General features: G+C 37.5%; 1 protein-coding gene across 4 annotated transcripts; it reads right to left on the bottom strand.

Moving 5' to 3' along the window:
• Nucleotides 1–39629: 39629 nt before the first annotated feature.
• Nucleotides 39630–66351, bottom strand: Vstm2a (V-set and transmembrane domain containing 2A). 4 transcript variants are annotated; one of them, XM_051200588.1, is made up of 5 exons: nucleotides 65870–66350; nucleotides 63943–64109; nucleotides 62478–62528; nucleotides 60648–60984; nucleotides 39630–40590 (listed from the first exon to the last, which is right to left on the bottom strand). In XM_051200588.1, exons 1-5 carry the CDS (start codon nucleotides 65946–65948, stop codon nucleotides 40514–40516), a joined length of 711 nt encoding a protein of 236 aa, XP_051056545.1. In that variant the 5' UTR covers nucleotides 65949–66350; the 3' UTR covers nucleotides 39630–40513. The 4 variants fall into 4 exon arrangements, with proteins under 4 accessions (XP_051056545.1, XP_051056544.1, XP_051056546.1 ...); XM_051200587.1 differs by having other exon boundaries at nucleotides 39630–40468; nucleotides 65870–66346; XM_051200589.1 differs by having other exon boundaries at nucleotides 40579–40727; nucleotides 65870–66351.
• Between the last annotated feature and the right edge of the window lie 5738 nt (nucleotides 66352–72089).

Below are 72089 nucleotides of genomic sequence, written 5' to 3'. Positions count from 1 at the left end.
AATATGAGGAAGGACTTGGTGTTAGATCTTCAGAATCCACACAAAAGTAGTTTGTGGTAGTGCAGTCTGTAATCTCATTCATGGTTCAGTGAGATGGGAGGAGAAAACAAAAGACTCCCCAGAAGGCTGATGGTTGGCTACCCAGCTGTGTACAGAGGCCAACAGGAGGCCCTGTCTTAAACAAGGTCAAAGGGGAGGACCAGCATCTGAGATTGTCATATGACTTCAACATGCAGGCCATGAACAGATAATGTCTGCACACACAAATATACATACACCTTTAATATACACACACAGGCAACAAAAGTTTAAGATATTAAGATGCACATCAGGTAACCCACTGTATCAATCAATTATAGAATGAGAATCAAACATATCCATTTGAAGTTGCAAAGGTATCTCACAAACAATAGAAGCTATTCTTTTTATGTCTATAATCAAAGCAATAGCACGGGATAGTAAATTCAGAACTCCTCAAAGATGGCTCCCAATGAAGACTTCCATTACTCTTTCATAAGCAAAACTGAAGAATAGCAAAAGAAAAAATAATTTTAAAAGGATTTGAATGACCGCCTACAAAGGAATGGCCCACTTTCAACAAATAACTTAAAAACTGGTAAATAGAAAAATTTGTGCCATATTTTTCCTGGAGAGATATGAGTAGCTGTCTAGTCACTATATTCCAACAGACCCCACAGTTGGGTTATGTTCTTCCTCCAGGAGTTCTCCAACTCAGGTCTTTGGGAGTGTCTAATCACCTTCAGAGACTCTTTTCATATCTACTAGTTCTGTGCCTAAGACTTTGAACTCTGAATACCCCTTAATCCTTTTGTAGTCATCTGTAATGTACATTCACAAATGCACACACACACATTACTGTGTACACTGTGAGACTTAATATTAGTAATTAAGATTGGAATTAAAGAATATGCTATCATCATTGGAAGTTAAACCCAGTTTCAAAGAAAAAGAATCAAAACCACTTGGTAAATATCACACAAGAATACCAAATTAGCTTTGTGAAATTATTGTTATTCATTAAATTCTGGATTGTGGGAAGACACAAATGTGTTTGTCTTTATATAGTCATGTATTAACAAATGTCAAAGTTTTTGGCATAGTATACTCATGGTGAGAAAAATATTAGTTAACTTTGTGTTAATCACTGAAAAATTAAAAATAGAATGATAAATTATATAATATAAAGGGAAAATTAAGTTAGCTGATTAAATCAACCATTTTACCAAACTTCTCAGTTAAAGTGAAAAGGAAACAAAAAAGATAAAATACAAACAAGACCCAAATAACAAAAGCTAATGATAAAACAATAAAAATTTGAATTAAAAATCAGTGAGGAATAAGAATTTCAGCATTACAGTTAACATAAATATAATAGAAATTAAACAGTTATTTTTTGTAGTAAGAAAATGTGATTTTTGTTGAGACAGGATCTTATCTATCCCATGTTTGCACTAAAACTCACTGGGTAGCCAAGGCTGACTTCAAACTCCTTGATTCTCTTTCATCCAATTACTCAAAACTGGGAGTATAAGCATGTACTGCCATACCAAGATCAATGCAATTATACAAATTTAAAAGTAATTAAGCTGTGTCTCAATCATATGGTTCAAATGTTCACCTTTCAGCTGTACCTGCCAGCTGCTATGCTGAAAAACATCAAAAGTTTCTAATATGGGAACATTGGGGGCTCTTTGAGAGTGACTGAACTTTTATCAACACAGGTGGACATAGGTGGGGACTAGGGTTCTGGAAACTGGCGAGCCTCTAAAGTTACCTTGAGCCAGTGGCTTTTGTGTTCTGTCTCACAGACTACAGAGGTTTAATTGCAAAAGAAAAACAAAAGTAAGTCAAATAACCCAAGAGAGCATGGATCTGGTAAGAATTACCGATGCCAAAGTAATGGCCTTTGTGGGAGCAGCTTAGAATTTCCAGCCATAGACTCTAAAAGAACAGCTATGAGGATGTTCAAACAGTTCAAAGGAGACAGAAAAGCACTCCAAGAGCACAAAAGCAAAAGCTGAATAAAACAAGAAAGTAAATCCAGAATATGGAAATGAACTCAATAAAGAGAATTACTGGAAAAAAAACTGAAATGATGAATGGAAAACTCAGTGAGCCAAATAAAATGAACAGTGGAAAATCTCACCAACAAAATGGATCTCACAGAGAATGCTAAGAGTCTGAGTAGACCATGGAAAATCTTTGGGCTATCACAAAAAGATCAGGTCTGTAAAGTAGGTGATAAAAGAAGTAAAATTCCATGAGAAACGCATAGAAAGTATTTTAATGAAATTATAGAAGAAAATCTGTCAATGACAGAGGATACTGGAAAGAATACTAAAGAGTAAAGAAAAAGATAAGCACACCCAAGAGTTCATAGAGGAAAAAACAAATAATGCTAAGACACTTAGTCAAAGAGATATGCAACAAGACACAAAAGAAACAAAATGACAGAAATTATACATGTCTTTCAATGAAAACTTTAAAGATTGATAGTTTCAATCCCCATCCCCTTAATAAATACACAGACTAGCTAGCACACTGGTTATTAAAAAACAAAAAAAAAACTTTTTTGCTTTTAGCAAGAAACAGACATTACTATCAAAAACATGTAGCACATTAAGGTAGAAAAAAATGGAAAACGATGTTCCAAACAAAGGAAACTGGGGACAGACATGGGAAGAGCTTCTAATAGCTGAGGAAATAGATTTCAAACCAAAGCTAACAAAAGGACAGAAATGAGATAATTTCAGACTTATTAAGAAAAAAAACCTTCATGAGTAAATCATAATTCTAAATATATGTGTATCAAACACAGTTTCATAAAGCACATGCTACTAGATGTAGAGACACTGGTTAACCTCAACTCAGTCACAGTGAATGAATTCAATACCTCACTCTTACCAGTGTACAGATCAATGAACAAACAATGAACAGAGAAACAGAAGTTAGTGTTATCATAAATAAACCCAACTGAAATATGTGGAACATTCCCCCCAAATATTAAAGAATGCATATCCTTCTTAGCAGCCCAAGGAACTTCATTCAAAATATATCAGGAATTAACAAATACAGGAGAAAGGAAATAATGTCTGAATTCTGTCTTACCACCATGGAATAAAGCTATATATCAGCAGTAACAGAACCTAAAAAAAAAGTACACAAACTGGGAGATTAAACAACCTATTATTGAATGATGCATAAATCACTGAAACAAATGGCCACTCTAATCTACTCTTCTTCAAGATAGTACTTGAAGTCTTAGCTATACCAGTGATAGCAGAGCAGGGAATGACAGATAACAATGGAGGGGGAGAAGGGACAGCATCCCTCTTTGTAGGTGATACTATTCTATACACAAAGGACCCTAAAGACTCAACCAGGAAACTTTTACAGCTTATAAGCATGTCGGCAGGATACAAAATTCATACACAGAAATTACTGCCAATAATAACCCCATTCACTATAGCCACACACTAAAAATATTAAAATTCCTGGGAATAAATCTAGTCTAAGTAGGAAAGCCTTCTTCTTGAGACCCTCCAGACTTCCTGCAGTGGTATTTCACTCAGTATTGAAAACTCCCTCCAGCAACATCCCAAGAGTTGACTTAACTGTCTCACTTTGGGCCATGGAAGTATAGTAATCAATTTTTCCTGCAACTGGCACTAAATTTGTTATAAAATTTTATACAAACCAATTGAAATTTTGACATATGGTTGAAAAATAGCCCTAAAATTATGAACATAAAGAAATATACTTAGGGATTAAGTGTAATTTAGTTATAAAATCACAAGAACAAACTTCAAGTATGCTCCTGCCTGCAAAGATAATAGAAGTAATTTTAGTTCTGTTCTTATAAAATATCATATTATTTGGAATGCTTATTTTATAACACCCATCTTGAGAAGCATTTCTGCCTATATTTGGAATTTGAATATTTTTGAAAAGAAATAAAACGTGTTAATTTCTCCAGATAGCTTGTTATAGATGCTTCAGAAATCCTGAATCAGTATTCTAAGAACAGCACACTGAATGAGCATCCTCAGCTGGGCAGCAAAACACCCGGAGAACTAGAGTTCTGATTGAAGGAACCACAATAACGGAGTAAATGAGCACAAGTGAATGGCTTAAATATTGTTTGCAGTTTGCAAATTAGATCTACACAGGCAAGAAAAATGTTTCTATACTCTCCTTCTACAATTAAGCTCAGTTTGTTAAAATATTTCCCATAAATAAGGGGATCGAGACTTCAAACCTGGGTTCTGATTTTGGCAAAATAAATTTTCAAATAACCTTGATTCTGAGGCATACAATTCCAAATCAAAGCCATTTACAGTGCAACTTGGCAGACCGCAATCCAAAATCAGGGCTCTTTAGAATTTCATCATCCCCAAATGTGAAAAACAAAATCCAAATGAGTTTTCTTTTTCTTTTTGAAAACTTTTCTTTTAATTAAAAATTCATGTATCATTTTAGATGGCAAATGCATTGAAAAAAAATCTTATTAAAAGAGAAACTCTACCAGTCAGGGTCATGGCCTAAACAGATGGTACACTCAAATTGGTAATTTGAAGCAAGTTTAATAAAGAGACTTTTTCATCATACGTAGATATAAGATGGGTTGCTACATAGCCTTATAGTCTGGTGAGTGAAATGGAGAAGACTATTAACATGTGGAAAAGTGATCTCTATGAGAGGGCACCATCTTTGGGAGAGTTAGGAAGCCATTCCATTCCACGACAGAAGGATGAAGTCCGTAGAATACATATCCAACCACACTCACTGTTCAGACTCCTTCCTTTCCTCTGATTCCTTCTTGATGCCTCCTGCTGTCTAAACTCAGCACTTTGGCCCTGAGGTATAAGCTTCAGCTCTTACTGGTTTCTTTCATGTGGCACAGAGCAGACCGTCTGTGGCTCTGGAGACCAAATAGAAGGAATTAAGTTGTGTCACGCCAACGTGATGAGATCTAGACAAACTTCTGGAAATATCAGTGAGGGCATTTCTAGAAAAGTTTACTCAGGGTTATAAAACCTGGTGTGGGTGTGACCAGTACTATTTCTTGGAGTGACCACGGACTGAATATAAGACAGAAAAGAAAGTCCTGCCCCACTATTCCTCTTTCTCTGTTTCCTGGATGCCAGTGCAGTGCGGTTAACTCTCTCAGGCTCTTGCCGTCATCCCTTCTCTACTATGAGAGACTGCATACTCAAACTATGATCCAAAACAAACCATTTCTTTCTTTAATTACATTTCTTAGGCATTTTGGTATAAAACTGAGAAAAGTAATCAATACATTTGGTAAATTCCTTTGGTCCTTCAAGCATGAACTTTGCATATTAATCCAGGTAAGCAAACCATATTCTCAGGAAAAGAAACAGAAAATCCCAACAGCTATCATTTCATCGCAGGGAAATGTATGCACACATATTCTTACAGCAGTTTTCAAATAATGTAGCAAAAAAAAACTTTAAAGGAAAAATATTATAAATAAGAATTACTGTGGTCTGATGATGTACAAAGCCTATGTGATATATATTTTCTTCTATATTAGTCTTTATTCTCTTTATGCTCAGACAATACCTCTTCTAAGCTGAATCATTTGTTTGCTTAGAATAGTCATATGTTCAGTTACTAATAGCTACCAATGTCTTGTGACAAGAATCTCTTCATTCTAGTATAGTCCTCATGGCCATAATAGTGTAATGGTAACTCAGGATCAATTAATATGACCTCATTATTATCCACTATTTTTGTGGGTCTGGTGACAGTCACCAAGGATTTTATTACTCACCAGGGCTACTCCTATTTCCATGTTCTGGTTTTGAATGTGACCATGAATGAGATTGTACCATATATCAACAATTAGCTAAAGGGTTCATTGCATACTAAGAATGTTTCCAACCATGTGATGATAGGTCACTGACCTCTAATGATCATAATCTCCCCCCCCCATTGATGATAAGAAGCCAAGATATTGGCTAGCCATTAGGTGGTAGGTTAGTCACCCTTGTGTAAAGTGGCAGTTTGGAGACTGTGTTAAAACTTTGGATTACTGTGAGGGTAAAACATGATCCCTACTCCTTGTGTGCTAGCAAATCAGGATTTCAAGTGCTCAGTGAAGGCATTTACCTCTTAAATTTTCTGCAGAGGTTCATTTGGTTTTGTTTTATTCTCTTGGATTTGATGGTAGTATGAGTAGTTCCTAGTCTTCTATCTGGCCTCATCTGTCATATAGACTTAATGCTATTGGTCAAGAAATTAACAAAGACATTTTTTTTCACAGACAGAGTGTATTACCCTTACTATAATATATTTCTCTAAAAGTAAAGGAGCACACTGGGATAGACGTACAGTCCTACAAGTTCAACTATAGGAAAAACTCGGGTGATGGCCACTATTCACTTCAGTAACCACTGGGCTTAGCATCAGGATGCAACCAGCCTCTGAATGCCTTGAATTTTCCCAGTCCTTTCTGTTTTTATCAACTGGTTATAGGCAATAGACTCCTCTAGGAAGTCTGTAGACAATCTATAATATATTATTAATGTGCATTGCATAGTTCTTTTCCTAAATACCAATCCCAAACCCCAATTTTTACCTGCAGATTTTGTTATTTCTTGTCTATGTGTGTACTCTAATTACCTGTAAAGTTTAGAAATGTTTGGTATTCCAAACAATCCAAACTTTAGACTTAAAGATCATGCTTAAGCCCTTTCTGAATGGAGACAGAGGAGAAGTATATGGGGAAGGGGGTAGATGGGCTATAGAGGGGGAATAGAGGAGAGGAGGGAGGGGAAACTGTAGTTGGTATGTAAAATAAATGAATAAATGTTAATTAAATAAAATACATTGAAAACTATTTACAAAAACAGAAAAAGACATAAGAAACCAAAACAAAACAAAACAAAAGATCATACTTATTCCTTAGCCCTACAAATGCCACGATTCTAGGAGATGAGGAGCACGTTTTCAACCTATTGCCAAGATGTTGTGCTTTCTATTTACAATCTCCACTGATTGTTTCTATTTCTTAATTTTCTCTGGGGCAGAGTTTCCTGACTTCACTGCTATTGACAATTCAGTTTGGGCAAATGTAGGGGTTGTATGGTGTAGGCTAACTGCAACCTTGGTATTTTTGGTATTTATTCTGTCTCCAAATTAATACTGTCCTCAGAATCTCTCAAAAGTCTCTTTGAGGGCAGCATTGCCACCAGCCGGGAACACTGCTTTGGAGCTGTTAGATAAAGCAATCTAGTGCCATAATCTTGCAATCCACATTATCATCAGAGGGACTGATTGCCATAGTAATTGACATTACTCAATTTGTCCTATATTTGCCCTTCAGATGCTCCCACTTAATTTGAATACTAATCAAGCTGGTTGCTTAGGTCCCTTCTCCCTGAAGCAAGGAACGAATGATTTCTCAGAATCTCATGTTGAGTTCTGCTTCCTAGAGCTATGTCTAGTACCAATTTCTTTATCATTTAATTTCACAGCAGGAAACAGATGTTGCACTATGCTGAAGCCATTCAACAACAGTTTAATCAAGGAACTATTTACATTAATGAGACCACAACACAGGAAAACCAAGGAGAAGGTAGCATCACCAAGTTGGTAATGGGAAACTCCTCTTTTGTTTATGGATCCGAATAAGTAAAGGTTGACAGAAGAGAGTTTCTAGAATCTCAGGAGAGGAGAGGACATTGAGAGGAGAAGGAAAAGTGGAGGAGAGGGAGGACAGAGGGGAGAGGGAGAGAGGAAGGGACCCCGAGAGGGGAGGGAGGGAGGGAGGGAGGGAGGGAGGGAGAGAGAGAGAGAGAGAGAGAGAGAGAGAGAGAGAGATTTGCAAAGTGACTAGAACACCTGACAGCAGCTCTTCCTCAGGGAGGGAACAGACCTGGAAACAGCCTGGCTCCATCCTTTCTGTTTTCCCTTCTGTGTGTCCCTACTGGCAGAGTCCAGCTACAAGAGGGGACACAAGGGGGTCCTCTGAATAGGGACATATGTGATTACTCACCCTTCTTCCACATGGATCAGAGTGGAATAGGATAGAGGTTAGCTCTGGAGGGGTGAGAGACACAGGAATGCCACGAGCTCCTTTTTACACAGAAAAATAAGAAAGGGCATATCTTAGGTGAAGTAAGAGACATTAGATAGACAATATTATATGAAAAGTTTGTCAGCAACATGACAGAGTATAAAATAAGAATAAGAAATAAGAGAGCTTGGAAAATGGCAGCAAAAATCTTCAAAATAAAGGACACACAGGGACACATGCACACATATGCACACGTGTACACACTCACACACAGACATGTATAAATACACCCATACACAGTAGTACACACTCATTCCACATGACATGCAGGTGCATACATTTCCTTTGTAGTCTCTAAAGTCACTAGGGCAAAATGTTCACTTTGGTCAAGTTAATTAAGGTGTTTAGCTAAAGTTTAAATCTAGTTACTCACCATACTGCTGATTTATCTGTAATAGCTGTTAAATAATTTTCTTTATTATTTTCTTGCCACTGTGTTTCTTAGACCAAGATCCTTTTTTTTTTTTTTTTTTTTTTTTTTTTTCCAATGACAATTTCCAAGGTCTAAAGGATTATGGCAATAGAGAGATGGCTCAGTGATTAAGAACAATTGTTGCTCAAGAACACTTGTTGCTCTTGCAAGGATATGGGTTTAGTTGCCAGTAGCCACCTCAGGAGGCTTACAAAAGCCTTTGACTATGGTTCCAGGGGTTGTAATAACTCTCTAGGCACCTACACTCAATTAGCATACATACATACACTTAGACACATACACACGTACACATGAAGCAAAAATAAATATTAGAGATATAAAATGGCCTTTACAGGTTTTCTCATTCCTAACATATCCTCCTCTGCATCATTCATTTATATTGAAAAAAAATCATGAATGGACTTTGGAAGCCCATTCCACACAGAGGAATACTGTCTTAGTCTAGACACATGGGGGAGGGCCTCGGCTCTGCTCCAAATGACATGACAGAGTTTGAAGATCCCCCATGAAAGGCCTCACCCTCCCTGGGGAGCAGAAAGGGGTGGGGTAGGGGTGGGGAGAACAGAAGAGGAGGGGAGGGTGAGGGATCTGGGATTGACATGTAAAACAAGGTTGTTTCAAATTTAAATAAAACTATCATCATAAAAAAAAAAAAAAAAAAAAAAAAAAAAAAAAAAGACAGGATCTCCCAACTTGAAAAGGAGAAATCAATGTGAAATAAAAGAAAAAGAATCTGAAAAAAAAAATTTGGGTAGTAAATACTAAATGATTACAATCTATTCTATTTTGTGTGTTAACACTCTGCTCAAAATCCACGTGGCCATCTTCTTATCTTGAGATTCTCTCATATTTTCCTGGGATTGCATTAAGCAGATGCCAATCTTTTATATTGCACACCTTGTACTTGTGTCTCATCTCATTGTATCGAGAATGATCCTTCCATATGTCCATAACCTCCCCTATGCACATTCTCACCCATGCATACCCTACCCCATGCACACCCTCCCACATGAACAACCTCTGATTATTCTCAGGTACAGTTAATGCAGCTTACTTTCAGATGCCAACTCAACTACCCACTTTCAGTGGAACATTCCCCAAGACATTTGGGAAAATTTAATCCTAAGAAGCAGAGTTTGTGTGCTTACTAAAAATATTCAACTGTTTTGGAAAACAAAAATTATTGTGTTACGTAGTACTACTTTTGACTACCATTCAACAGTATTAGCAAAAAACTGAAAACAACCCCATGTCTTTTACTTATTGAGTGGTTGTGTGCCATGCTAGTATAGATTTGATAGGATCTCTTTCTCACCAACTAACAAACCATGAGTTAAATAAATAAAACAGCTTCTTAGAAAGGAAAAGACTTGATCTTATAATGTTAATTTTTAGGAATTTTTAAGATTTATTACACACAGTTCATGATTATTATTACTGATATTTCTATGGTTCTACTGCAGTTTCACACTTGTTCAACATTAGTTTTTGAAAATCCCTATAGTTACTATTTTACATGCATAATAGTGCTCAAGCATGACAACAATACTGAGAAATAATGGCAACCTTTTATATATGAGGCCACTAAAGCTGTGAGAGGCAATTTATTATATAGATGGCATTAGGAAATGGCACTTCCTGAGTCATGCTCATGTTTCTCTGACTTGAGGTCCATGCCTGAATCCCCAAAAAGGAACAACCAAGAAATTCAGTTCAGCAAGAATTATTCTTTCAAAATCATAGTAAAAAACACAGATTGAACCACATTAAAATGTTTTTATGTCTATTCATTGTAGGGATGGTAGTAGATGTGCATGCCATGGTACACTGTGGATGTCAGAGGACAGATTTCAAGAGTTTATTCCCTCTTTCTTCAACTTGGCTCTCAGTGATCAAACTCAGGTCATCAGGCTTGCATGTGCCTTTCCCCCCAACTGAGCAATCTTACCAGCCCTAGAACATTTTAATGACTCATCCCACTACACTAACATGAAAGATGCAGCCAGTAAAACTGTTTGTAATAACACGACAAATATGAATCACCCAAATTTAAATGAAATGATATTAATTCATGATATCATAAAAAGAGCGAAGAATGTATGTGGGAAGTGAAATAAGGCCGAAACAGTAAGATAGTGTAGCATGGCCACACTCATCTATTGAGCATAAAGATGCTGTCTCACAGAAAAAGGTGAAACAAGGTTCTCAGAAAGTAGGGAGGGCAGGAGAAAGAGAGGAGCAGATGTTTGCTCAACAGGGATGACATACAGCTTCCAAGACTAAGTTCTTGGGTTCTGTTGTCACTATAGTCTTGTGACTATAGTTAATAATATTGAACTAGGTACTTTGAAACAACTAGAAAAAAAAGGTACTATTTTACCATAAATATTTGGTAAATGTAGGACTGGATTATGCAAAATACTCTTGTTTGAGTAATAAACATATATACACATACTGAAAAAATCACACAGTTACTGACAAACATGTACAATTATTTGTCAACTAAATTTTTTTTTTTTTTTAGTTGTTGGGATTGGACCCTGATGCACTCTACCACTGAACTGATTCCCTTACTTAAAAAAAAAGATTTATAAATATAGTTACCATTTTACATACTTATCCATGTAACAATCTATTCTAAATGTACATAAATGTGATATATTTTTCTGGACAATACAGACATAGGTGAATTTTTCTTTCTCATTTGTCCTTTTCCATATGTTCCAGATGTTATTTTCATAGTAACAAGGAAACTCATTAAAGAGTAAAGATCCATCTCTGGAACATAGCCACATTTGTGGGAACAGAATATGAAGAGCTGAATGTTGGGAACCCAGGACTGGTGGTCTTTACACTTGGGTTGTATCAGCAAAAAATAGGGAACATATACAATTGGTTTGGTGGACCTCCAAAGAGGTTTGACTCAGTATGTCTAAGAATAAAAACAATTGAGATTTTTTTTTTTACTGCAGCCATTGGTCATGCTCTTTGAGAAAATCACTTCGGGTATAATTCTCACCATGCTCTTCTAGGCAACAATACTTCCAGGCTTCTCAACCTTATCTCTCTCATGGTTGTTGTTCTTTGTTTCTTCACAACCCGCCACAATTTCCCCTTTCTTCTCTCCTCCAAGTCTCTCTACCCTCCTATCCATTTCTCCTTCCTTTGTATTCAGAAATAGTGGGACATCATGGACATCAACAAAATATGATATATCAAGTTGTAGTATTAATGCTGGGCAAGACATTCCAGTATGAGGAATATGGTCCCAAATAACAGCAAAAAGAATCAGAGACAGCCACTGCTCCCACTGAGAGCCACTTGGTCTCACAGGAAGCCCAAGCTACACAGCTCTCACATACATGCAGAGGGCCTAGGTCAGTCCCATGTAGACCTCCTGGTTGTCTGTTCAGTTCTGTGAGTTCTGGTAAGCTCAGCTTAGTTTTTTTCTGTGGGTTTTCTTGTGATGTCTTTAACCCCTATGGCTCCTACAATCTTTCCTCCCTCACTTTAGTAGGATTCCCTGAGCTAGACCTAATGTTTGACTGTGGGTTTCTGCATCTGTTTCCTCCAGCTGCTGGATGAAGCCTCTGTGATGACTATTAGGCTAGACACCCATCTATGAGCACAGCATAATGCCATTAGGCAACACAACTTACTATTATTCCAGTTTCAGGGAATTTGATGCCTTTTGTGACATCCATCTGATACTAGCTGTGTATATGGTACAAGTATATATGTGCAGGAAAACACCCATATACAAACCAATGAATATTAAAAAAACTTAGGGTGATATGAGATATAGAGAGTAGTTTCTAATTGTACTATTTAGTGAGTACATCTGAAGGTGTAGTTGGGGGACTTCTTCCCAGTCATCACTTATTCTACATGTCATACCTTTTCTCATAAAATATTTTTGTGGTTACAAAAATCCAAACTATAGTAAGTGTTAAAAATTACAACTGAAAAAAAAAAAAAAAAAAAAAAAAGAAAGAAAAGAAAGAAAGAAAAAAAGAAAAGAAAGATAATGAGTCAGAAAGAAAGAAAATGAAAAAAATAAAAGAAAAAATAAAAGAATTAGAATGGTGAATGGTATAGGAATGAGGCAAAGATGAATAAGCTAGATCAATCACTGACTTCTAGAAAATAAAGAAAAAAGAAAAAGAGAAGCCCATGGCAATCCATGTCCAGGAGCTAAAAGTTAGCTAAACATTAAGGCATGGTACAATCAAGTTTGATTTTTGTTGTTGTCATTCACAAGATCTCTCTGTGTAGCTAGAGTTGGCCTGAATTTTTTATATAGACCAGGATGATCTCAAATTCATGGAGATGGAGATTCAAAGAGCCTTTGCCTCTTAAGTGTTTTGATTAAAATTGTGTGCTACCACATCCTATTACAATTAAGTTTTATAAGCATCAGAGTGAGATTTATTTAAGCAGAAATCACTGCTTGCTTCACATAAAATTATTTTAGGAAGAATAATTTAAATAATGTATATTATGTATTTACAGGTTTTTTTTCCTCATGATACTCATTAAATGTATGTACTATCATACTACAGTGAAGTTGTATACAGTTCCCCCAGATCCTGATGCTGAACAGATACTTCAGTCTGATTTCCTTTTATTTGGTGATCAAGAGTTATCTCCTGGGTAAAATGACAGCCATCTCCCTAATGTGTGGTTGGTTTATCTCTACAAAAGTTTTGATTAGTATGATTAGTAACAGGTAGCAATGAGCTCTGCTTTGTGACCCAGACATACAGCTTGACTGGGCCTAGACATGTGATGTCACTAGGTGTCAAGTTCATAGGTTGTTTCACACATTGCCTTGCAGGTACAGTTGATGTTCTTCGTTGAAGCTTGAGAATAAGAAAGCTTCTGCCTAGATGCAAATGTACAATCATATTTCAATAAGATAATCATTACAGAAGTGATCAAGGAAAGTGGAGACTGGCTGGTGGATGAAGGGTAGAGAAATCACAGCTTTGCTAAGACACAAGGTTTAATCCAAGGACTCCAGCACCTGCTAGTGCCCATAGAAAGCAGTTACCCAAGAGAGTTAAGCATTTACTAATCAAGATTCTTAAGTCATTTTAGGGCATAACAGATAGGTCCATGTTTAAATTGGATTCCTTTTCTGCTTGTGGACATTCTGTAATCTCAAGTTCCAATTCCATCTTTGGAAGCATGTAAGGCAGTTGTTGCTAGTGTGTGTTTGTAATAAGGGAGTCTTTTAGATCTTGTTCAATTAAACAAATCACCAATGCATAGCAAACAACCTCCAATCACATAAAATCACTCCTACCTTGTTAAAATCTCATTTGTTATAGGAACTCTCAAAACATAAGGTGTCTCATAGGAAAAATTATTACCACTCATATTGCAACAGGAAATAATGTTCCCTATAAATCAATACTAGCAAAATGTTCTTATTAAAAAAGGATTCACAGGTCAATGGCTAATTTCCAGCTGACGGGGTAATTCAGTAAAGCATATCCTTTTACTGTTTCTGTGGCTAGGAATTGTTTTTGTCAGGGTCTTATAGAAGCAATTTGCAATAGAAATAAAACAGAATCAAATTTAACATAAGAATACATGTTGAGTTTTTTTTTTTTTTTTTTTTTTTTGTTTTGTTTTGTTTTGTTTTGAGCTCTGAAATTGAAATTGACATGTGGATGAATTAGTAAGAGTTGACTCTCTTGTTCTGTTCAGGTTTAGTAGAGAGTTCATTTCACCAAAGGAAAGCTAGAGTTCTCACTTTTAAAGATCCAATAAAGAATGTAAGCAGGGCAAAAGACTGCAACCCTAGTGGGTGACCTTGGGACTTTAGCACTAATCACCTAGTAACCCATCACCTTTGTGTTTAGAACTATAACTTCCTAAACTAATGCTCAATTGTTCTCTTGGGAAGTCTTGTTAGGGTCTGGATTTTTATTCTTTGCTATGGAGATTTGTAGCGTGAATTCTAATTGGTCCTTAATAATAAAAATCCAGAGTCAGATATAGGGTAAATCCTGGTAGATCAGAGAAACAGCAGCCAGCCACTAGAGTTCTTACTGGCAGCACCGTGCTATTTCCCAAGAGAATGATGGGCACCACAAACACTCCATTTGGAGCTTGTTTTCTTCTTGGCAAAACTGGCCAATTGAGCAAAGAACTGTCATTGCCTCAACTGCAGACAGTAAGCATGCTGTTTTAGCCAGATACACATGTTATAAAGAAAAGTGACTGCTGGTCCTTGCCAAGACAAGGTAGAACAGTGTTTCTGAATTTTCCTGCTTCTGATTTTGGTCTGTCATATATTCTAGGCCTATAGCCAAAATTGGTTGCTCCAAAGATGCAAAGAGACTTTGGCTGACTGTCCAGGCAGGCAGCTGTTTCTGTCATTTCTTGCACCTTGTTGGAAGTCACTTGCTTGAACTCCCTGCTTACTCAGCTAATATTTTTCCTTCTCAGGTCTTTGATGGGGTTGAAGATTAGACAGTCACAGCTACTTTCTCTCATAACTTAGCTAAGACATTTTAGGTACAAGAGTTAGACTCCTCAGGATAAGACAAATACTGGAATAATCTCTCTCATTTGCTAATTACTTTACTATATATAGTTTTTTATTAGATTTAGAACACTCTTAATTAGACAAAAAGGGGAATTATTGTGGGAACTAATTCAGAAAATATTTTTTTGCAGTACCAGCCTTTGGTGCACAGTATGTGGTGGTACATGTGCACTGATAAGCAGAGGGAAGAAATGTGCTCACTCTCTTGGGAAGTCAGAGCAGAAACAAGCTTGTACACTTATTCACATCTCCCCAGGGCAGAGCAGCAGGACTTCAACAGTCTCCACCTTGTACAGTATTCTGTGAGTTTGTGTTCCATTTTTATATCCCATTTCCCTTTGTATCTCCATAATAAAGACAATTTGTAACTCTTGATATGCCTCTCCCTTTAGGGCCAAGCTCCTGTCTGTGTCCCACCTTATCCCTTCCTGTCTCCACCTCCCCAGTGCTGGGATTAAAGGGGTGTGCCTACCAAGTACTGGTATCAAAATGCTTGGGTCAAGGTGTGTGCCACCACTGCCTGGCCTGTATGGTTAACTAGTGGCTTGCCCCACCCTCTGATTTTCAGGCAAGCTTTGTTAGACTATAAACAAATTATCGTCACACATTGGTGTGACATAAAGAAAGCAAGCTATAACTAATACAATAAAAAACTATATATAATTAAATAGGCAATAACTACATCAACAATGTCTAGTCTGTAAATATTTGAGAAATTCAGAGAAGATACTCTCTTATCTATCCTATTTTGCTAAGTCTGAAAGATTGTACCTAATTCACTTTCTATTCTAACTTGCATTAAAAATACTGTCATTTTGGGTCTTTCAACCTTTTACACTTTATATTTCCTTAGTGAATTTCTATTTTGGGTCTTTCAACCTTTTACAATTTATATTTCCTTAGTGAATTTCTTTTCTGAACCTGGTAACAAGGAAAATAGAAATAATGAACAAAGTAGATTATTGAACCTACTGTAATTCAAAAAACAACAGAATCTCACAATACTTTATATTGGTATGGATTTTGGTTTATTGATACTAATTTAAGGCCAATTTTGATATAAAGCTGTGCATTGATGGCACGCACCTTTAATCCCAGCACTCGGGAGGCAGAGGCAGGTGGATCTCTGTGAGATTGAGGCCAGCCTGATCTACAAGAGCTAGTTCTAAGACAGGCTCCAAAGCAATACAGAGAAACCCTGTCTCTAAAAACAAAAACAACAACAATAACAACAACAACAACAAAAGCCAATTTTGATATAATGCATGTATATTTCTACTCCTCATTAAGGTATTATGTTTATGCAGCTCATTTTAAAATGTAATATATAATTCAAAATATAAATTAATAGTCATCTATAATAGTTAAAATTATAGTCATGTCAGGTTTTCTAGATCACAGACATATATTTAAAATGTATAAGTAATCTTCAAACACTTCAAAGATCTACAGATGACAATATTTACAATATTTTAAGAACTTAGACTTCTCTCAACATTGAAACACATCTGCTTCTGGCAGCACCAGTTACTTGAAGAGAATGCTGGGCATTGAATAACCTCCTTATGGAGTTTGCTTTCAGTGTGGCAAGGCTAGCCATTTGGGCAAGAAACTGTTCTTTCCTAGACCATTTGGCAATATTCAATATAAATGGGTCATGCAGGACCCAGAGGAAAATGACTGCTGAACTTGCCAAAACAAGGTAGAAACAGTCCTTCAGGGTTTCTACTTCATGGAAGAGTATGCTAGACATTTTACAGTACACAAAAGAAAATGACTGATGAATTTTGCCAAAATAAATAGGACAGTCCTTCAGATTTCCTGTTTCATTGAGGAATCTGTCAGATACTCGAGGCCTATAGGTTAAAAATGAGTGCCTCAACATTACAGAAGATCTCCCTGCCTCTGCTTCCCAAGTGCTGGGATTAATGGAATGCACTACCACCATCTGGCAAGGTTGTATTTTAATGACAATATTTCTTCTTTCCTTTTCCTTCCTCCAAATTCTCACATATACCCCTCCAAGATCCCTTGAAATATATAACCTCATTTTGAAAATTATTACTATGTGCATATATATTGCATGAGTATGTATATATGTAGTTTTTCTTAAATATGACCAGACTAGTCAATGTCCTGATACTTGTAGGTATGTATTTAGGGCACCATTTGGGATTAGATAACCAGTTGATGTGCCCATCTTCGGGCAAGATAATCTCCCCTGCTTCCAGTTTTCTTCGGTTACCTGTAGTTTTCATGAGCTTCTCTCCATGAAGTCTGGCATATTTGTTGGTGTTTTCCTTGATCAGCTTGTAATTGAACGTCTTGTTGGTGAGAATTTATTAGTGTAGCTTCTGATATTACTAGGAAAAATAGTATCATAGCAAACTGTCTGCCTCTTCTGCAATGGTCCCTGATTCTTACTTTTAGGAGAGTTTTGAAGGTATATTTCCTGGGACTGGGCTCCACAACTCTTTATTGATTGGCTATGGTTTCCACTAGTGCTCTTCATCTGTTGTAAAGAACAGTTTCATTGATGAGATTATCTTTGGGTATAAGGACAAATACTTAGCTTATAGATGTTTGGCAGGGATTACGGACTTAGCAGTTGAAGATTCTCATTCAGTAACCATGATTTCACTAGCACTGATTAGTTAGCTAGAATTCTAGTAACAGGCATGGTATTCCACCTGCTCAGAGAGTGTTAAATATAATTGGACAGTTGTTGATTACAACCAAACTATGTGTGCCACTACTATACATGTAGGATTACTGTGTATGCTGGGGGACAGTTTTGTTTTGTAAATAATAATAGTTTAAAATATCATATGAATACTTACTTTATAGGTACTATTCTTCTAATTAACAATTTTACATAAACATTGTTTTATTTATATAGCCTTTATTTAATCCTCACAATAACTCCACTTCCTATGTCCTTTTGATATTATGATGGAGGAAGAGTATTGAGATATGAGATTTAAAAAGCTTCTCCAGCTGACTTAGGCCCCCCTGAATATGGGTCTCAGCCAGAAGGACTGAGCAGTCTAAATGACCTCAGACAGTGGAGCCAGGATGTATCCCTCGTGCACAAAAGGACTTTGCGAACATATCCCCCATGGAGGGATAACTGCCTTAATCTAGAGACAGGAGAGAAGCCCTAGTCCCTACTTCACATGACCTGTCAGATCTACATGACCCCAACTGGATGGCATTCCCCTACATAAGGAATTTGGGTGGGGGGATGGGAGGGGAGGGTGGTTAGAGTGCATGTGAGAGGGCAGAGAGGGTAAAAGGGAGGGAAGGAGGGAGGAAGAGAAGGAGGGAGGGAGGGAAGGAGGGAGGGAGGGAAGGAGGGAGGGAGAGGGAACTGGGATCGACATGTAAAATAATAAATTAAATTAAAAAAAAATGCTTTGACTCCAAAATTTAAATTGAAGGACAAGTTACTGGGGAAAAGGATTTCTATTTTTGTTTCCACAGAAAATGAAAAGATGTGGATTCCTTCCACTAATGTGGTTTGATCACGCCAGACTGCCTGAAACAGAGTACAAGGTGATCCTACATTCAAAACAGCTGGACAAAGCAGCCTTACAGACTACATCCAGGATTTCTGAATGTTCTTCGAATCCCCCATGAAAGCGCCCCTTACCTGCAGGAAGTAGTTTGGAAAGAACAACGCCCAAATTCCCAAATATTGTCTATAAATGTTTGTTTTCATTTAAGTGGACCTTGTTATATAAAATAAATTAAAAATAAATAAATAAATCCCAAGTTCTTCTATTGAGTACTCAAGGCACACACACACACACACACACACACACACACACACACACACACACACAAAAAAAAAAAAAAAAAGCTTCTCCAGGCTGTGTAGCCATAGTAAGAACTAGAATAGTCCATATGTATGGGTATCTGAATATGTGTTTGCATCACATTCTGTGAGAATAGTTTAGTTGTTGTTTAATAGCATAGTCTTGAAAGTATTGTGATTCCTTTCATCATCAATTACCTGTTACACTTATCTGAATAGTAATAATAGTTTCACTGTCTTATCTGATTTAAATTCATTGTCTATAATTATCTTTCTGATATTAAAATGTATTAATATGCCTTTTTATATGATTGAAAATATGACTTTAAATAAAAGAATAAAAAAAAAGTCTAAATTAAAAATAGGAAAAATCAGCCACAGAAATGAGATAAGTGGTAACAGAAGAATCATTGAACCAATAAACATATTAATTCTTGTAAAGAAAATAAGTATATTTCAATCCTGTCATGCAGTTATATCGATGATGTCTTTCACAGGTGTATATTCATCTTACTTAGATTTGTCTCCTTAGATAAGTGACAATTTTTAGATAAAAATAATTTAATTTTTCAAAAACAACAGCATTCTTAATGCTTCAAATTACTTAAATACAAAGAGAAATGGATAAAGAAAATGTAATATATTATATATGTGGAATTTTGTTCAGCCACAGGGAATGAGCTATGCCATTTACATGAAAATAGGTATTACTGAAGAGCATAATTTTAAGCCAATTAATCTAACCACAGAAAGACAAATATCATGTATTTTCTCTCATTTTTATTTCCTAGATGAACAAAAACATGCTTGTGCATAGGATGTGAAAGAGAAGTGAAATTTGAGTGAGAAACAAAAGTGATAGATGAAAGGGTTAAGGAGTAAGAAAAGGGAAAGTAGGGAGGGGTGGCAAAATACATTTCATGTACAATATGTATGCATGGATTTTTTTAAAAAATAATTTTTGAAAAATTTAAAGTAAAAAAACACAAAGTAAACAATCCAATTGAAAAATGGAACATAGAGCTAAACAGAGTTCTCAAAAAAAAATTACAAACACTTGAGAACTATTTATATTTTAAGCTCGACATCCTTAGCTATCAGGTAAATTAAAATTATGTTGAGATTTCATCTTACCTCAGTCAAAAAAGGCTAAAAACAAAATAACAACAAAAGCTGCCATGGATGTGGGGAAAAAGTATTCTTATTCGTTGTTGGTGGGAGAACAAAATGGCCCATTTGCTGTGGCAGTCAGTGGAGGTTCTGCAAATAGCTAAAAACTGTTCTTCCCCATGATCCAGGTATAAAACCACAGGCATAGTTCCAAAGAAATCGATGTTGCCCTATAAATATAACTTTCTCATCCACATTCATTGCTGTCCTATTCTAAATAACAAAGAAATAACCAGATAAGTGGTCAATCAAGATTTTCTGTATATACAAAATATAATACTCATCTATGTAGAAAAGTGAAATTATGACATTCCAAGGTAACCCAGATTCAGAAAGACAAATATTGCAGTTGGAAAGTAGAAATGGGCTTTGGGGTGAGATTTCAAGGTATGAGGACAGAATGCAAGTGGTATAAAGGGGGAAAGGAATGTAATGGAACTAGGATGGATAAACAAATAAATTTGAGGGCTGGTTAGAAGAGGAGGTATGTGGAGAGATAACTAACACTAAAGACCTGTAATAAAGCCTTATGGAAACCTACTGTTTTAGAACCTTCCTATAATATATACATACATGCTTATAAAAAGAGCATAATGACCTGCCTTATAATAGAGACGATGTCTCTTTCAGACATTATAGGGTATTTTTTAAAAAATCTCAATGTCAGGGATGTATAACCTCTTTTCAAGTTGTTGGTCAATGGAGTCTCATAGAACCCACTCTACACACACCATTTCCATTGCTCTTGGTTACCTCCAGACCTCCAGAGTCTGATGGTAAGAACCTTTTGCTAAAACACTTATATACTATATACGTGAGCTATAGACTATGGAGCAATCTACTAAATGGATATAGTATTAAAATCTTCCTGAAGGTTCTTATCTTTATACCCATAGGTTATTGCATTTCTTAACCCTCATCAGAAATGATTCTTTTTGCATTAGGTAGTGTTTAATTTTGAGACTGACAACTGGTCAACCTAAATACGACTATGGAGTGGTGCTCAGCTCCAAATGAGACATCTATATCATTGCCCCTTGTCCAAAGGCTTAAGGGAAAAAACGATTGTGAGAGCCAGGGATATTGAACATCTGCAGCAAAACAGTGTTTGGTTGACATGACAGGCCATTGAAAACCTGAACTCAGCAGCTGTTGCTACGTGATAAGACCTGTGCCAGGACAAGACAGCCATAGTGCAAGCATTGATTGGACAGGGGCTTATAAAGTCTTGACATTACATGAGGTGCTATTGGTAATTTATGGCTGCCGAGAGATGGAAAATCAGTTTTCTTCAAGAAATCAACCTCAGAGATGCTAACCATGTTTCACTAATTGATACTACACTCATTCATACACAGACAGCAACAAGTGCCCACAGTACACTTTAATAAAGAAGCACATGAATATGGCAGTAAAAGGTGATGGGGGAAGGAATGGAAGAATTGGAAAAGAGGGAATGGGGAATAGAATTGTCCAAAATGCATTTTATAAATATATGAGATTCTCAAACAACAAAAATTAAGTTCAAATAATTAAAGTATTGAGTTTGAAAATTGCTTACTTATATAGACTTCAGATATCATTGAATCCCAGTAATTAAAATAGTGATCAACATTATTTTGATGTATTTCTTTCTAGAACTATATACACACAAATATATTCTTCTGTGTTTATCATGATTTGAGCTAGAAACACTCATTATAGCATCAGGTATTTGAACTGACAACTGGTCCCCACTTGGCATTGTTTGAAGAAGTTATGGAACCTTTAGAAGATGCAGTCTTGCTAAGGGGTGGGTTTTAAGAGTAAAATCTGGGTAAAAAAGACCTTATGAAGATTGACCTGTTTGTTCTCTGGGTATGTGGATTGAACTCACACCATCTGATGTTTTTTTTTTTTTTTTTTTTTTTTTTTTTTTTTTCACACCTTGTCTCAGCATGTACCATTGTCTGGCATGGGATGCGCTATATAGTCGATGCTGTACTTGAATTTTCAGGAGCCCTGCTGTCTCTGTTTCCTGAGAGCTGGAATTATAAGTGTGCTACCATGCCTGCCTATTACCCTGGTCCATTTTGAATTTGCATTCTGATCTGCAGCTGTGAGACTACTCTTGCTTCTAGGTAAATATCTAGGAAATGATCTCATGGGGTTCTGTTAGGCTGAACTACTGGTTGGAGTGTATACTTCTCTGCTACATCTCAGTTACAGTTAAGTGGAATTATGGCTGCTCTTTCCTCTGGGGTACAGCTATTGCAATCTGTGGGTCTAGACAGGAAGTCTTGCTCTGTTCTGAGAACCAGAGTCTGAGACTGCCAAGAGCACTTTAAATCCAGATTCATTGGGGGTGTAATTAGCATAATATTCTTGCAAACTCTGGCAAAACCCTAACTCTCAGTTGTAGCTTTTGCAGACAGAATAAGTTGCCATCATTCTGCTTAGGCACGATTTCAGAATTTTTAAAGTGAGGCTTTAGTTTAATCTAGGCAGAATCTTTTTTTTTCCTTCAAAACCAGAAGAAACTGTAATTCTAGGGAGATTTTTTTCCCCCTAAGAATCCTTAAATACTTAAACTTTTGGAAATTTGCTGCTTCTTTAATGTCTAAAGACAATTTCAGCTGCATTTTGCGAAGCTGTGACTCAGGTGTACTCTAATGTGAATCTTGATTGTGTTCAATGCTTTTGTTTCATTCTTTGGAAAACATTGTGCTTATAAAACTTGCATTCTTTTACACAGCAATACAGTTAATAAGAAGTTAAATCTGCTGTATTGAATCCCAGGGCTCTTTAGTTGTCTTCTATGTGAAGATAATAAAATGACACTTTCCATCATTTATTAGCATTTTAGAAATTTCTTTACATACGTCGTCTTATTTGCTTCTTGTAGCTGCCATGTGAAAGAGGCAGGGCAGAGCTCATTACTTCCTCTGACAGAGGAAGAGATTGAGGGCCAGGAGGGTTAAGTGGCTCATTACCATCACACTCCTTCTTTGGCAGTCGGTGTCATTGTGGAGAGGGCTGGTACCTGCTTAGGAGGCAATGCCTCCAGTCTTGTCATCTTCGTATTCTATACTGTATTGGGCATGCTATTTAAAATCCCTTGTGTAAGTCATTAAAAGGGACACCTGAAGCAAAGAATACTGAGTGTCAGGGACATGGTAAATACAAACTCATCAGACTCTTTGCAAACACAGGGAGGCAGACAGAGAGTAGGTAAGGCAGAAAGGGCTCATCAGGCCAAAACAAATGACGAAAATGCAGTGGAAAGGAACTTGTGTTTATTATTTGCATTCATTTTTTTATTGAGGCATTTATCCATATGTATAATCAACCAAAGACCCAAGACTCATTAAGTGATGAGCCTTGTAGAGTTTATTGTCTAGGACAATATAGCCTTTTCTTTCTTTCTTCCTTTCTTTTTTTTTTTTTTCTGTTTTGAAAGAATTGAACAAGCAGCAGAGAAATACACTTTAAAAATAGCTTGATCTGTGCAGCCTAGGGCTTGAGTGATGTGTTGCTGGAGTGTGTGTTGCTAATGACAACATGCAGGGCATTGGGATATGATGAATAGGATTCTGTTGGACCTACAGGTGTTTTGTAAAACCAGTGTTGGAAGGATCTGAGATGATAGGGTGAGCCCATGACTGGGTTTCTCTGTCTAGCAATTTATGGTCTAGACAAATGGGAAAGATTGGCAATATTAGAAGACTCATTTGCTCTATATTTGTTAGATACTCTCATAATGAGCAAAAAATGGAGGCATTTTAAAATCTAAATTATTTACATAATGTCAATCACATATTACTATAACTATGATTCTTTAATTTACTGGAGGTTTATTGTATGTTGATTAAAATAAACATATTGTAGCAGAGAACACTATGCCTAACACAAACTAGAATGTGCCAGGACTCACTTCAGGGTTTCATTTTTCCATGAGTTCAAGGATGAGGACAGAACCTTTGTCTCCTCTAGTTCTACAACATAATCAGTATTTTGATTTTAGATATTTTTCATTAATTCGTGTTGTAAGATTAGTTTCCCACTCATTGCTGCTAAAGATGGTTAAAACAAATGGTAGTTGAGTACTCAGTCCTAAGCAGGACATTTGTACCAACCTCTCTAAGGCTAAGGGAACATTCTCAAAGGGGGAGCCTAAAGAATAGAAAAGCTGCAAGACAAAGAGAATCTATACCAAGTTCTATCTTCATGGAATGACAGCCATTAAGACATAATCTTAAAGCAGCTGTGCTTGTCTGAATTGTGCCTGCACAAGATGAGACCTGTCAACAGCTGATTGTGGACCAGAGAGGTCCTTTCCATTCCTTGCTAAACTACTGGCAACTGGTGAATCTGAGATCAGGGAGATGAAAGTCAGTACCTTCATGTGTATACCATGGTGAGCCCACCAGACTCCAGTAGACAGTTTCAAATGGGGACTACACAGAAGATCCTGGTTAAAAATCAGTGTCTCACACACTCTGTTTCTGTCTCTGTCTGTGTCCTCTCCTCTCCACCCACTACTCTCCCACACACTATGACTTTTTGAGTTTTCTTCTGCTATGGAAGCTTACCAACACAGAGGGAGCTTTCAGATTGGTACCAGCTTGCTTCCCCCACATGCATCAATAAAATTGTGTGATATCTTCCACTGAGTTCTGGTGTGTAACAAAGAACGATGACAATAAACCATACTACCACCTCCCTTAAAATATTTTTTCGTCCATCTTCCTATGACCACTTTCTAGGTTCTTCGCGTCAAACACATTTAAAGATCTGACACTCGGATCCATGTCTGAGAGAGAACATTTGGCAAATTTGCCTATGGGTTGTTTCACTCAGTATATTTTCTTCCAGCTCTACCTATTTCCATCCTTTCACTCTAAGGCAACATTTCTTGAGAGAAGTAAAAGAGGAATTTTATTTTCTAATCCATTCTGTTACTTTGTCTTTTGATGGGGAATCCAGACTGTTAATTTTCAGTGATTATGGAAAGGTGTGTAATTCTCTGTCATCTTCCTGATTTTATAGCTTTTGGAAATTTCTTATTCACCTTTTTATTTGTATTTTCTGTAGTTCATTGATTGTGTTTATCTTTCTCTTCATACTTATGCATTCCTTTCAATATCTTCTGTAGAGTTCTCTTGGTGGTCATAAATTCCCTTGCTGCTTTTACCAAGTGAAGTTTTACTTTCACCTTTAGTTGTTATGGTCTTATCTAGTGTATTGGACTAGGCTGGCAGTATCTTCTGTCAAAGTTTGAAATGCATCCTTACAAGCTCCCTCTTGCTTTCTTGGTTTAGACTGGAGAGCCAGCATCATTCTGATAGGCCTGCTTTTAACTTTTTTTTTTTTCTCCTTCCTTCCTTTTTTTTTTTTTTTTTTTTTTTGCAGCTTTCAAGGTACTTTGTTTTGTATATCAAATGTTTAAGGTACATTATAACAAGGTAACGTGGAGAGCTTCTTTTGTGCACTGTATATTTATTTGGGTTCCATTTTTCCTGTTTCTGAGTAGCACCTTTCCCCCTACATTTAGAAAGCTTTTGTCTATGGTTTATTGAAAGTTTTTTTTGCATCCATTTTTCATGAAATTATTTCCTATAATTCACAAGTTTTTATTTTAATTGTGTCTGAAGACCTTGCCTGAATGATCCAATTCCTCTATTTTATTTTCATATCTTGATATTTTGCCTTCTAAGGTTTTCCCTTGAACTTTTTATTTGATCTATTCTGGTTTCCATTTCCATCATCATTTCAGATTGTTTTTCTTCAGCAATTCTGTCTCTTTATTAAACTTTAATTTTGAATCTTGAATTGACATCCCATTTTTGTTATTTGTGTTTCCTTAGAAATAAATGTTCATGTATTTAGTGTCTGACTGTATTTATAATCACTTTCTTTGAGTCCTATGTCTGGAATTTTGTTTCTCTTGTTTTCATAACTTCATTGCTCTAGGGTTGGTAAATTCTTGAGGAGACCAGTTATATTGGTTTTTATTTTACTAGTGTCTTTTAGCTGGGATCTGCCCATCTGTATTTTATATGTTTGTTATTTTTTTCATCATTTTAAATTTTATTTTACATACCAAATACAGTTTCCCCTTCCTCCTCTCTTTCCATTTGCTTCCCCTCCCTCTACCCCCCCCCCCCAATCCACTTCACCTCTATCTATATTCAGATGGTGTAAGCCCTCAAATTCTAATCAACAAAGCATGAGATATCAAGATGAGGAAGGACTAAATCCTCCCCACCCCCACCCCTCAACCCCACTCCTGCATCAAGGCTAAACATAAAAAGTATGTTCTCACACATACTCCTACCTTAGGGAATAGTTTCCAAAGATCCAGCTCATGCATTTGAGACAGGTCCTGGTTCCATTGCTAGAGGCCCCACAAAAGAAACTACACAAGTGTCACCCAGATGCAGAGGGCCTAGATCAGCCCCACAGAACTCTCTAGCTGTCCATCCAGAGGAGCTGAGCTTCCACATGGTCAGGTCAGCTGTCTCTGTAGGTTTACTGTCATAATCTTGAACCCCTGCCTTAGCTCATATGGTCCTTCCACCCTCTCTTCAACGGGACTTCTGGAGCTCAGCCCAGTACTTGGCTGTGGTTCTCTGTATCTGCTTCCATCAGGTACTGGGTAGAGGGTCTATGATGACAATTAGGGTAGGCACCAGTCTGATATAGGGGTAGAGGAAAGACAATTCAAACACCCTCTTTACTATTGTTAAGAATTTTAGCTGGGGTCATTCTTGTGAGAGTTTGTGGTTTCCCTGGCATCAGGTGTCTCCCTAAACTCTTTTTTTTTTTTTTTTTTTTTTTTTTGAATAAATAGATTGGTTTTCATCCCTGAGAATCAGGGAAGTATATAAATAGGAAGTTAGGCACAAATCCCATGGGAATGTTGCTCGCTGTGTCACTCATTGACTAATGCTCAGCTAGCCTTCATTTTTTAATTAAAATGTTTCATATATTTTGATCATGTTTCTTCTTTCTCCCAACTCTATTCAGATCCTCCCCACCTTCCTACCCACCCAACTTTATTTATGTTCATGTTCCCACCCCACCCCAAAGTAAAGATATATATCTAGATACTACAAACAAGAGCAGCTTCTGGGCTTTAGAGATGAGGAATGCATATAGGGAAAGAGAAAGAGAAAAAGAGGGGAAAGCTGGGTATGTGTGTGTATGTGTTTATATGTGTGAGAGACAGAAACAAATAAACAATAAACAAATAAACAAGCAGTCCTTCCTCTAAACAAACAAACAAAGCAGGTTAAAAAAATACAACAGCAAATGTCAAAACATAACAAAAAGTTCACATAACGACAACTGAGTTAGTTGCCAACTACTCCTAGGTATGGGATGGAGCCTGGCCTGTGATTTATACACTCAATGACACTTCACTGGGAAACAAAAACAAAAACAAAAACAAAACAAAAAAAAACAAAAAACCCTCTGTTGTCAATGAGTATCAGTGACAGATAGTGAGTACAAGTACACACATTGTTGAGTATCACCTGGTTTAGCTAACAAGGGGCCCAGACAATAGTGAGTGTGCTGGTATGTTAGGATGAGCGAGAAGGAAAAGGCAAGAAGAGGTGAGCAATCATGGTGAGACTAGATGTTAGGATGTTAGTGGAGTGAAGCAGGGGCAGGAGGGGAGGGCAGAGCTGAAGTAGAGATGTGGACTTGTGATTAATGGTTAAACTACAGAAAGCGGTAAAGACATGTATGTAGATATGGTAAGCCAGATCAGTGTCAGGGCTTTGGGAGATGAAATAGTAAGAAGAATGGGTGTGGGGAAAGAGAAAGGGAAAAAAGGAGAGGAAGGGAGAGAAAGAGGAGAGAGTGCAAAATGGGAACAAGTTATGGGCATCCAGGGAAAGTGTTGACCTGCTAGCTTGAACTAGTGTTATATAAAAAGGTGATGGCTGCTCAAGGGAAAGGGTGCTAGGTAATGGAAATTGCCTAGATAGTGGGAATCGCTGCCCATCACCGAAGGGCATGAAAAGGTAAAAATAGTGTGACTAAGCCAGACAGGCAATACACCCCAGTAAGTTCACTAATGATGATGCTGAGGTAGGAGGCTTGCCAACTCAAAATCATTCTAGGGGACATTGTAAGATGCTACTTGAAAATAAATCGAAAGGAGGCTCATGTCTCCTTAAGTACAATTTAAATCACACCACCTTTTATTCGGAATACCTTCCACAATATCTTTGTGTTCAGTAAATGTCCCTAAACGTATAAATTAACATGATGATGAGACAATGGTGACATTAGGATAAGAATGGCATTGGTAAGGATTCTAAGGAGAGGTATGATGCAGTCAGGAGCAGATACAAGCTTTAGGTGTTGAGCTGGGTGGAGATGCTAGAAAATGAGATCATTTATCTCTTCGGTGGGTTTTCTATTTCATTTCTCTGGTTCTGGTCCAGGTTGTACTTGCTTTGCTTTTTGCCTGTCCTGCTCTTCTACGCATCCAGGTCCCTCTGTGTGGATATTGGGCCAGTGTTACACTGTTTTAATGATTACTCTTTCAACAATTTTTTCTACCTTTCTACCTTGTACTTTCCTTCATTTCTTCTCCAAGATCAAGTTTAAATTGACAAAATTTCTACATCTGTTCCCCATCCCCTAACAACCTAGAATGTGTTTCACAGTATGTGGCTGTGGGAAGGAATGCTGTCTGAATAAGGACTCATTATGGATGTTTTTCCAGTGACTAATACTATTTTGTGGTGGGAATGTTTCTCCTTTATGTCTGGAATATTTATTATTTTTATTCTTTTCTATTATTTGAGAATTTCATGCTTTTATGTTATATACTTTGATCAAATCTACTCCTTATTACTTCCAATTCCATTTCTTCTTCTATCCATTCAGCCCTTCCCACCCACAAATTCATGGCTTTGTTATTAAATCCACTTAATGATTCATATATGAGCATGGGAGTAGGACCATCTACTGGAAGATGTATAGCCTCTTAGGGGTTGCAGCCCTGGGAATATTCTGGTTCTCTCTCCCCAGAGCTGAGGAAGTAACTCAAGACATTCTCTGAGGAGCTTCTGCTAACTTTTACTGTTGGCATTATTACTGTTGTTTATTTCTGTACGCATGTTTATTTCCATCATGTTTCTTTAACAGAGAAAAGTCATGCTAGTGTGGAGGGCTAGGGAGGAAAGGGGAGAATATACTCTTTCAGATCTGCTCTATAAAGGTCACTAACCCCACTCATGGGCCTCTGACTTCAAGATCTCATACTGGAATTAGAACATGGGAGAAAACAAATACATATTCATCACACTCTAGTTGTAGTTGATTTCTTTTGTTTGAATGAAACTGAACATTTTCATGTTAATGTATAACTATATTGGTTATGTATGCTTCCTAAAATTATAATCATTTGTCCATTGTTTAAGTAACTGAAGTGATTTTATTTGTACCCTAAATTACATTTTAGAATGTATTGATGCTAGTTTTTGGATAATCATGTGTATTGAAGGGGAGTTTTCTCTTTAATTCACCGTTGAATTTGAACTGTTACCTAAAATTTAAGATCTGCACTTTTGTTGAGAAATAATTCCACCAGAGAACTCACAACAGACACTCTTAAAGTGGAATAGATGTCTTTTTCTCTGACCAGTGAATACACAGGAAACTTTCCCAATTCATACAGCCTTGAGCCTCCATTCGTTGTATTTTGTGTACAAAACCTATATCCTGCTTGACACACTTCAGTTAAGAGAGAAAAGCTAGCAAGAAATAAAACTATAGAAGCTATGCAAGATTAGTACGTTTATAGACTTTCTTGGAACTACTGATTAGGTCTTTGATGGATTATGTTTTTGTTACCATTGTGACAGATGTTGGTGCCTACCTACACATTTCTATTATCAAAATGGTGCCTTCAACATGGCGTCAGTTGTGTTAAGTTCTCAGGATTGGTTACACTTGGTTTTCACTTTCTTTGGTTTTTCTTCCAACTAGTTACAACTTAAAGGACAGTTTCCCTCAGTCATTTGAGACGTTCTCGTTATTTTCTCACTATCTCCCTCCCTGTTTCTGTTTCTCATCCCCTTATTCCATTTTTTGTTTGTTTGTCTGTTTAATGTCTGTTTGGTATTTTGTCACATTTTATATATCCTCTAGATATTTTAAAGTAATAGAATTTTCTGGTTGCAAACCCATTCGTAGGTCAGGTTTCTATTTTTTTCCTTCACAAATAGCAAGTTTTCATGATACTATAGGACAGATTGCCTCCAGGCCTACAGTATCACAGAAATAGCTACTCCAGTTCTTGTACCTATTTGGGAAAACTGTGTGTACCTTGATATCCTACCTACTTTTTTTTTCTAGTTACTTCCCAATAAACAACAGTACAATGGTGTTTATTAAGGAAGGTCAGTTACTTGCTGCAGGACATAAGACTCTGTTACCAGAGTATTCACAGTCATGTTCTTATGAAGATTTCAGTGACCTTAGATAGTTTGTCGTTGTTGTAAATGAGATGCTTTGAAGTCCGTAACACCTACACAATCATATTTTTATCCTGGCTTGGGTCAGGTTTATGATCCTTTTTTTTTTTTTTTCCTGTTTTACATTATTGAAAGTTGGCAAGTTTCCAGATCTCTAGGAAACCAAAAAAAAAAAAAAAAAAAAAAAAAACCTAAATATTCACCTGATGATATTATATATTTTTACAGAATCCACAGGGAAGCATAAGTGCCTGTCTACTATAAGTGGAGGAGCAGATAATGTGCCAGCAAGGTCTTCAGACATGCTTCAGTATCTGATTTAATTTACATAATTCTGGTGGGGAAGAAGGGAGACAGAGAGTGAGAGGGGGGGATGGGTGGGAGGGGGGATGGGTGGGTGGGGTGGGTTGAGTTTGTGGGTGCATATATACAGATATGAAATATATATGGAAGCCCATAGTGGGTGATATTGGGTGTCTTTCCTTGATTATTTTTCACCTTTACTTTTTGAGAAAGGATTTCTAACTGAACCCCAAATTTGTGGATTCAGTTAGATAGGGTGGCCACTGAGCTTCAGGAATCTGCCTCTCTGTCCGCTCAGAGTGGGAATTACAAGCACACACCATCTTGCCTGGGTTTTATTGTGGATTAGGAGAATATGAACTCAGGTCCTTCTGCTTGCATGATGGGTACTTTACCAATGGAACAGTTTCCTCAGTCCTATTTCTATTTGATTAGAAAAAAATAAAAGCAGGAATCATAAACTCATGTGCACTCACAGAGAGAGGAGAGAGAAAGAGAAAGAGAGGGGAGAGGGAGAGAGAGAGGGAGAGAGAGAAGAGATAGAGACAGAATATCCAGAAATGTGCAAATTAAACCAGAATATGTATATATTGCTATATTGCTTTAAACAGTCAAGATGAAGTTGATTCATCCATAGTTTATGTTGTACATACTCCATGTCATTTATTTATTTACATATCTATTTGTCTATTTATTTATTCTTGCTTTCCAATTTCTCTTTGGCAAACAAACTTATAGTTTCTATTCTCTCCTTTATTGATCCTCTTTGTTTTTCTTGATTAGAGTTCATTAAGTGCTTCCCATAGATATGGGAATTGAACATCATTGTCATGTTCTTCATTTTTTGTTTATGAAGGGCAAGTGTCTAATCAATAAGAAATACTTAATTCCATCAAATGTGTTTTTTTCTTTCCCTGAGATACAGGTCTGTTTTCCTCTTTGTTGGAATGATTGTTGCAGTAGAAACTGTCACGGCTGGCCCATATCTACATTAGCAGTTCATTATGTGAAAGCATATCTCCAGCTGTCAAAGTCTGCAATTCTTTTACTGAATGTAGTCTAGGAAGCTGCCTAGGGCTTGCTTTGCTCTGTACAAGGGCATGGAATTTATACTATCTGTGCTTTCCCATGACATGAAATACTCTCCCTAATACATTATGTCTTTGTATTTCTTCTATATATGTTCCTGAACTTTAATTAGAAACAAGCCCTCTTGGGTAGCTTCTCCAATTTACTCTTCTAGTATGCACCATGTTTATTTTGTATGATGTATTACATTTTGCTTGTTTTGTTTTGTTATTATTCTATGGGATTTAGCACCTATAGGCATGAGCTAGAGTGAGTTGTTAATTTCCATTCACACTGCCACTGTCAACTTTTCTAGCAACGTAATATTAGTTCCTCAAATGAACTTGTAGCTCTGCTACTTCCTTGGGGTTCCCAGCTACTGTTATCGAATGGAGAGGGACCTGGAGTAAGTGAGCAAAGTAGGATGGTCTGTTAATCAGAGACAGCTATTGGGGGATGTAAGTGTCACAACTCTGCTTTATTCCAGAAAGAAAAGGGAATGAAAATAAAAGCTGAGGGCAATCGTTGGGGCATCACCTAATTTGCATTAAGTGGCTTGCTCCTGTCATAAGGCTTTCTATGTGGCAGTAGGGTCCTATGGCAGAGCTCCCAGTATAAATCTTAGTTACCATATGTGGGGAAGGGGAGGTTTCTGCAGGGAACCTGTGCCAAGTGTCATGCTAAAGATAATATACCAGGCATCTAGGCTTAGAAACAGCTTTCAGATAAGGTCAGTCCTACAGGCCCATGGCCTAGGGACATTCTCCAGATAAGGGCAGGTTGAGGACAGGACTTCTTGCAGGAAAAGCTGTCAGGCCATGATAGATGGCCTCTGACCGCCAAGGCCTTCCAACAGACCTGGGGAATGTACTATAATTTTGTATTCACTGTGATAGTTTGTGAAAGAATAGAATTAATATTTTATTTGGATATTTAATGATGAATTTGAAGCCAACTCTTGTCCATATTTTTAGAGTTTATCTACCACCTTACAGTTTGTATATGTGTTATGAGGCCTCTAGGGTACTATATTTTCCTGATTTGTAGATGTCTTTAGTACATTGTCCTGGTCAAACAGATTACAGTGTGGCTAAGATTCAATGCAACTTTAAGGTGAAATAAATGATAAAGAGGTAATAATTGTATACCTGCCAGGTTTCCAAATACCTTCTTTTAAACAAAAATCCTAATTACAATAAAGTAGAAGGTTACTCAATGACCGACTTCATGGCAGGTGTTAAGAATGAGGCTCATTTTCCCCAGGAAATAATCCACACCTGGACCAGCAGCTATAATTGTAGTCAGCACATGATTATGCTATGATTACCCATACTCAAGACTCAGCTGCCTTTCATATCACCAAGGACAGACATGAAAGTGTTATCCTTGTAGCTGATAGGATCATAGTTCTTCATTTTCCCAGAGTAAACTAATTGTTTGCTATTGACAATTTTGGTACAGAGGAGAAATTTCAGTGTCCTTTCTATAATTATAGTCACTTCCTGGAAGAACAGAAAAATCTATGTGGATATATTTTTTTTTTTTCATTTCTAAAGCTACACATTTCAACTGTGTGTTACAAGCTGGGGGGAATGACTGCTCATAGACACAGTGCCTATAACAACTCTCACATATTCCCCAAGTTACTGAATAGAATGCCCCAGAGTCCATGGAATGGAATAGTAATTCTGAGCCATAGTCTGAGAGCCCAGTAAGATATAGGCATTTCCCCTTTTTTGGTGTTGTTTTTTTCCTTGAAAATCTTCAATTTAAAGTAAGGCTAACGGAAATATTCCTGTTAGGAGGGCCATAAAATACTTTTAGGATCAATGCTTTCTTCCAAATGATTTCCATGGTGGACTTGGGTGGGGCTGTGATTTTAGAATGACTTTGGTGGTGGACTATGACTTTATTATAGTGTTTACACATCTGCTTTCAAGGAATGGAGGATTTTGATTATGCCATAGAAATCAAGTGAGAATTCAAGAAAGGCACCTTCTGGTTCCTTCAAGATTCCACAATCAATCTTACACCTCTTCCTTTGGGCAACAGGTGCAGGATGGAATCGGGATTGAGTGCTGTGGTACTGATTACCCAGGTGGTTCTCAAATCTGTTGCCAAGAACAAAACTCAGATGAAACACAAAGACTATAGGCATGAAAAAACAAACAAACAAACAAACAAACAAAAAACAAAACCTCACCCTGGTTACAGTCACCAGCATAGGACAGAGAGCATTTTCTTTTCTGTGGTTCATATTTGACTATCCATTTTTTTAAATAACATAATGTGAGTTTAGATTATATTTGGCATTTAATTATCCCTTGGAATGAAATATACCTGTGATTGTTTTGTAAAGTATATCTGTAAAGTCAAATTAATATATAATAATCAATATGAATAAAGCAGAACAAAACTGAAAATACTAAAATGCATGAACAAAATAGTGGTATTATTTTGTAAATTCTTTCGTATATAGTGGAATAAAATAAAATACTTTATTATTCTTTATATTTAACACAATTTCAAATTCCCAATGGTATACAGTTTATATTATAGGTATTGATTTATAACTCCATGTTGGGGCACAGAGGGAAGCATTACTTGCAAGTGTCCACACATCTGGGGCTGGCAAGGTGACTCATGAGTTGAGGATGTGTAGTGATATTACAGAAGACCTAGGTTTGGTGCTCAGTACTCATGTTAGATAGCTGACAACCACCTGTAACTTGAGCCTCAGAAGGTCCAGAGACCTCTTCCTTCTTTCGTGGGCACCTTCACTCACATGTATACACACACACACACACACACACACACACACACACACACAGAGAGAGAGAGAGAGAGAGAGAGAGAGAGAGAGAGAGAGAGAGAGAGAGAGAGAGAGAATTAAAATAAAAAATAAATCTTAAAAGAGTCCACACATCTTATTTTCCAAAGAACCTTGTCCACCTCAGAATGATTTTATTGTTTTGACAGTGAAAATATAATACAATGTGAGATGGTTTCCAGACAGATTTTTTTCCTTGAAAACACTGTAATCTTTTGTTTTGTTTGTTTAGACAAGGTTTTCCTTCCTTTTCAAGTTTTGGCTGGCCATGAACATGTGATCTTCTTGTCTCAGCCTCCAGGCATGCACACCTGTTTAGCGCTCAAAGCCCCTTACCATTTCTATTGTCCTCTGTGATTTTTATTGTGGAGATCTTAATTTCTGATATTTAAAAATAAGCTTCTGAGTATATGTATACATAGATATGTGGTATAATAAATTATCTTCTCTCTACCTTTTAAGAAACAGTCTTTCTAATAAATGTCTAGGAGTGTCTGTTCTTCCACTCTGTCTGCCCTTTCCATTAGAATAAGGTAATCTATCTTCTCTTATTTGTTGCAAAGGGGGAATATATTCCAAAACCCCCAGTAGGTACCCGATGCCACAGGTCACACAGAATATTCTATATACTATTTTTTTTCTATATGTACTTATCTTTGATGTAGTTGAGAACTTTCATCTTTTTACTTAGAGTAAGCATTGCATAGCTTCTCATTTTCATAACTGAATGGCTATCATCGCTTCACATGTGACAGTAGTTAGTTGAGCACAGGCTCCAGAATACCACCACAGAGCTACTTAGTACCTAATGGGTAGATAGTATGTAGTTCTTGAATACAATATTGACTTACAGAGTAATGGGCAGTTTATTACACTACTCAGAATAATACACACTTTAAAATTCATGAATTGTTTAGGAGTTTTCCACTTACTATTTTCAAAGTATGGCCGATGGCAGGTAAGTTAAACTAGAGGGAGGCAAATGTACCCATGCTTTTATTTCAAATCATGAAAGCTGTTCCAAACAGTCCCGGTTATTTTTTCCATCTCTTGTCTTGTCCCTGAAAAGTATCAATTGTATATCAGCATTAAAACATGTCAATATCTCACATCTCCAGAATTCCCACAGTAATCAGTATAAAAGTCTAACCAGTTTGGGACTAGGGAGATGATTCAGTGGGTAAAAATCACATGCTGCAAATGATGGGTGTGGCTGAGAATGTCTGTAAACATGGGAGATGGGAGGATTCCTGGGACCTTCTGTCTTCCAGCCAAGTTTCCGGTTCAGTGAGGAAATGCTGTCTCAAGGGACTGAGGAGAACGATCAAAGACCATGACACCTGGCATACTCCTCTGTCCTCAACATGCACACATGAACACACGGTTACACACACAGCCACACAGCCACACAGCCACACAAATACAAAAGATTTGGAAACTTCAGTGTGCCCAAAGAGCGTTGCTACAGTGATAAATGGTGAATAAGCATCAGGATGGCAGCACAAAAGGCCTGTCTCCTCAGGGCAGAAAAAAAAAAAAAAAAAAAAAAAAACCTAAGTGGGATCTTTGCAAGCTCCAACTCTGCTTTGCTCCCTGTGCTCAGTACCCTCTGAAGATGCCTGTGTAATCTTGCTTCAGGCTCTCTCTCAGGTCCCTCCCCTGCCTCTCTTTTTCTGTATGCCCATGCTCATAGTCTAGCCCTTGGGCAACTCTACCTGATATTTGCTCTGAGACTGGAATAGGCTGTTCCCTCTCACTGAAAATAAACCTCCCAAATCCCCTGCTTTTTATCATTTAAATTGCATGACTGCCCCCCATCCCATCCCCTGAGAGCAACCTCCTAAGACTTCCCAGTCGCTCTCCTTTATCTCCTCCTATTGAGTCTCCACAGAATTTATTAGCATTGCACATTTTATTGCTTCTGAATACCTTTCTCTTGTCTCTCACTTCAAACCTTGAAAGACCTTATCTACTTCATGGCTGACATTTCCTGAATGACAGAGAGTTCCCTTTACTAATGAGCAATTCTAAAAATAAAATTGCTTGGTATAAATACTTGAAACTTAGAGCAGTCATGATTTTCAGCTTCATAGTCTTAATTCTAAGATTTAGTAATCAGTTTATGTATTATCTCAAGACAGATTGCTTTTACCTTTTGTGACTATTTTTAAACAAATTAATACTACTGTTAATATTTTATTTCCTATATAGGATTAATATAGGAAGAATAACTGTGTAGAATTCTTTTACAAAATTAAACTGGTATATTTTATTTATTTATTATTTATTATGTAGACAGGTTGGACATGAAATCATAATTTTCCTATTCCCATCTCCTGAGTCCTGCAGATACAGCAAAGTGCCACCATTCCTTTTATTTATTATTATTAACATCTGTTGTAAAAAGTCAACAAATGTTACTCTATATCTATTATTCCATTCCATGCATTATAAATTTAAAAAATTTTCTAGACTTAAAATTATACATTTTATCTGCTGTGTGTATGTGTGTGTGTGTATGTGTGTGTGTGTGTGTGTGTGTGTGTGTGTGTGTGTACTAATATATTTATCTGAACACATTTTTGTTTTTAAGAACTGTAGGGTAAACCACATGAAACACATAGTAATGAGGACTTCTTAGGTTCTCAAAATCATTTATATATTTGTTTTTCAGGAGAGGAAACTACAATTAAATTACTTTTCAGAAGTAATACATGCCAAGGACTATCTCCATAAAATGAATACCAGCAAAACCATACACACATAGCAACTCCATCTAGCATCTGCAGATAGATGGCTGTACAAGCCAGTCATTGGCTATCAGATGTGTGGGTACTCCAGTCTCTTAGATAAAGTGACATGGTATTTGAACATGATGTACACAGCCTCCTGCATGTTAATTCATCTCTAATAGCTATGCCTCATACAGCACAATCACCTCGCAAATAGTTGCTACAGTGCACTGCTTAAGGACATGGAGGGCTGACTGTAAACAGGGCTGGTTCTTAGACTCCATGAAGCTTACTTACTAACTCAGATTACAGATTTTGTTTTAGAGAATCCTATTTTCTTATTTTGTTCAAGAGTATTTTCATTTGCCTCTTTTGCTTTGTAACTGTCTATAAGTCTTTAAGAAATAAAGTATCTAACTTACACTCACCTAAGCAATTTCAGCTTTTTATAACTCTATATTATAAAAGATGCTATATAACCTTGGAAACAAGATAGAGAAAGCCAGATATTTCACTTTTACATTTCTATCACCTCCACAGTCATGTCTAATAAAAAAATTTTAATCACAAAGGAATATAATATAGTGTGCAAAAGTTTAGAAGGTCTCATTAATACCTTTATTTTCTGCTCTAATGTTTAATGTTTAAAGTTTCATATGCTGTATGAGTTTGGAACAAACAGTAGTATGGCATATTCTTTTATCAAAGTGGAGGGTGGGCCAGACTTTGGTCACACAGTGATAAGTAGGTCTTTATTATTTTGGACACCAATACAATGAGCATTCTTCCCAAACTAGCATGTGCTCTTTTATTACAAGCATGATCAACATTACTGAAATGGGTACAAGTTTGGCTTACTGTAGAATTGGCTGATATCATTAACTGGACATGGAGTAGAAATATAATACATGATGGTTTTCCCAGTTCTGTTGACTTAAAATCAGTATATTAATATATGTCTTAATGTATGGAATTCTGAAAGCTCAAAGAAACTTAACAGGCAATATTTACCTATCATCATTTTATACAGATTTCACATATTTAACTTTGAAAGAAAATACATTTGTATGTTAATAAAGTATTACTATTAAACCTTTATTTTTCTCATTAGAATGAAGTAATGAATCAAATGGAACAAGAAAAAATGGCAAGGAGAGATTTAGCATAAAACAATATTTCTTAAGAAAATGTTAAGAATGTCATGAAAATATGCACATTGCTTATAAGTGAATGGCAGAGTCCAGCCATTTACCTTAAAAATCAAAGGTATTCATGGCCATCAATTTTCAATTTAGGACCTTCAGCTAGGAATGGATCACTCCTAAATAAACGGTGTTCTGAATTTACAATGAAATAAATAAAATAATCTGTCTGGAAGACTAACTGGATGTCTTCTTTCTCAAATCATAACTATTTATTTTGTAAGAGGGAATGTATTAATTGTTCTATTTTTTTCTCCAGAGAAAGATTTATTTAGAACAGGTCTAAGCAAAATATTATAAAGTCAAAACTAACAATGCACTATTTAAAATTATAATTAATCATTGAACACCTATCTTCTTCAGTATGGGCTTTGCAGTCATTTGCATATTGTATTCAGCCAACAATCACATTTTAAATTTTAATTAGTAGACATTAAAATATAATTAGCAGCAAATAACAGAATGACAAAGCTACAAAAATTCTTGAAGAACAAAGGAAGCAGCATTATTTAGTTTGAGTGTGAAGTGCTCTTCCAGGAACCTGAGGAGTCAAATGTCTTCTTCAGCTTTCCCACTTGGCCTTATTCTTTTTCTGAGATAGAATATTGATACCATGAGGAGATCTGTCAAAACCAGGATGTGCATTCTTCAGACTCGAGATCCCCAAATTTCAATAAACACACATATAAAAGAACGTAGCAAATTCCAACATAGCATACACACAACAAAATTAATTCATTTATCAGAGACATATACAATTTAAATATGCATTTTCCAGGAGGAAGCGGAGGACAACAGAGACAAACCATAGCTGTCAAACCAGTTGAACAGAGAAACACACTACAATTTCACACAATACATGGGATTCCAATGAAAAATAGTGCTTTAGGAAAAGAAGTAGGTGACCTAATATATGCTCATGTATATTATTTGTATATAGAATGAAGAAAGTCAGCTTGCATGAGTGTCATATCTATCTATCTTGAAGTCATATCACACATACTGTAAGCAATTTACAGAATTTGCCAGGTTTGCATATACAGAAATTGCAAAATGAATTAAAATACATTGAAATATAGCACACTCAATATGCATGAATATAAACCTCCCAGGATTGACTAGGATTGGCCATAATTGGCACTTGCTACCACAGAACAAGAACAGCAATCAAGGAAAAGAAAGGAAACTCCAAGAAAAATTCCACGGGGGGGTGGGGGAAAGAAGTTAAAAAAATTTGCTTTGATTCTTCCTTATGTAAAATAAAGTTGCCTGTTGTTGATTTGCAGTGTCCAGCATTTTGTTTTTTTGCTTTCCGTTTTTCCCCAGCTGGGGTGCTGTTTGAATAGTTTGCATGTCTTAAGCTTTCCATCTTTGTTTGCTTCGTTCAGATTAGATGTTCCTTGGTAGGAAACTGGAGGAATCCATGGAAATATTTACTATACTGATGACTTTCAGGTCAAGTCTTGAGTCAGTGAAATGCAGATTTTATTTGTTGGAAGAAAAGAAAAAAAAATAGATCTTGTTATTAGAAAATGTCCTATCGCTTCACATTAATTCTCTTCAAATAAAAGATCAGCGACTTCCCAAAGAAAATACTATCAATAAAGCGTGTGATAGCCTCTTCACTTAAGCTTCCGGAAGCTGTTGCTCCTTGTGTAGGTAACTAGAGTACAGGGGTGCAGAATGGTGCTTGGAGTTTAGGGTCAACTTTGCTGTCCGCTCCGTAGATTTTACAGGCGATTTGCTCTTTGCTTTAAGAAGAGAAAGTGATATTGGAAAAAAGTCAGCACTTTAGATTAAAGCAAAGCACCCTTCACAAAGCCACAAACAAGAAGCAGGACAGAAAGTCCATGGCTTGTAGCTATCCTCGCACCTGCGGAAGAAGTTATAAGATATTCGCTCATCTTGAAGATTTCCAATGCTCCTTATTAGGCTGTTTAAACATACATATATATATATTTAATTAGCTCGCCAGCTTGGCTCTGGTGCTCATGAATGTCTTGGCATGCACTGCAAACAACAACACATACAAAACATTTCAGTCCCAAGAAGCTGGTGGTCTCGTTTTTAAACAATGCCATCCCACGGGCTGGGAACTCTGAGAGCAAACGAATCCAAACACTTTTCCTTTAAGAAATGGTATGAGTGTCACTGCATGTGGTAATTTTGTTGTTTCCACCCTTGTCCCTGAGAGCACACTACCTATTTCACTAGTGTATTAGTGTAAAAGTGCAAGAGAAATTCCAAGCTTAAGAGCATCGAGCTGCTCAGTGCTGAGGACTGGGCTGGAGGCGACCTCCTCTTGGTGATTACTTTCAGAGTATGACGTTTCTTAAGCTTTTATCCCTCAAGTCTGGGGAAGAGCTATCAATGCCAGACACTGAATGAGCTCTGAAACTAATTGTATATGGTAGGGAGGGCATAATATTGTACCATCATAATATTCCATTATTATCCAATGAACTCCTAGCCTTAATGACATATCAGCAACTAATAGTAATAACCAAAAAGCAATGAGGGACAAAAACACTCTTTCTTCTTTATTTATTTAGTTGGAGAATGGTTATAAGGACTTGAAAGGGAAAAGGGGTGAGAATTCAAATGGTTTAATATTTTAGCTAAACCAGGCTGGCTCTTTAATCTCAATGATAGAAACTGATGCAGTCAAAGAGCTGCTGCAGAACAGGCATATGAGGCTTTGGAAAGGTCTGCTGAAAGACCATCATTGCTATTTATTTTTTGTCAGCTTGCTTTGTGCTGTCTCTGATTGGCTCCTGTGTGTGTGTGTGGGGGGGGCTGTGCATGTTACAAGGTATCTCCTTCCATCAACCTAAGGACTAGAGACCCAGTAAGTGTCCTGTGTTCAATGTGTGAAAATGTTCAGAGTCTCAAGTTACTCTCAGTTGCCCTGTGGCTCTAAGTACAGAGAACACACAAATCAAACATGTATTCTAATTCATTAACTGTACATAACTAAGCATGTATTCATATTAGATTTTGAAGTAAGATTCTTTGACAGAAAGAAAAAGACAAATTACTACCCAGTTCTCTAAATAGCTGATTACACTTGATTTGACACAGATATATATGCTACCAAGAGAAGTTTAAAAATGATGAAAGTAGCAAAAATCTTGGAAAAGGGGTACACTCCAGGAGTTATTTTGTGAAGTAGCAGTTTCCTTCTCAGGGCGAGGGTCAGAAGTTGGGTTTTAACTGAGATTGCTGTTTCTTGGTGCTCCTTTCTTAGACCTACCCTTTCTATAACATGCCTGGCCCGTCATCCCTCTTACACATTAATGAAGGAGCAGCTGTTTCATTTGACTTAGTATTTCCTCTCATAGGTCTAGCATGTGCAAGTTAAAGCATAATTTACATGAATATTTTAATGGGAAATCAAGCCAGTATGACATGGTTGAAATTCTTTGAAAGTTGTTGGAAATTTGAATTGCCTTCAGATAGATGCACAATCCACCATTGGAACACAGCACTGTGGTTTTCAAGGTTGGAATCTTTTATCCACTCTAGTTGCATGCCTTCACTAGCACATTCCTAATTAAATAAACTTATTTCTGCTAGGACAACCATAAAGACTTTTTGTTCTACGTGGTAAATTCTATATTCTGTTTCATCACATCACAGAGTTGTCTTCACATCTTTGGTTTTTATTTGTGTCCTGAGTGAGGAGAGATGGAATGTTTTTTTTGCGGCCTCTAAGACAGTGAAATTTGAAGCTCTAACATGTAGTCTAACATGTATGTAATTGTACCAAATTACCAACATCACTGTTTCATAAGATTCATACTATTTTCGTAAAACAATATTGTCAGTCAACATATTCTTTTTGATTACATATAAATATCAGAAGCATTGTTTTTCATCAAGAACAAACCAGCAATTCCCCAGGCACTCTGTTCTTCCCATACAGAAATATTGCCCTTTTGTGAAACAGTAAGCCAATATTACAGTCAGTAGTCTTGAGTTCCAACTTCTGTTGCCATCCATTTCTGAGATTTCAAGCGATACACTTATTTTTTCTATGTTTTCTAACATGAGCCTAACTATGCATGTATTATGATTTTGGGTGGCCTTTTTCATATTAGTAAACCAGATCTGCCTCAGAATAGATTCACCTCTTTTTCCTCTCTTCCCAGGTCAAACTTGTAACCTATTCCTTGCCTTAAAGAATTATACATTTCAGCAGTCATTGCCCTCAGAAGACCTACTGTTCATGGTATGTTTTTTTTCCCCCAGAATATGGGATCCTCTTTCTCCTCTTAACTTTTCAAGTATTGTGGTTATGCTTCTCTTGTGCTTTTATACAGTTAACATTGTTTGCAATTAATTATATTTATATATTATCTCAATGACCACATTAACAATCCATCAAAAGGCATAAATTCTTTTATGCAACTGTTAAACATACTGTTCATATAAACAACAATGCCTTTAGAAGTTTTAAACTTTCACCTCTAACATACTATGTGGAGAAGAGAGATGTTGTGTCTAACTGGTGGAAGAAGATGTGCAGGTACTATGTCTAGAAGGCCATATTGGATAAGGAGTTTTCTTCCAGAGTCAGAATGCACCTAGTTGTGTCCTTGGCTTGTAGCTAGTCAATAATGGCACCTGTCCCCACCCCCTCAGTCATTAAAGATGTTCATAGGGTACTCTTGTGTGTAATCCCCATGTCTGCGAAGCTGGCGGAGATATTTTCTCTAATGTAAGAAGAAAAGAAGTGTTCAAAAAGTTTTAAAAAGCCTATGTAATGCAGAAATCTACTTTTTTTTTTTATCTCCTTTGAGCCCTCATTGTTTTAGCATTGTTTCCTGAGACAAAGACAAGCACACAATTTTCATGAGTGTGAGAAATCTGTTTGAACAAGGACCAATGCGTTAAAGCACCAATAATTCCATCATTATCTTTATCATCATCATTGCTGCATAATATAATAGAAATTTAACTGTTTATTTTTAAACAAAATTAAAAACAATCCAATCTCAGTAGTAACGACTTGTCAGACTTCATCAGTTGAGGAGAAATAGTATGTGTTACATGACCTGCTAATATTATCTGTCCCAACAGCTATGCTCTATCTCAAGTCATCAACAGGAATCACATTCATAAAGAGGTTCAGCCTTCATTTTTCCATCACATGTTAGAAGCAGTTAAATTGTTTCCTTCTTTTAGCCCCTTGATGCTCTCCTCTGCCAGATGGAAAAATTTATCTCCTTCATAACTTCCATTTAGCATTTATTTGTACTATATGTCTAACTAAGCTTGTGAGCTCCAATCTGAATACGTTTTATGTATAACTTTCTTATGCACATCTGACTTTTAGTTGGTGTAGGAACAAGAAGCAGCCCTACTAAAGGCATCTTTTGGACACACCACGTGTGATGTATGAGAACCTCCTTTTTTTATTTCTCCCCGACCACCTAATATCATCAAAAGGAACAAGAAAAAAGAAGAAATAAATTCTCTCCTTGTGTGGTTTCACTAGTGAGAATGTAGAATATTTATTTTGTAAGAAAAAATATTGGAGATGCCCATCGTAAAATCAGAACTCCCCTAAGATAAAGATAAATGCAACAATATCCCAGTACTTTGTTGTCTGGAAAGTCAGTGTGTCTATGTCCTTTAAGCCCCACTGCAGATAGACCTCTTTGACATACTTTTCTTTATTACAGATGTCAGCTTTAAGAAGTAAAATGACTATAGAAGAAATTTTGAGCTAACTTTTGATGAAAATTTTATCAGGTAAGAGAAGACCAAATAATAGTATTATTTTATCCTAGAAACTTTTTTTTAGAAGAAGATCTTTTTTATTAGAATTCCTAAGGGTCTAGGGACAATTTTGTTTTGCTTTTATGAAGAAGTTAGTTTTTTTTAAATTTGAATTTATTATAGGAAGTTGATTGCTAAGTGCTGTACAATACTTCCAACTGTTACTAGGTCGTGAAGCAGGCAAAGTCAAGGGATGAGAAACATTCAATGCTTCTGAAGGCAAAGTTCAAAGAGCCTTAGAGAAGTTAGCATCATTTTGATTTAATACATAAATTACTAACTTTGCTGTGCCCTGATATACTGGCCATAGCAGCTTTTCTTGCTTTCCTTTTGTCAGCTAATTACAGACCTCTTCTAGTCAGAGATCTTTGTATTGAGGTCCATAGAGAAAGTGTAACTGCCTCTCCATTCCAGCTATCACTAAGAAGGCATTTGAATGTTCCAGACTCTCTCCTTGCCTAAAAATCAGTCACTTCAGTGTTTTTAGGTATCTACTTTCTAATGAAGACTGGACCTGTAAGAGGAATGTTGCTTCCCTCCAACAAAGATCATAGTACTTCTTTTAAAATGTATTCTCTCTCTCTCTCTCTCTCTCTCTCTCTCTCTCTCTCTGTCTCTCTCTCTCTGTGTGTGTGTGTGTGTGTGTGTGTGTGTATGTGTCTGTGCACAAGTGTTCACATGCACATGTGGACAGGAAATTGTGTGTGCATATGTATGTACAGGCCAGAGATTGATACTGAGCTTATTCCTCCATCATTTTCCACCTTGTATACTGAGGCCAGAGCTCTCTAATTATTCTAATTTAAAGAACCAGCTTGTCCCAAGTTTTTCCTGTTTCTAATTCCAGCGTATTGGGATTATAAGAGGCTGTCACATCCCACATGACACTTATGTGGATACTGATACATGTTTACACAGGAAGTACTTCTATTCATTGAGCCAATTCCCCAATCCTGAACTCTGTATTTTACACTTGTAGTTTAATTATTGAGCAAACTCCTAGTCTGTTTTCATAGGACACCTTAACTAAGGACATTTTCATGGTGATGTCCCCAACCAAATGCAAACGATCTTGTCAATCTTGTAATCATGAATGAATGACCGATTATGAAAGGACAAGCTTATATTTCTTGGGCACTTCTTTTATCTAGGGCTATGAGTCTGTGAACTTGCCATAGCCCTTTTTTGAATGGGATTTCACAATTTGTTCAGATTTGCTCAGCTAGTATTCAGTTCCACTGTGTTCCAATCCAAGTTACATTAACCCTAGAACTCACATGCTGCCAGTCAGTATGTCCCATAATTTAATCTGGTAATTCCATGTACTTGAAAACACAAAACTTTCTCAATTCTGACTGTTAAAAACAGGAGTATGAGTGGCTTTGACAAAATGAAAGCAAAAAGAATGAGAATTGGTAGATAACCAGAAAGTTCCAAAGAAGGAAGTTTGAATACCACACTTTCATAACAACTATAATGCATAAATAATAATTGCATATAATTAATTTTCTATTTCCTGGCATATTAGTAAATTCTGCTAATGTGCTTAAAACTATTTACTCATAGAATTATGCTTCCTGTGTGCATGTTTTTATTATTACTTAGCAAACTGTTCTATAATGTGAAGGTAGTTACCAATTCAGATTCTTTGAATAATCAAATTCCACACATGTAGTTTTCCTACACTGATAAGTGCACTCAAAGTGAGCAATGAAATAGAGACAATGTCAGGACATTTGCATTGGAATGTAATGACAGGAACTATATTATATACATGATTCATCTACCAAGAACAGAAACAATATGGACCCTGAGTTAGGATGCCAGTACACGATGCATCACAGCTACAATGATTGAATTCTAAGTGGAGCAGTCAGAGAAATGTATTTTAATGATGGCTGCATTGATGAAGCGGATGTGAATATTTAGGTATAATATAGAATATATCATTTGTTTTCTGTATTTTTATAGACCTCAATCCTGAAGGCTAACAAGGCAAATTCCTTATCAGTGAAGGAAAACACCTCATATTATCAAAAAAAAAAAAAAAAATAACAGAGGAATTCAGAATAAATAAATAAATAAGCAAGAGAGAAACAGCTGCCAAGACACAACTTCAAATTTCAGGTGGCTTAAATAAATTGAAATGAATTGAAATGATGTCACCATAATTTGAAAAATGATAATTTTGCACAACTTAAAATTTAATTGTTGATGTTCAGCAATTTTTGATTTTGAGGTGGCAACATTTGGAGCAACAAGACAAAGAAACTATCAGTCTCATGGCCATAACAACATACTTCCTCAACATAAAACTAAGGGGTAAGATTTTGGACATGCATTTTTCAGGTTAGTGCTAATGATTTACAATTTCTTGAATCTAGCTGTTTCAAATTTTTCTGAATTAAGGTATTTGTAAAATAGAGATTTGGATAATCTTAGCTATCAGCAGTAGAGATTCTAATACAAATATTTTGTTAAATTGATCTTTATCAAGATATGTAAATCAAAGGATCAACATATCTTGATACCATAGAATACACATCCAGCTTCCCAGACACAACTGGTCATTGAAATACTCGTGTGACTTTTATTACTAAGCATGTAATGACAGGTGGTCCAAGTGTTATTATTCTCTAATTTTCTTTGGCCATTATATAAGTGGTCTGAAGTTGTTTTCTTAAACGTTAACCAATTTATATAAAATGGATGCATCTTCTTAACAATAATGTATCTTTGTAGTTTGCACTGCAGATAAACTAAATCATAAATATTCAAATCCTAAACATTTATCTTAATTACATTAACTAAAAGAGCTAAAGACTACAATAGCACTACAAGCATCAAGACATAATTCACAGCTCCAAATTTTCTATATTTTAAAACAGTGTTTGAGTTCCTAATGCTACAACCCTTTAATACAGTTCCTCATGTTGTGGTGATTCCCCAGCCACAAAATTATTTTGTTGTTACTTTATAACTGTAATTTTGTTATTGTTATGAATCAGAATGTAAATATCTGTGTTTTCTGATGGTCTTATAAGGTGACCCCAATGAAAGAGTCTTTTGATTCCCCAGAGAGGTTGTGAGCCACATGTTGAGAACCACTGTTTTAGATGGTTTGAAATAGAATTCTCAAATTCTGTAAGTTGTCTTAAGTGTATTTAGTGGTTGTAATTCTATTAGTGCAGCATTTGTCCACATCAGTTGTTTAATGGGAGAGTTACCTTCAAGCGACATGAATTTGTTTGATCAGAAAATTTAAAAGTGAAATATTTTATATGGTTCCACACACTTGTCTGGAAGCCATCTAAATGGTACAAGGAATGGCTTATGGAGCACTATTCTCGCTCTGTATATAGCTTTACATACACACAGAGACATTCGAGAATACCTGACTACATTACTTAATCTACACTAGAATGTTATTGACTTTGAAGACAAAATTGCTTCCTTTAATTTAACTTTCTGTCTTTGTTTTGCCAGTAGTTCCATTGTTGTCTTCCTAATGGAACAAGTAATTGAGATTCCTGACTTCACAGTTTGTGTTGAGTCAAACACGGAGACTGTGAAGTGGTCAGGTTAAACACTGATGCCCCTTGTTTATAAATCTTTCTGTGCATGGATTCTTTTAATATTCCCAGTAATGACACATCACCATCATCTTAATAGTTCTTTGAATTGTGAGGCTGAACTATATCACTAAGACTTCACATTTTTATGGATATTATGTGTGCTTAACTTAGGAATTCATCAGGCTCAAGTCTTTTTTCTCAGAAACAATGGTGTGATAGTGAAATTATTTATTTGGTGTCCATAAAGGATGGTATTATATATGTGTAAAATACTACATGGATATAATATTCCTAATTTTATCCTACCTGAAATTTCTCAGTGTAACACTTTTATATCAGTTCTTCAATATAAACATGTACATCTATGCATCTATTTTAATTTTGTCACCAACTCCACAGTCACATAACATTATTTTCTTCAGTTATTCAACTGTCATGAGATGCCTACTTTGGTTTTTGAACTAGGCACATTTTAAATATTAAACTGCTTTCCCTTATAGCAAAGTATCAAGTTATTGTAATAAGAGTATAAATACAAAGTCTAATGTTAACACCTTGACAGTTTGATGTACATTTTTATGTGTTATTTTTATAGTTTTCTATAGACATGGATCAGATGGATTTATAGTTTTATATATTATGTGCTTTCACTTACGTGTTTGTTTCCTTAAATTTCTCATGTTATATAAGATATTAAATATTCCTATTATCATTAAATGTTCTTCAAAATATGGTTCTATAAGCTATATAATATTTAATGTATGCTTTAATACATTTAGTTGACTTCTTTGATTTTAGTCAATGTGTATTTTAAATTGTATGAAGATCTGTCATGACTATGACTGGTCAGAGCTACATATATGAATCACTACTGATCTAGAAATTTCTTTCCACAAGAACAATTTTGGAGAACATAAATTTAAAGGCCTGTGTTTGACCTTCCCTGTCAAATCAAATTGTCATTGGGAAGGGATATTCCATCTCAGTGCAGAGTGTCAGAACATCCAATTCATTGTGACCTTGATAATCTCATTATTATAAGCAGTTTGTGTCACTATCATGTCTGCCACATTTTAGAAAAATTACTAGGGATTTTAATTTATTAGACAGACATGCAAATACCTGTGAAATGTCTGACAATTACAGTATTGAATCTAACCACCCAAATGCACAGCATGCTCATTTATTCAGCCCTAAATTATCTCAATAAGTTCCTCTATTCACATTTATGTGACTTACTATTATTTATTACATTTTTCAAAAATGACTCTTTTACTAGATGAGGGCTCTATGATGGTGGATAAGTTAGTCATCAATCTCATTATCACGGAAGGGCATTTATGATAGCCTTTTCACTATTGTTCAAATTGTTAGTTGGGGAGAGTCTTGTAGGTCTCTGGACATTTCTCTAGAGTCAGTCTTCTCTTCAAACCCCCAGATTGATAGCTGGGAAACCAGCATTGTACTGACTTAGACCCCCTGAACATGGGTCTCAGTTAGAAGGCCTGGGCAGTCTAAAGGACCTCTAACATTGGAACCAGGATGTATCCCTGGTGCACAAAAGAACTTTGGGAGCACATTCCCCATGGAGGAATACTCCCTTAACCTAAAGGCAGGAGGGAGGGTTCAGTTCCTACTCCAAATGACTTGACAGATTTTGTTGACCCCTTCTGGAATGCATCACCCTCCCTGTGGTGGGGGTTGGGATGGGAGGGTGTTTGGGGGGGTGGCATGGGATGGAGAAAGGGAGAAGGAATTGGGATTGGTATGTAAAATAAGAAAAATAAATAAATAAATAAATAAATGACTCTTACAACCCTTCTTTGTATGTACTACTGAGAATTTTGCATTACAGTCTGACTTTTTCTTCCCTGAGTATTGCATTTAGATAGATTTAACCGAATTTGTACAGTAGTCTAGTTTTTAATCAATGTCACATGATCCCCTGCTGTGTGGGTCACATAATCACAGCGCATTTCATTATTGACATGCCTCCTTCCCTAAGAGTTATATGAAAACACAGTACCTTGAACACTGATTCAAGGTTTCATTTAATTACTAAGCATTTAAGTTGCTTATAGTAAAAATGTCATTTTCATCTGCAAACTATTCCAAAGCCTCAGATCTCTGGTTTGACCTTCCTATTTTTGGTTTTATTTTCATTCAGAAATAGATTCTAAATTGTGGTAAAATGTTTTCTTTTTTTGCTTCTTTTAATTTCTCCTCAATTTTTGTTTCTAATTTATATTGTTTCACACAATTTTAGAATTTTGCAATCTTTGTTTTCTCTATTCATATTTGTATTCCTTTGATTTCTTCTTAGGGGGTGACTATTTGATAGAGTCTTTCAGGAAAGATGAAGAGAGTGGAGAAGACTGATTTCACCCACAGCCTAGGTTTATTTGTTAAATGTTTACAATTCACAATTTCAATCAAGGCTAAGAAATGACCTGGGAGATGAGCATTACCATATCAGTTTTTATAAACAAGGGCGTTTCTAAAGTCTAGAGATATTCTGTGGGCAGCTCATTCACAGTAAGAAGCTTGTAGAGTGTGAGTCTAGCAATCATTCCCTATCCACCTGTTATCACAAACTAGACTTTCATCATCTTTCATTATTGGCTTTTACATTTTTCTTTACTTTTCTTAAGGCTTTAGAAAATATTTTCATCTCTGTATATATTTCTAATCACTTAAATTCTTTCAAAGGCTGTTCTGAAAGCTTGGATTTAATTCAGACAATAGAAAATCTATTTAATTAAGACTTTGAAATCCTTGCTGCTTACTAAAATTCATATTTTAAAGTTTTTTAGAAATTTATTTCACCTTAAAACAAGGATCTAAGAACCTTGGGCAAATAGCTGCTGGTCAATATGATGAGGTTCTATAGACAGAAACCTACCATTTATTAATGGCATTGCAACAGAAGGGGAAAGAAAGCTTGGAAATGACAAGTGACAAGACATGAGGACAGTCTTCCCTCTTTAACTTATCACATCTCCATGTCCTCAAAGGAAAATATCTGCTTCATACAACAGGTAGACACAGACATTTGCAGTCTTTTTCCTAATCTACAATTTCTTTCTGTCTGTCTCAGTTACCGATGGTCAACTACTCCCTAAAAATTGATGTGTCTTATATGCCTGGAGAGACTGGCCAGTGGTTAAGAGCACTGATTACCCTTCCAGGATTTGATTTCCAAAATCCATATAGCACTTATAACCATCCAGTCTCATGGAATCCAATGTTCTTTTATTCCCTCTGTTGACACAGACATATACACAGTCAAAACACCCATATTCATACAATAAAAATAAAGGAAAAATACTAAAAATATTTGTCTTGACTTTCTAGAAAAAGAGGCCACATTGCCATGGCTTTTTAAATAGTTGCTCTAACTTTGTGGTTATTTTTGGTAACCTCTTCCTATGCCCTATTGACAAATTAAACTGTGTTTATCAGTAGGAAGGAACAGTATCTATAGGGTTGAGGTTATCTGAAGCTTCATGAGTCCTGGAATGTGCACCTATGGATTAGGATGGACAAGTGTGCACATGCGTGTTAGTACCAGCAAATAAATGTAATGAAAGTCACACCGGCACTGTAAGTGGTTACTATTCATTAAGGAATTATTAAGTATGAAGCCTTTATTGTATAATTCTCAGAAGTCTGAGGATTGTACTATAGATCCCTTTCAGAGAATGAAGAAACAGAATCATGAAGCTATACATGTTTGATCATGGCTTGATCCTCTTTACTATTGTACACTACTCCTCTGCTGGCAACAGAGGCAGGCAAGGAGGTCAGCCCTTTGGCTTTATCATCTGAGGCATACACTAGCTGCAGATTATCTTACTCCATGGAGGCAGTATTTCTTGGAGGAGTAATGCTGCCTTTCATTCTCTTTCAGAATGTATATTCTTTCGACCCATACTGTGAGTTATTTCCAGGAGCTGTCTAACCTTATGGACATCTACCCAGAAAGATGCTTGTATTATAACAGTAACTTCTTGAAGTTCCAAGGCCTAGTAGACACATAATTTGAGACACAGCCTAGAGTCCTGACATATTTGGTTTCATGTCTCCTCAGTTATAGATGGCCTAATAATCACAAGTGAACCTTCACCACTATCTAAAAAGCCTATCCAGGTAGAAGATACTGAGTTTCAGTTAGGAAGATTTGCTAATGATTTCTGGAGACGTTAACTAGTATAGACTCTTGATTAAAATAATTCCCATTCTAATAGCTTTAGAAGATTCTTTGGCACGTAGTATTCAAATCATTGCCTGTCATCTATTTTTCTCCTTATTCATCAACTATCCATTTACACAGCAGTCATTTAGTTGATGGGATAACAGTGATCAAATTAACCTACCCTAAATAGCAAGATAATATATGGGTTGTGCAATGGTTCTGTACCTCAGTATGGCACAGTAATTACTCATATATTACGTCAATTTTCATGAAAGGTCCACAACTTTTCATCCCACCTTCCCAATTCCTCTGAAATTCTGATTTAAGGACATTTGAACCCAGCTCCTCTTGGAGAGCTGCCATGCTTCTCATCAGCAGGGGAGTTCTGGTGAGCCCTGAGTTTTTGGCAGCTATTAGCAGCACCTGACTCTCAGTTCTAAAGATAATCTCATGGTGGAAACACAAAAATCATGTTTCAGACTTCAGAGAGCAGGCATTCCCACTGAGCAACTAGAGGTTCCATGTGTAGCAATGAAGCTAACAGCATCCTTAAGCACTGCTGGCTTTCTTCCCACGCCCAGCTGTTCAACCCAGGAGCAAAGAGCTTTGCAAGTCTGTCAACAGCAGAAAAATACACTAGTCAAAGTGAAGGCTCTATGAATATTTGGAGGTGCCACTCCTAAAACTGATAGAGTTATAATTCTTTGCTTGTTTCAAAGGGCTTTTGAAAACTAGTGATTCTCATTTACAAACATAAAGCTTTTCCTTTCTGGTCCCATCTTCGGAGGATCTAAGTAAGCAGGGGCTGGATGGAGAGTTAGTATGGAAAAGCATTACAAATGCTCCTGTGGGCTCTTGCATAGGGAGGATGCAGGATTCACTTGAAGAATCACCATTAATATTCTACATCATTTGGGAGATTGTATTCCCAAGTCTCCCAAATCTCCGTAAATATTCACTTCTTCTAGGCCTGTTGAGTCCTCTTAAATTCTTACCATGTCTACTGTCTGTTGCCAAGTTACAATTAGTGGGACATCTGTTGTAGTAGGCCTGAACACAAGATTTACAGAGCTGAAAGAGGCATGTTTTGCAATGTGAGGTACAGCATTGGCTTCACAGCAAATATGACCGTCCTGATGGAGGAATCCTGGCTGGGAAAACATGGATTTTATATCTGGATCAGGGAGCACGAGAGAGTAGTACAAAGGGATAACATGTTTAGGAATTTACAATCACGGAAAGACCCAGAGAAAAAAAAATTGCAGGGTTAATATAGGCACGAGAGTACCTGAAAACAGTCAGTAAATACTAAGAATGAAGGACCAGGAATCTGACTGAAGAAACAGGAAATGAGACAATAAAAGTTAATGGTTGGAATGTCAGCTTATGCTGGAGAGGTTGTGGAGAAAGAGGAACACTCCTCCACTGCTGGTGGAAGTGGAAACTCATACATTCACTTTGGAAATCAGTATGGCAGTTCCTCAAGAAAAATGGGAATCAGTCTACCACAAGATCCAGCAATTCCACTCTTAGACATATACCCAAAAGACATCTGTTCAACTATGTTCATAGCTTCATAGTGGCTTTATTTGTAATAGCCAGAACCTGGAAGCAACCTAGATGCCCCTCAACAGAAGAATGGATAAAGAAAATGTGGTACATTTACACAAGGGAGTACTACTCACCAGAAAAAAAATCAACGGAATATCACAGCTAAATGGATTGAACTGGAAAAAACCATCCTGAATGAGATAACTCAATCAAAAAGACAAACATGGTATGTACTCACTCATATATGCATTTTAGACACAAAGAAAAGGATCACCAGCCTATAATCCACACTGCCAGAAAAGCTAGGGGAAAAAAAAAAAAAAAGAGGACATTAAAGGAGACATACATGGTCCCCTACAGAAGTGGAAAAGGACAAGATCTCCTGAGCAAATTGGGAACAGGGCAGGGGAGAGGAAAGGGAGTTAGGAGGAAAAAAAGGAGAGAAGAGGAGGGGAGAGGAGGACATGAGGGAACAGGAAGATTGAGTCAGGGGAAGGACAGAGGAGAGCAAGAAAAGAGATACTATAATAGAGGGAGGCATTATAGGTTTGAATGAAAATCTGGCACTAGGGAAATGTCCAGACCCCAACTAACAATCTAAGAGATAATGGAGAGACTACCTTAAATGCCTTCCCTGACAATGAGATTGGTGACTACCTTATATGCCATCCTAGAAACTTTATTCAATAGTTAATGGAAGCTGAAGCAGACACCTGAAGCTAAACACTGAGCTAAACTCCTGGAATCCAGGTGCAGAAAGGGAGAAGTGATGAGCAAAGGTGTCAAGAACAGGCTGGAGAAACACACAGAAACAGCTGACCTGAACAAGGGGGAGTTCATGGACTCCATTCTGATAGCTGGGAAACCAGTATGGGACTGACCCAGACTCTCTGAATGTGGGTCTCAGTTGGGAGGCCTGGGCAGTCTATGGGACCTCTGACAATAGAACCAGGATGTATCCCTAGTACACCAACAGACATCAGGACCCCATTCTCCATGGTAGGATATTTCCTTAGCCTAGAACACGGGGGAGGGCCTAGGCACTACCCTAAATGACTTGGCAGATTTTGATGATCCCTCATGGAAGGCTTCACCCTCCCTGGGAGTGGATGGGGGATGGGATGAGGGGGCCTGTGGAGGGCATGGGAGGATGGGAGGGAGAGAGAACTTGAATCAATATGTAAAATAAGAAAAAATATTAAATAAAAATATTTTTTAAAAGTTAATTGTTGGCACTTCAGATTTTTTTTTTTTGGTAGAAATAATACATGGACTGTTGGGATACATTTCTTATGTTAGAATTGAAACACAGAGGATGGTGACAGCTTTAGGATAAAGAAAGCAAGGGGGCATGTTCAAAATGAAATCAATGTTTGTAGAATAGGAAAAAAAAAAGATGCAAGTTTTCAAGGGTACATCTTGGGAAGAAAAATACTTGCTCTACTGCTAGTGACCCTAGCTAAGAATCTAAGCAATAGTGGAGAGGCTACCTTAACAGTCCTTCCCCTGTAATCAGATTAATGGCTACCTTAATTACCATCACAGACTCTTCATCCAATAACTGATGGAAGCACATGCCAGATCCATAGCTAAGCACTGGGATGAACTTCTGGAGTCCAGTTATAGAGAGGGAGGAACAATAATATGAGCAAAGAGGTCAAGACCATGCTGGAGTAACCCACAGAGACAACTGACCCTAGCAAGTGGGAACTTACTCTAGACTGACACCTGGGGAACCTGCATAAGATCGAACTAGGCTCTCTGAATGTGTGGGTGACAGTTGGGGAGCTTGGGCATTTATGGGGCCACTAGCAGTGGAACCAGTATTTATCCCTATTGCATGAACTGGCTTTTTGGAACCCATTCTCCATGGAGGGATACCTAGCTCAGCCTAGATACAGGGTGCAGGGCCTTGATCCTGCCTCAAATGATGTGACAGACTTTGAAGTTTCTCCATGGGAGGTCTCACAGTTTCTGAGGAGGGGACACTGGGTGGAGGGAGTTGGAGAACGAGAGAGAGGGGGGAGGGCTCAGATTGGTACATAAAATAAGATTGTTTTAAAAATAAAAATAAATAAAAATAACAATGTATGAATAAAGTAAAATGTAAAGTAAAAAAATTACTGGGACAAAATGACTAATTAAACTGGCAACTGAAAGAGGGAGTGATAAGACATTTCCAAAGTTTTCACAGGAGCTGTCATTATGATAATACTGTTGAAGTTTGGAAACACGAGGAAGGGCATTTATTTTTAGTGACTAAGCTCCGATAGTAATAGAGAACTCTGAACATCTGAGTTCCTGTGGCCTAGAAGAGTATCTACATTCTGTGAAAGAAACACTGTCATGGCCAGTCTGTATGATGCTTGGGCTGAGCCGGACAGTGCTTGTCAGGAGACAGAATAGGGGCTGAGGTTAGATGCTGGGGATGATGGGTGTTCAAAGTAGCTTCCTCATGGTGATAGGCCTCTAAGAGATGGAGACAGAGGCTACAAGTCCTTGTAAGTCCTGGAACTGGAATAGCATGCCTTCCTCAAACTTTATTAGTCATGTGGTTCCAGGCCAATTCAAACTGCAGCTGAAGAAACAGATTCTACTTCTCAGCAGTGCAGTATCAACAAATGTACTCCTAGCATATATTTGCCACAAGGCTTTGAAGACCTATATTCAGAGATGTTTAGTAGACAACTATGAACACTAGTCTGGGTCTCCTGAAAGAAATCAGGAGAAATGTGAGTGGAAACATTTTCTAATAAAAATTAGAAGTCAAAACTACAGGATAAAGTCAAGAAGTTATGAATGAGAATACCATTATAAAAGGAAGTGGTGCAAAGGGGAAAATAAAGCAGAAAGGCAAGAAACAGGGAAGCAGTCTCTGCGTTCAAATGGGTGGAAACCAGGGCTGCCTAGATGTTGGAAAGGATGAGTTACAAAGGAATGTTCAGTAGACACCAGTCACTTCTCAGAACACATCAGTATTGGCATTAACAACGGAGCAGTACTCCATGGGCTTGAGGTTAGAGAAGGAAGACAGAGCATAATGCTGCCCTTTTGGGAGGAACTGGTTTCAGATGGGAGAACACTCACAGTGATCAGGTACTGGCCAGTGAGATACAGGGCATGGCTTCCTGTTGGCTTTATTTGCCTGTTTGTCAGGAGGTTTGGGATGATCAGTGAAAGAGAAAGAAACAGGAGAAGGAAGGCAAGAAGACTTGGTCAGAGTAGGAGAAGTTTTGCTTCTGAAGGATGGTGATGGGATGAGGAGTGGAGGAGACAGGGAGCCAAAGCAAAGCAAGATTAGTCCATTTGATTGTTTGAGGGATATGGTGGAGGGATGAGGGATTTGAGTAAGTCTTCAACTTTCTGGTACATGGAGCTAAGTCATTCTACCCTGACTGAGGTCCTGTTTTTCCCATCCTGGCTCCCCCCACTCTCCTCTCGGAGAAATGTTTTTTCACTTCCCTGCTGTGAAGGTATAAAGGCCCTTCTCCAGGGAGCCTTTGTTGATTGAGGTGGGAAGGAAGAGGGCTTCTTCCTCCTACAACATTTCTTTAACTTCTAAATCCACGCCTTGATTGTCTCATGTATTGTATTTGATAGCATTTCTTTTTCTCCCCAAGCTTTGTGTACAATGAGAATAGAAGGGAAAAGAACAAAAATGTGGTAGGTTTGATATGATAATTCTGTCCTGGGTACACAGAACTAGAGAGATCTCTAAAGAATTTAAAAACGTTGTAAGAAAGTTTTGTTTATAAGTTTGAATTATATTTTCTTTATTATTTCAGTTCTAATTGCTGATTATAAAATGAAAATAAAATTTAAATAATGTTAAAATTAGGAACTTACAATATTTGTCCTTCATAACATAATTTATAAAGAGAAAGGAAATAGTTATACGTGAAGAATGACAGCATCTAGCCACCAGTGTTGAGGAATGTTTTGGAAAAATAAACCAGGACTAGTCACACTAAATTATTATCAAATTGCATCTGGTTGCATATGGAATGTCACATATGTTATCTTTTCCCCTCTTCCTTTCCATGTTAATTTTTCTTTAGAGCTAGCTTATTTTTAAGACAATTTGAAGATTTTTATATAAAGTTATTTTCAGCTAATATGTTTCCTTCATAAAGATACAGAAGTTATTTGACAGGAAAATTGTTTGAATTTAGTGTTGAGTGTGTGAATCTAGTCAATTAAGCCAAAGAGTGTAATAAAGATTAAGGGCTGAACAAATTAGTTTGTTATAGCACAGGTTAATAGTGTAGCACAGGTTAACAATGCCTTATATGCTAGGCCTCCTTGTATTAGTTGATAAAACATGAAAGGCTAGCATAGCCCTTTGTTACTCAAAGCAGGATTTTAATTTTTATGTCTTCATCATAAAAATTTCACACTATATGGAATCTATGACTACCCTTTTAATGGCAAACTGAACAAAGCTTGTAGAGTGAGGAAGTGTGCTCTCATGTTTGTGCTCCTGTGTCTGTCATGCCTTTAAGAGATGAAAGGTGAACATGTGAACAAAAAATGAGGAATTGAAATAAGTTCTATTATCAACTGGGATATGGATATCACATGTATATAATATATAATTATATGTATGTAATATCATTCCAATTACTATATTATATGGAATGATCTTAAAAGCATGAAACTTACACAGACTGGCTGGGAAGCCTCAGCTGCTGAAGGAGATGTTAGAGAATGTTAATAAAAGTATATGATTTTCCAGTATTGTCTGGGAGAAAGAGGAATATTCACTGCTTTGATAGATTTTATGTTCATCTTTGCTACAATCAGGAAGCAGATAGTGCATGGAGCTTTTAGTGGATGGAGGTTTTACGGTACAACATCCTTCTCTCCTTTAACTTTTTGAAAATTTTTTTTTTGCCTAAGGAGTAGGCTGAAGGCTGAAGGTGCAAAATGAGCAGCAATTTTACTTGAAAATTTAGTTTCCATCACAGCTCTAGGAGACATAACAAAATAAAGTAGATATTTTTAAAGTGCATTATTTATATCATAAGGTGAATAAGATATTTTATAAACAGAACACTTCATTCTCTTTAGTCATTCACATGGACTAACTGCTCCTTTTCACTTTATTTCATAGATAGATTTATGGTGACTAGCTTGGAATAATCTATGTGCACTATTAAGTTCTCAGGGTTTGGACTTCTCACTAATTATGTTGTAAATTGACTGCTAAATTCTGTGGGTAGATTTCACTTCTTGGAGTTATGATGTAAAAGAAGATGAAAGGGGCCCAACCTCAAGTGGCATTAAATCTGTAAAACAATAGTTAAAACTTACAGCTGATATATAGGCATTTATGTACTCCCACATACAACAACAACAACATTATTAGCTCTACTAGCTTTGTCTTGAACTTGGAAAACAAAGGCGATCACACGGAGAAAAAAAATGAGACAAAGCCACAAAAACTGGACTTCAGATAGACTGAGTGTCACTGGCAGATTGCTCTGTTACCAGGACTAAAACAGGGAAAGTCTCTTCCGCATTTAAATCAACAAAAATGAACAGAATGCTAGACAAACATCCTGTAGCATCTACATCACATCTCTTTAAACAAAAAGCATAAAGAGGAAATGCGTGTTGGCATATTTTATTTTATTAGTTTTTATTGATTGGTTGATCTTTTTTTCTATTATGCTGAAGATTCAATCCAGGGCTTTATACAAACTAATCCAATGCTGTACTACTATGCTATAACCCCACACCTAGCAGATCTATTTTTTAAAAACATATTGTTAATAAACAGGGATTTAATGGCCTTCATTGGCTAGTGCCAATGATTTCCAGTTAGCCTGGGCCTGTGTTGCTCTAGCTCTCACCAGACACCCTGCACTCTTGCAGACCCTCACCCTCCTGCCTCACTTCAGAAATCCGAAGTTTTTGCTGGGTAGTATTATCTTTGACTGCCCTGTCTAAAAATAATTTCACATAAAAAAAAGAATAATAAATCACCACGTCAAGTGAGTCTGTCTATATCAGATAGGTGCTTGAGCAGGATGTTCCTCTAATCCCATATTAGGCAAAGCATTTGAGGAAATAGAACCAGGGGTCTTGTACACAACTGCTCAATCCAGGCAGCCTTGGTCCCACCCACATCAATTAGAAGTTCAGTGAGTTTCTATTGGTGGAATGAGTGTGTGAATTAACACCAGTCATAATTACTTTAACTTGCACAGCTGACTTGAGATATGTATGACTAAGCTTCCAAACTGGCACATTTGTAGACTTGTGTGCCTTATCTCTGCATCACTTACTTCCCCTCCTCCTCACTTCCTGCCATTATCGCCATCAATTTCATCACAGGCAGCTGAAGTTTCTCCTTCAAAATCAAAAGCCCTTGGAGAATAGTTCTGTGTAAAGCCATAGGTCACTAAATATATGGGTGATTATGATGAGTCTTTTTCATTTCCATTTTGATTAAGTGGAAGCCTCTTAATTTGGGTCATTATTGATACATAAATCTGTAGAGAAAATGAACATGCATTTATAATGTAACCAACATTACATGATTTATTGTTATCATAATGTGTAAATACAGAAAGAAGGGGGAGAATAGAAGAGTCCAGCTCTCAGATCCCTGGATATGAAACAGTGCCAGGGACTAATGGAGCAAACTCATCCTGAACGTCCAGTCTCCTGCTCTCAATATCTCACGTCTCCTCGTTTCAATCGAACTCAGTCTCCTATTTGAAAAGCCATCTAACATTAATCTGTCTATGCTATTCAACTGACCTTTCAGTGGGAGGTTTGTGAATGGTAAAATGAAAGGCTCAAAATGGGTTTCCATACCTGATTGTGGACTTTGTTTGGGGATTTTGGCTACCGCTTGAGGGCTGGAGGTGGAGTGCGTTCGTTGGTTGGCAGAGCTGTGGATGCTGCTAGGAACCACTGACGACACATTTTTTCGAGGCTTCATGTCTTGTAGCCACATGGGTGAGGCTTCAAAGGCCTGCATCCTTCGAGCATGGCTGTTGGCATTGACTTTCAGGTAGGCCTGGGCCTTGTGTTCCTGTAGCTCCCCGTAGTTGGCATCAGTCACCCTGCATTCATATAAGCCTTCATCCTTTTTCCTCACTTTGGATATCTGAAGCTTGTGGGAGATGTCATTGCCTTGGACTTTCACTGTCTGAAAAATTGCAGGTGAAAAACAAAGTTTCTCATCAAAGGATTTTATTCGCACTCTTCATCTTAAATTTGCTAATGTTGGTATTAAAGAGTTTTAATGGCTTCATAGCACAAATCTGAAGGCCATATTCATCCTGCTCTGCAAACAATCTCATCCACAGACTTGAGGGGGGTCATAAACTCAATTTAAGCAGTGCCAGAGTAGCCCTGCTGTGCACACTTCCCAAATCCTGATAAGAACCCTGTCAATTTTTCACCATGGGATTGGCCTCTGCCTGGTTAACTCGGCCGAATGAAACATTGAATAAGGAGCCCATTTCTGGATATACTTTTCTTTTGTGCAGCTACAAGACCACTCCTTTAAATCCTGGGCCAAAGGAAAAAATTGTTAGTCATAACAATTTAAAAGGAGGTGCCCTTTACCAAAGACTAATAGACTATCTATTAGTCTTGGATAGTAATATTTCTCTTCTCACTTGCCTATTAAAAGAGGGTAGCAGGGCTCAGGCTACAGAGAAATAGTATCTGAAATTAAGGCTCATTGTATATTTCCATGTCATTATAAATGTAATGCTTTTAATTAAACATTGACTTGATTTTCAAAACTTAGGTCAAGTTTATTTATTCTAGTAATTTTATCCCATATCAATAATAATCTCACATGTCTAATGTATATTAAATATATACTATGTAACCCATGTGATATATATGAAATATATACATATATATATAATCAGATCAGTTAAATTTGGTATATATCATACATTAATCAATGATTGACAGACTACAGACTGAACCATCACATAAATGTGTCAGGCTTAAAGATTTCATTATTTTATAAACACAGAAATGAAGGATGATGAAGAAGCCATGGCCATTAAAATTATCCCAAATTAGTCTCATCTTTATATTGTCAGTAGGTCAGTCTGGCCTAAAAGCAAGGCCTAAAACCTACTTTGGTTTCATGATTTATTTGAAAATTAGATTTATAAATATATGAACTATGAATGATATCCAAATTGAGTCATATTTTTTCATACATTTTCAAACCTTATCGGATAGTTTCATTTCAGTTTTCCTGAGATTTTTATTTTCTATTAAGAGGTAGGTACTCCTGTTACTTTGAATTATTAAAATTGTTAATATTGAAGAATTGCAGACCTTCCTTGTTAAATTGAGGTGACTAAAAATGATTAAGGAAAACAGTGCAATAATCACATTAGCTAGCGAATTAATAGTCTAGCCAATCTGTAATTATTTACATGATTAAAACATACAATTTTATTTATGGTCTCTAAATTCAGCTCAAGTTTTAGGTGTTTAATGAGGTTAAAAAAAAAGACAACTGCCTCTCATGCTGAATTTACAAAATTACCGTTTCAGGCTCAATGACTTAAAAGATTTTAAATCTGAAATCTGTTTTCCACTAATGTTCACCTTCTTGGCCTTTCACTAAAGCATGAGCCCCCTGTCGCTCGTCCCTGTGACACTCACACTTATCTTGGTCCCGTCGTTGTCCGGGTCTCTGTCGGGTAAGAGCTCCACCTGTAGGGAAAGAGTGTAAATGCTAAACCTCTCCCGAGTCTTTCAATCCTGGGCCCGCGACACAGCAGCTGCGCATCCTCTCAGAGAGATCCCAGCCTTTTAGTCTTGAAAGGCTTCAGTCAAGGCAATTTAAGAGACAGAAGAACGACCGAGTTCCCTGCCGTACTCAGTTCTGAAGCCAGGCTGGACTGCCTCCCTCGCTCCTCCCTGGAACATCCCTGAAGTCCCCTTCTTCCCGGGTTGGATTCCAAGAGGTCCCCGGGGTCTTCCCCAGCATGATTGCGATCTCTACTCTCCTCGAGAATCCCTAAGGTCCTTCTTGTCCCCTCTGTGCAAGCTACACCCTGGAGAGTCCCTGTGGATCCCAAGCATTCCCGTGGCTGCCAAAATCCCGTTGTCCCCAGCATCCCTGAGGTTCCCAGGGTCTCATGGGTCCTAGCGACACCCTGGAGAGTCACTGTGGTCCCTGAGCCCCTGCAGGCTGTGCTCCCCCCCTGGCTGGCCCCGGTCTAGAGCAGAGGGGAGACTAGGTCTTCTACCTCTCAGTTCAGTTTGCCCTGCTTGCGGGCTAGGTGAAGGATGGGGACAGGCTCAAACCCAGGCGAGGACAGGAGTGTGGCTGGAAGTTTTCCGGACAAATTTCTGCATCTTTGCCCTCGCTGCTGACCAGTCCCCAGGTTCTTTTCAACAGACTTTCTCGTCCTCTAGATCTCATGCCCGAGTTCTCTTTTGTTTCGTGGATCTCCCTTTCCCGATCTTAAGGCGCTACTCTTTCAGCTTCTTTACGTTTTCCTTCTCGTGTTTTCTCCCGTTTCCTCATCTCCTGCTCTACACTCTTCTCGGGTCCAGTGCCTGCCTCTTCCTGCATTTCTGATGCCTGCCCCCATCTCTCCCTCTCCCCATGTTTCTCCCTCTCTCCTCCCCTCCCTCCCTCTTCCCGCCCCCTCTCTCTGCTTCTCTGCCCTTCCCCCCCTGTGTGTGTGTGTGTGTGTGTGTGTGTGTGAGAGAGAGAGAGAGAGAGAGAGAGAGAGAGAGAGAGAGAGAGAGAGAGAGAGAGAGAGAGAACTAACCTAGAAGAAGGATGACTCCCCTTATCCTTGATGTTGGGGAAACAGAAGGAAGGCTGGTGGAGGAGGGGGCCTTGGTCTGTACCAGAGATAGAGTCAGTTTGTACAGCTCCATAAAGCCGGGAATTAACAGCTGGTTAATTCCAGCCTAAACAGCGAATGTCCCCAGCTACTATGACTTCCTAGGTGCTTTTAACTTACTGTAGCCAGGACAAATTCAGCCATTCTCACTCTCATAGAGCAGGGAAGGTTCCCGTGGACGCATGGGCAGTACCCCGGGCTGGGGCGCTGGTTAGACATGCATAGAAGGGACATGCCAGAGCTCTGTGGGCTATAAGCCATGGTACCTGAGAGCCCGCAGCCTCGGTCCCATGCTCCAGATCCTCTGGTCCCCGAAGGAACCACCACTGGATCTCCAGGTACACTGAAGCGGAGCCACTTTGGAAAGCACAGGACATTTCCACATTTTGTCCCTCGGTCGCAGTCACGTTCCGCGGAAACTCGGTAAATTTTGCTGCAAGACAGAAATGCATCATTTTGGTGTGTCTATATACACCATCTTTGCCAGTGTCTATTTCCTGGAGAACTTGGGACTCGAGTTTTTGTTTGTTTGGCCTTGAAAGGAGAAACTAAAAACAGCAATAGCAGCCCCTATGACATCTCTGCAGGGCTCCCTATCCCCATTGCTTTCCCTCTGTGTGCCTTGGTCTTGGTTATCATGTCTACATCACTTTGTTGTTGATCAAGTCCAGATAATGGAAAGGTTAATGAGCTTGCCAATAGCTCTCTCTGCTAGCCAAGCTGCCCAGAGTTATACCCAGGCATCTTTTGTCAGATTGCAGCATTCCCCAAAACTTACTGAGGGATCCACGAAGGTGCAATTTAGACGGTCTGTCCAGTTGCTATAGTAGAACGCTTCTGGATTCTTAAGTTTCTAAACCATCTATGACTAATCAGGATGTTTCATGTTAGAAATGGGCCATAAGTATATGTCAAAACTCACATTCTAATCTGTCAAAATAGTGGTCAGAAATTTTGTTCTGGAGCCCAAGCAGTGAAACAAGTTGGACGCAGGTCAACCTCACGTTTGTTCCCTTCAAGCCATTATAAACTGACATATGTCAGTGGATATAAAAATCATAATCCATGTTTAGTTCAAGCCAAAAATTATTTGAAAGACACCACAGAGACTCCATCTAACCCTTTTGCTAACCTTGACACTGCCAGCTTGTAAGATTAACAGATCCATGTGGAAGTCATTAAAAATAAAATGCCCCCTCCTCCTCGGAGTCATTCCTTGAACATGGGATGATGTTTTTCTTGCTAACTAGATGCTTGTTCTTAGCCTGTCTAAGGGGCACTTTGCAAAGAGCTGATGGCTCTCTAGAAGGAGCCTTCTTATTTGTGGCTGATAGAAGGGCACAACTACAAGACACACACATGAAAGGAGGGTCATTGAAAGGAGGGCAGGAATGGTTACAGCTACTTTCTCCTCTTTCTTAAGGAGTGTATCTGGGTCTCTTTTCACTATTTTATGAAATCTCAAAAGGAACTGATTGTCTATCAAGGAAATGGACACTATCAGAAAGGCAGTCTATTTGAATAGGGTTTTCTGCTCACATCGGCCGGCAGAGTGGGGGCATTTCTGCTTGCAGAAGTGATGCAGTCTTCAGGAGGTAAAAACTGAGGTCTGCTCATGGTGCCCAAGCAACCACTGCAGCCTGCAAAGTCCTGAACAACCGGGCCCAGTAGGCAGTTGCAGCTTATGATGCAATTAGTACCTCCTTGTGGGTTCTCTGGTAAACACACATGGAGAAGAAGTCACAGGGACCAGAGAAGGGGACTAAAGCTTCCTGCCTACAGGGAATATTGGCAGCGAGAAGCCCCTTCCCACCGCAGCTCTGTATTGGTAATGATTGTATGTGCACGATTGGTCGCCCTGTTCATGCACATGGAAAACACACACACACACACACACACACACACACACACACACACACACCTGTGTATCTGTGTATGTGCTCATCCCACTGCCAGTCTGTCGTCTACTAGATTTTCTTTGAAACCTGGTTGGCTTGTGATTTAATAAACTTTGAAGGGGGAAAAAAAGCCAAGCCACACACTACCCAAACCCACTGTGGGCTTGGTTTGAGCTCTAAAGCTAGACAGCTCCATTCTTCTAGTTGGTACAACACACACACACACACACACACACACACACACACACACACACACACACACACATTACATACACACGACAAGCAATGGACTTACCTTGAGAAGAAAGCCCTTGTTGTACATATAACAGCGAAAAGAACACAAATCCAACAGACGCCAAAAAGAAACCCATCATGCCAAGGGAGGGAGGCACATCCGTGTAGCCAAGAGCCCCAAAACCCGAAAAGACAGGCAAGGAAGCGTGTCCGCGGGCTGCTTTCAGAGCCCTGGGCGCGACACTGCGTGCATGCTGCCGCTCGCAGAGAAGATTGGCTTGGGCACAAGGGATTGCGACTGGCGAGGGTTGGACCAAGCTGGCTGAGATCCGGAGGCTTTAGGCACAGACCCGGGCTGCCACGCTGCGAAGAGTCTCCGCCGGCGGCTGGCTGCTTCCGCTACCTGGCAGCTTGTCCCACGTCAGCCGCTCGGCTTGCGTGCTCACCACCCTCCCCACGCCCAGAGAGCCGGCGGCGAGTGGAGCGGGCGCGGGGCGGCGCGGACTGGGCTCGCGCGGCGCCCAACTTTGCCTCTAATGGCTGCGATGATGCCTTTAACTCTGTGAGCGCCGGGACTGCACACCTGCCGGCCAGGGGTCCCTGCCAGACCTCTGCGCTCCAGCCCTCCTTTATCCCCATCAGCCCGCTCTGGCTTCGCCAGATCAGATGGCTTTGAGTAAAGGAGATGGGGCAAATATAGGGTCTTGGCGTTTGCTAAGGGATGGGAACGAAGGATTTGATCAGGAAGTTGAGGCACTGTTAAAGACTGAGGGGAGGGATCGGTTGGGAGTGACTGCTTTGGGGCGACAAAAACAGCCTTTGGAGGGAAATGCTGTTTAACCAGTTATTAACTGCTTCAACTAGAGCGATCACATGCTATCATTTCACCAAAATGTATTGTGAGCAGCTTACAGCCCAGGAGAGGCCATTCATGCAGGCACCGGATCACTCCAGCTGGCAAATGGAAGGCACAAAAAGTACTCAAGCCGTGTACTGAGAGAATGTTCCAGAATGAAAGGTCTACCATGCAATGTGTATCGTCATTTTTATTCTTATGCCTATCGCTTGCCTCGCCTCCCTCCCACAGTATTTCGGGTGGGGGAGGGGTTTTACAAATCATCAAGGTCCTTTTTACAAGATTTATTTCTGTTTTGTTCAATTTCTTTTGCATAATAGTAATTACACAATAGCCTTAGGAATGCACGAATAAGGAATATTATTTTAAGCACAAAACCAAAGCAAAACAAAACACACAAACAAAACGACAGTAAGTTTTAGAACTTAGAACAAGCCTAGTCATTTGCCTTAAGAAAGCTTGAGATGTATACTGTATTTTTAACATCAAGAATATTAACTAACAAACAAAACCCCAGAAATTCTTGTCAGTTCTTGTCAAATCTAACTATTAGTCAATGAGCTTACAACTTAAATTTATTCTTTCATCAAAATCACAGAATAATGTAAAACATTTTCATGATTTTTCCTGTTCTTCAGTATTAATTGGAGATATGCATTAATCTTACAGTACTACCTACTGGAAAGCCAATGACGTTTATGTCTTTTCATCCGAAGTTGAAGTTAAGAGTTTGTGCTTGGCTGATTTGCTTTCCTGCCATAAATACTTAACCATAATGTGGCTATAGGGTTTTAAAACCACTTGTCTCCTACAGCTGAATACAGCAGGAACTTATAATATCAAGAAATTAAGGCACAAGAACTTTATAGCAACACAACTTATTTTGTGAAGATATAGTTCCTCCTACTGTGGATAGAGGCAGAATAGAAGCTTTATAGACAGACATGGGGGGGCTGTTTTATGACTGCTCATGCTTAAGTTAAGCATACTCTGCATGCGCCTTCAATCTGCAGGGAAAGAGGATTTTGAAGTTTTTCATAGTTGAGAAAAAAGTATTTTTTTCAGTGGAGAAGATGTTCAGTGTATAGAAATGCAACACAGGTAGGGACAGCTCCTCCTTACCAACCAATATATTTTGGAAAACAAGCAATATATTACAGGCATGAAGTGTTCATCTGGCAAGTCATATCCTAATTTACATGTTACACCTAACATCATGTGGGAAGGGATTGCAGGATTTTAGCTTTCTTTATTGTATTTAACATGAACAATTTAATGTGTCTGGGGAATGACCGACTTCAAGGTTATCCTATGTTCAAATAGTATTTAGTACCAAGAAAGAGCACCCATCTTAGGCAGGAGGTCTGAATCAATTTAGCAAGGCACATAGCTTTAAATAGGGAAACTGATCACTGTAGCTGGAAAAGTTCAAGTCTGAAAGTGCAAAGAAATAAAGGAGCTATTATTAGACAGACAAGCCATAAAAATTCATGAGCAAGAAGTTATAGCATCCATATCATGTAAAGAGGGAGGAAGGGGAGGGGAGTGAAGAACAGAAGGAATTAAAAATGGAAAACATTTGATTCATCTAAGAAAATTGCCTCACAGATATTTTAATTTCAGTTTTACCAGTGTAGGCCAAAGTTTTCTTAAATATCCATTTCTGCTTCTCAAAAGTATAAATAGTGCTGGCAAACACTTTTGCATCATTCAATATGGACCATTTGCCTTATTACAGACCAATTATATGTGTTAAAGATCCAGAATTAGAAGTTTTTGTTAAAAAATAAACGTAGAGCAAATGGCCTTTCTGAAACAGTCATTGTAGTAGGTTGTACTTGTATTTTACAAGATTGTATTAAAAAAAAGACTACAGATAGTTATCTGAACTTGTGCTTCCTTGAAACATAATTCAGTCCCATTGGATCTTTCCGTTGGCCTTTTATTTAGGTTACATTTAAGTACTTTTTGCAAACTCAAAGTTGTTCAACTTTGTCTTTCAAACAGGCTTCCTTTGCAGGCTTTTGCATAAGCTTTCAGAGGTATTGATCACTGAGAGTCAAAGGGAGAGGAAGGTCTAAGAACCCTCTGGCTAGGGACCATGTAATCCCTTTATCCTAAGAGATATGTAGGGGTATTTTTCCATAGTGAACTTGAAAGAATTTCTCACATTCTACTCTCATATGTATATAATGCATTTATTTTCCCTTTTATATTTTCAGTTTTTTTTCCTTCTTCTTCTTCTAAACTGAGTCGTAGGTACCAAATGAAATTTTGAAAAAAGTTTGGAATAATTTAAAGGCATAAAAATAGACATTTTTTTTCACAAACCACCTTTTAAATGTTTAAAATAGCCATGTGTGGAACCAAACGTTAATCCCTGTGGATTCAAGAAGATAAGCCTCCTTGCTTTGCCTCCCTTGCTGGCATCTCCCTGACTTAGTTGAGCTGAGTACACAGGCTTTCCCGACTACACCCCTGAGGGTGCTCACTATGGTGTTCTTGAACACTTTCTTTGCAGATAATGAAAACTGCTTAAGAAAGGATATTTCAGGGTATTCAGAAAAAAATTTCTCAATTCGCAATCTTCTGCCTGCATTAATTTATTTCTTACTTGGGAAAATAAAAGGAAGTATTACAAAGCTTAAGTGTTGAATCATCATAAAACTTTTTACAGAAAAAATTTTATTTCAACTGAAGAAAATAAGAGTCAAGAGGAAAGTCACTAGCTTAGAGTTATCAAAAATGCACTTTAAAAACATGATTTCCATTGAGCTGAACAAGCTATGTCATATCACAGCGAAGTCTTCTTGGCATGTTGAAGTGGAAAGGTAAAGGTTAGAATGGATGGTAAGCACAGAAGAAATATGACTCTTTCTACATATGTACAGACCATACCATTAGACCTGAGTCTACTTCTGAACTTCTGTAGACTCTAAACACTTTCTGCTGGATCAGTCTTAGGGCCTGTCTGTCACAAAAGCAAACCCATGTTTGTTTCTCCAAGATGCTAAGATCAGTTGAGAAAAGGCCTTTAGAAACAGATTCTTTCCTAGCATTGGTTTGAAAGTCACTTGGCATTCAAGACTGGAATAGTTTTCTTCAATACAACTTCATGATGCCTTGTGAACTGTGCTTTGTAAAATAAACAGTATATGAACCAAGAATGACTGGTGGGCTCTGGAAGAGACTAAGCATGGCACATGTGGCTCAAGGATGTCAACTGCCTACTGAACATTCAAATCCTCTGGACGGTGTACATAACAAAGGTATAGATTAGGGTTCTATGATGGGAAATTCTGTGTAACTTGGCAATTGAAGTTAATGATATTAGAATACAAATTATTCAAAAGGTCTTATGTCATTTTAGAACTGTAATGTCTGGCCTACAGGCAACCTCTGAAAAAAACAAAGATCAGAGTCATATTTTCTTTAAAAGTTACTACCACTCCCTGCTTAGCTGCCATGTACAAATATCATGTCTTGATTAACTCTTCATGGAGGATTAACTCTTCATAGATTAACTCTTCATAGCCCCTCTCATCACTTTTCTTCCCTTAAAATGGTTACATATGAATATAGGTTATGTCTGTTAATTTCATTAGTAAAGAGCTAACATCTTCTATTCAAAGCATCTTTAGCTACCAAGGAAGAAAAGCTGAGGATTCTGTCTCTGAAACTACACTCTTAGGAGAGTTCCTGACTCAGATTTATGCTTTAGTTAAAGCTAAGAACTTGTACTTGATTCTTACTAGGTCCAATCTTTTTTATTTTTTTCCCAGCTTTCATTTCAAATTCAGTGGGCTTGATTAGATGTGAGTAACCAGAATATACACCTAATTTTGAGAAACAGATAATTAATTGTAAAAAGATAACAAAGAAGAAAAAGCATTGCTTTTTTGGTAGACTCTATAATTTCCAGGCTTTTCCATAATTCTCTGTCAATATTTATAATTTGAATGAAAATAAATAGTAAGTTTTAATTAAGTTTTTGGAAAGCCTTTTAAGAAACAAAGCAATTTGTAGATTAGTAACTAGTCTAATATTTTAAGTATGTATGTTTTCTAATGAAATATGCATTTTGAATATCAGAGATCTCCCATTAAGTTTTTCTTAATATGTATTATTTTCTAAGCTTAACAAGTAACTTAAACTGCTTGGACCTTATCTAGTTTCCTTGCAAATAAAAATTCCAGTTTCGCACTTTGTGCTGATATGTTGAGACAATGCATGCCCTGACTTATTACAATGCAAACATTAGGATGTCAGATTTCCTGGTGATGGCCATTCTAGGCCAGGTGATATGACATCTATTTAATTTGTATTCATCCAATAACTAGAAATGTTGATCACATAAAAAAAAAAAACATTGCCCATTTATATTTCTTTCTTTTTTTTTTTTGAGAATTATCTGTTCATTTTATTAACTCATTTGTTGAATGACAATTTGTGTGTGTGTGTGTGTGTGTGTGTGTGTGTATTCTTTGCAGTGCTTTGTAAATTCTGGAGCATTGTAAATTCTGGATATAGTCCCTTGGATGAAGAACAGCTGGTAAAGCTTTTTTTTAGTAATCTGTGGGCTGTCTGTTTGCTCTGCTGATAGTTTCTTTTCCCCATTTGTTCATCCTTAAAGCTCTTTCCCATGCTATTGGAGTACTGTTCAGAATGTTCTTGCTTAAACCTGTACCTTAAAGTTCATTTTCCTATCTTCTCCTCTAGTAGTTTTAACACTTCAAATTAAATTGGAGTCTTTGAGTAGAAGGGGGTAAGTCTATTAAAACACACTTGCTTCAAAGATATTACAAAGACATCTAATACATTATATTGTTTTAATTTAAAAAAAAAGTGTCAGCTATCCAGGAAATATTCATGAATTTGAGGTTTTATAAAATCATGTGAAATGAAAGAAATCTCATTACAATATAGAAGGGTCTCTTGGGAGTGTTGTATAAGAATATTCTGGAATCCTCCAGAAGCATACAGGGAAGATTATATTCCTTCAGTACTGGAGCATTTAGGAATTTGCATAAAAGAAAAAACTTAGTTCAAACAAATAAACTAAATAAAATATGCTTGGGTCTTGAGACTGCATTCATGAGATGTAGATGAAAAGAGAACCTCAAAATATAGTTGCATGTTTAGCTTAGTCATGGTCAAGAATAGAATTTTATTAGGAAGGGTTTTAGTGTGACTTTAGTTTAAATGGCAGCATAACACCTACCTCTGATGCTCATGTAAGCCAAGCCAGGAATGCTAGTAAATAGCTATTAAATGATTTTGTTTGGTAATGTGCTTTATTAAAGTTAATGTAGTGACAAGCTGGGAAAACAGTGACTTAGATCAGGGGTTTACACTTCATAAAACTTTTACTTCTTGAACTCCTAAAAGACCAAGACTTAAAGGACAATCATCGAAATACTAGGTT

The sequence above is a fragment of the Phodopus roborovskii genome, unplaced genomic scaffold (genome assembly GCF_943737965.1).
Source record: "Phodopus roborovskii unplaced genomic scaffold, PHOROB, whole genome shotgun sequence".
NCBI classification, from domain to species: domain Eukaryota; kingdom Metazoa; phylum Chordata; class Mammalia; order Rodentia; family Cricetidae; genus Phodopus; species Phodopus roborovskii.
This window is presented reverse-complemented; position numbering and strand designations above follow the sequence as displayed.

Coding starts and splice junctions, on each gene's coding strand:
- Vstm2a (XM_051200587.1), bottom strand. CDS start 65,948: ATGATGGGTTTCTTTTTGGCGTCTGTTGGATTTGTGTTCTTTTCGCTG. Junction 62,529..63,942: donor CCGAGGCTGCGGGCTCTCAG/GTACCATGGCTT, acceptor CTTTCCCTACAG/GTGGAGCTCTTACCCGACAG. Junction 60,985..62,477: donor ACGACGGGACCAAGATAAGT/GTGAGTGTCACA, acceptor GCAATTTTTCAG/ACAGTGAAAGTCCAAGGCAA.